General features: G+C 47.6%; 1 long non-coding RNA gene across 1 annotated transcript; it reads left to right on the top strand.

The window, feature by feature from the left end:
* Positions 1-42,535: 42,535 nt before the first annotated feature.
* On the top strand, positions 42,536-50,094 carry LOC146171492 (uncharacterized). Its single transcript, XR_014702865.1, has 3 exons — positions 42,536-42,610; positions 44,695-44,897; positions 49,847-50,094. It is a non-coding gene; the product is annotated as an uncharacterized LOC146171492 (long non-coding RNA).
* The last annotated feature ends 21,477 nt before the right edge of the window (positions 50,095-71,571 follow it).

Raw genomic sequence — 71,571 nt, 5'->3', positions numbered from 1 at the left:
TGTTGCGATTCGCTTTAGCCGCTATGTGCGAACTTGAATCGCAGTTCTCAGCCTAACCCGCGCAAGCTGGATGACCTCGTTTTTCACATCATGCCTAAAAGTGCCTGTAAGGCTTTGTGTGTATTAACTTGTTGCGATTCGTTTGAGCCGCTACGTGCAAACTTGAATCGCAGTTCTGAGCCTAACCCGCGGAAGCTGCATGACAGCGTTATGCCCATCATGCCTAGAAGTGCCTGTAAGGCGCTGTGTGTATTAACTTGTTGCGATTAGTTTGAGCCGCTACGTGCAAACTTGAATCGCAGTTCTGAGCCTAACCCGCGCAAGCTGGATGACCGCGTTATGCACATCATGCCTGGAAGTGCCTGTAAGGCTTTGTGTGTTTTAACTTGTTGCGATTTGCTTTAGCCGCTATGTGCGAACTTGAATCGCAGTTAGCCTAACCCGCGCAAGCTGGATGACCTCGTTTTTCACATCATGCCTAAAAGTGCCTGTAAGGCTTTGTGTGTATTACCTTGTTGCGATTCGCTTTAGCCGCTATGTGCGAACTTGAATCGCAGTTCTCAGCCTAAGCCGCGCAAGCTGGATGACCACGTTTTGCACATCATGCCTAGAAGTGAGTGTAAGGCTTTGTGTGTATTAACTTGTTGCGATTCGTTTGAGCCGCTACGTGCAAACTTGAATCGCAGTTCTGAGCCTAACCCGCGCAAGCTGGATGACCACGTTTTGCACATCATGCCTAAAAGTGCCTTTAAGGCGTTGTGTGTATTAACTTGTTGCGATTCGTTTGAGCCGCTACGTGCAAACTTGAATCGCAGTTCTGAGCCTAACCCGCGCAAGCTGGACGACCACGTTTTGCACATCATGCCTAGAAGTGCCTGTAAGGCTTTGTGTGTATCAACTTGTTGCGATTCGCTTTAGCCGCTATGTACGAACTTGAATCGCAGTTCTCATCCTAACCCGCGCAAGCTGGATGACCTCGTTTTTCACGTCATGCCTAAAAGTGCCTGTAAGGCTTTGTGTGTATTAACTTGTTGCGATTCGTTTGAGCCGCTACGTGCAAACTTGATTCGCAGTTCTGAGCCTAACCCGCGCAAGCTGGATGACCACGTTTTGCACATCATGCCTAAAAGTGCCTTTAAGGCGTTGTGTGTATTACCTTGTTGCGATTCGTTTGAGCCGCTACGTGCAAACTTGAATCGCAGTTCTGAGCCTAACCCGCGCAAGCTGGATGACCGCGTTATGCACATCATGCCTGGAAGTGCCTGTAAGGCTTTGTGTGTATTAACTTGTTGCGATTCGCTTTAGCCGCTATGTGCGAACTTGAATCGCAGTTCTCAGCCTAACCCGCGCAAGCTGGATGACCACGTTTTGCACATCATGCCTAGAAGTGCCTGTAAGGCTTTGTGTGTATTAACTTGTTGCCATTCGTTTGAGCCGCTACGTGCAAACTTGAATCGCAGTTCTGAGCCTAACCCGCGCAAGCTGGATGACCACGTTTTGCACATCATGCCTGGAAGTGCCTGTAAGGCTTTGTGTGTATTAACTTGTTGCGATTCGTTTGAGCCGCTACGTGCAAACTTGAATCGCAATTCTGAGCCTAACCCGCGCAAGCTGGATGACCGCGTTATGCACATCATGCCTAGAAGTGCCTGTAAGGCTTTGTGTGTATTAACTTGTTGCGATTCGCTTTAGCCGCTATGTGCGAACTTGTATCGCAGTTAGCCTAACCCGCGCAAGCTGGATGACCTCGTTTTTCACATCATGCCTAAAAGTGCCTGTAAGGCTTTGTGTGTATTAACTTGTTGCGATTCGTTTGAGCCGCTACGTGCAAACTTGAATCAAGCTGGGTGACAGCGTTATGTACATCATGCCTAGAAGTGCCTGTAAGGCTTTGTATTAACTTGTTGCGATTCGCTTTAGCCGCTATGTGCGAACTTGAATCGCAGTTCTCAGCCTAAGCCGCGCAAGCTGGATGACCACGTTTTGCACATCACGCCTAGAAGTGAGTGTAAGGCTTTGTGTGTATTAACTTGTTGCGATTCGTTTGAGCCGCTACGTGCAAACTTGAATCGCAGTTCTGAGCCTAACCCGCGCAAGCTGGATGACCACGTTTTGCACATCATGCCTAAAAGTGCCTTTAAGGTGTTGTGTGTATTAACTTGTTGCGATTCGTTTGAGCCGCTACGTGCAAACTTGAATCGCAGTTTTGAGCCTAACCCGCGCAAGCTGGATGACCGCGTTATGCACATCATGCCTAGAAGTGCCTGTAAGGCTTTGTGTGTATTAACTTGTTGCGATTCGCTTTAGCCGCTATGTGCGAACTTGAATCGCAGTTCTGAGCCTAACCCGCGCAAGCTGGATGACCTCGTTTTTCACATCATGCCTAAACGTCCCTGTAAGGCTTTGTGTGTATTAACTTGTTGCGATTCGCTTTAGCCGCTATGTGCGAACTTTAATCGCAGTTAGCCTAACCCGCGCAAGCTGGATGACCACGTTTTGCACATCATGCCTAAAAGTGCCTGTAAGGCTTTGTGTGTATTACCTTGTTGCGATTCGCTTTAGCCGCTATGTGGAAACTTGAATCGCAGTTCTCAGCCTAAGCCGCGCAAGCTGGATGACCACGTTTTGCACATCATGCCTAGAAGTGAGTGTAAGGCTTTGTGTGTATTAACTTGTTGCGATTCGTTTGAGCCGCTACGTGCAAACTTGAATCGCAGTTCTGAGCCTAACCCGCGCAAGCTGGATGACCACGTTTTGCACATCATGCCTGGAAGTGCCTGTAAGGCTTTGTGTGTTTTAACTTGTTGCGATTCGCTTTAGCCGCTATGTGCGAACTTTAATCGCAGTTAGCCTAACCCGCGCAAGCTGGATGACCACGTTTTGCACATCATGCCTAGAAGTGCCTGTAAGGCTTTGTGTGTATTAACTTGTTGCGATTCGCTTTAGCCGCTATGTGCGAACTTGAATCGCAGTTAGCCTAACCCGCGCAAGCTGGATGACCACGTTTTGCACATCATGCCTAGAAGTGCCTGTAAGGCTTTCTGTGTATTAACTTGTTGCGATTCGTTTGAGCCGCTACGTGCAAACTTGAATAGCAGTTCTGAGCCTAACCCGCGCAAGCTGGATGACCACGTTTTGCACATCATGCCTGAAAGTGCCTTTAAGGCGTTGTGTGTATTAACTTGTTGCGATTCGCTTTAGCCGCTATGTGCGAACTTGAATCGCTTTTCTCAGCCTAACCCGCGCAAGCTGGATGACCTCGTTTTTCACATCATGCCTAAAAGTGCCTGTAAGGCTTTGTGTGTATTAACTTGTTGCGATTCGCTTTAGCCGCTATGTTCGAACTTGAATCGCAGTTCTCAGCCTAACCCGCGCAAGCTGGATGACCACGCTTTGCACATCATGCCTAAAAGTGCCTTTAAGGCGTTGTGTGTATTAACTTGTTGCGATTCGTTTGAGCCGCTACGTGCAAACTTGAATCGCAGTTCTGAGCCTAACCCGCGCAAGCTGGATGACCGGGTTATGCACATCATGCCTAGAAGTGCCTGTAAGGCTTTGTGTGTATTAACTTGTTGCGATTCGCTTTAGCCGCTATGTGCGAACTTGAATCGCAGTTCTCAGCCTAACCCGCGCAAGCTGGATGACCTCGTTTTTCACATCATGCCTAAAAGTGCCTGTAAGGCTTTGTGTGTATTAACTTGTTGCGATTCGTTTGAGCCGGTACGTGCAAACTTGAATCGCAGTTCTGAGCCTAACCCGCGGAAGCTGGATGACAGCGTTATGCACATCATGCCTAGAAGTGCCTGTAAGGCGCTGTGTGTATTAACTTGTTGCGATTAGTTTGAGCCGCTACGTGCAAACTTGAATCGCAGTTCTGAGCCTAACCCGCGCAAGCTGGATGACCACGTTTTGCACATCATGCCTAGAAGTGCCTGTAAGGCTTTGTGTGTTTTAACTTGTTGCGATTCGCTTTAGCCGCTATGTGCGAACTTGAATCGCAGTTAGCCTAACCCGCGCAAGCTGGAGGACCTCGTTTTTCACATCATGCCTAAAAGTGCCTGTAAGGCTTTGTGTGTATTAACTTGTTGCGATTCGCTTTAGCCGCTATGTGCGAACTTGAATCGCAGTTCTCAGCCTAACCCTCGCAAGCTGGATGACCACGTTTTGCACATCATGCCTAAAAGTGCCTTTAAGGCGTTGTGTGTATTAACTTGTTGCGATTCGTTTGAGCCGCTACGTGCAAACTTGAATCGCAGTTCTGAGCCTAACCCGCGCAAGCTGGATGACCGCGTTATGCACATCATGCCTAGAAGTGCCTGTAAGGCTTTTTGTGTATTAACTTGTTGCGATTCGCTTTAGCCGCTATGTGCGAACTTGTATCGCAGTTAGCCTAACCCGCGCAAGCTGGATGACCTCGTTTTTCACATCATGCCTAAAAGTGCCTGTAAGGCTTTGTGTGTATTAACTTGTTGCGATTCGTTTGAGCCGCTACGTGCAAACTTGAATCGCAGTTCTGAGCCTAACCCGCGCAAGCTGGACGACCACGTTTTGCACATCATGCCTAGAAGTGCCTGTAAGGCTTTGTGTGTATCAACTTGTTGCGATTCGCTTTAGCCGCTATGTGCGAACTTGAATCACAGTTCTCAGCCTAACCCGCGCAAGCTGGATGACCTCGTTTTTCACGTCATGCCTAAAAGTGCTTGTAAGGCTTTGTGTGTATTAACTTGTTGCGATTCGTTTGAGCCGCTACGTGCAAACTTGATTCGCAGTTCTGAGCCTAACCCGCGCAAGCTGGATGACCACGTTTTGCACATCATGCCTAAAAGTGCCTTTAAGGCGTTGTGTGTATTAACTTGTTGCGATTCGTTTGAGCCGCTACGTGCAAACTTGAATCGCAGTTCTGAGCCTAACCCGCGCAAGCTGGATGACCGCGTTATGCACATCATGCCTGGAAGTGCCTGTAAGGCTTTGTGTGTATTAACTTGTTGCGATTCGCTTTAGCCGCTATGTGCGAACTTGAATCGCAGTTCTCAGCCTAACCCGCGCAAGCCTGATGACCACGTTTTGCACATCATGCCTAGAAGTGCCTGTAAGGCTTTGTGTGTATTAACTTGTTGCCATTCGTTTGAGCCGCTACGTGCAAACTTGAATCGCAGTTCTGAGCCTAACCCGCGCAAGCTGGATGACCACGTTTTGCACATCATGCCTAAAAGTGCCTTTAAGGCGTTGTGTGTATTAACTTGTTGCGATTCGCTTTAGCCGCTATGTGCGAACTTGTATCGCAGTTAGCCTAACCCGCGCAAGCTGGATGACCTCGTTTTTCACATCATGCCTAAAAGTGCCTGTAAGGCTTTGTGTGTATTAACTTGTTGCGATTCGTTTGAGCCGCTACGTGCAAACTTGAATCGCAGTTCTGAGCCTAACCCGCGCAAGCTGGGTGACAGCGTTATGTACATCATGCCTAGAAGTGCCTGTAAGGCTTTGTATTAACTTGTTGCGATTCGCTTTAGCCGCTATGTGCGAACTTGAATCGCAGTTCTCAGCCTAACCCGCGCAAGCTGGATGACCACGTTTTGCACATCATGCCTAAAAGTGCCTTTAAGGCGTTGTGTGTATTAACTTGTTGCGATTAGTTTGAGCCGCACGTGCAAACTTGAATCGCAGTTCTGAGCCTAACCCGCGCAAGCTGGATGACCACGTCTTGCACATCATGCCTAGAAGTGCCTGTAAGGCTTTGTGTGTATCAACTTGTTGCGATTCGCTTTAGCCGCTATGTGCGAACTTGAATCACAGTTCTCAGCCTAACCCGCGCAAGCTGGATGACCTCGTTTTTCACATCATGCCTAAAAGTGCCTGTAAGGCTTTGTGTGTATTAACTTGTTGCGATTAGTTTGAGCCGCACGTGCAAACTTGAATCGCAGTTCTGAGCCTAACCCGCGCAAGCTGGATGACCACGTTTTGCACATCATGCCTAGAAGTGCCTGTAAGGCTTTGTGTGTATCAACTTGTTGCGATTCGCTTTAGCCGCTATGTGCGAACTTGAATCACAGTTCTCAGCCTAACCCGCGCAAGCTGGATGACCTCGTTTTTCACATCATGCCTAAAGTGCCTGTAAGGCTTTGTGTGTATTAACTTGTTGCGATTCGTTTGAGCCGCTACGTGCAAACTTGATTCGCAGTTCTGAGCATAACCCGCGCAAGCTGGATGACCACGTTTTGCACATCATGCCTGGAAGTGCCTGTAAGGCTTTGTGTGTTTTAACTTGTTGCGATTCGCTTTAGCCGCTATGTGCGAACTTGAATCGCAGTTAGCCTAACCCGCGCAAGCTGGATGACCTCGTTTTTCACATCATGCCTAAAAGTGCCTGTAAGGCTTTGTGTGTATTAACTTGTTGCGATTCGCTTTAGCCGCTATGTGCGAACTTGAATCGCAGTTCTGAGCCTAACCCGCGCAAGCTGGATGACCTCGTTTTTCACATCATGCCTAAACGTCCCTGTAAGGCTTTGTGTGTATTAACTTGTTGCGATTCGTTTGAGCCGCTACGTGAAAACTTGAATCAAGCTGGGTGACAGCGTTATGTACATCATGCCTAGAAGTGCCTGTAAGGCTTTGTATTAACTTGTTGCGATTCGCTTTAGCCGCTATGTGCGAACTTGAATCGCAGTTCTCAGCCTAAGCCGCGCAAGCTGGATGACCACGTTTTGCACATCACGCCTAGAAGTGAGTGTAAGGCTTTGTGTGTATTAACTTGTTGCGATTCGTTTGAGCCGCTACGTGCAAACTTGAATCGCAGTTCTGAGCCTAACCCGCGCAAGCTGGATGACCACGTTTTGCACATCATGCCTAAAAGTGCCTTTAAGGTGTTGTGTGTATTAACTTGTTGCGATTCGTTTGAGCCGCTACGTGCAAACTTGAATCGCAGTTTTGAGCCTAACCCGCGCAAGCTGGATGACCGCGTTATGCACATCATGCCTAGAAGTGCCTGTAAGGCTTTGTGTGTATTAACTTGTTGCGATTCGCTTTAGCCGCTATGTGCGAACTTGAATCGCAGTTCTGAGCCTAACCCGCGCAAGCTGGATGACCTCGTTTTTCACATCATGCCTAAACGTCCCTGTAAGGCTTTGTGTGTATTAACTTGTTGCGATTCGCTTTAGCCGCTATGTGCGAACTTTAATCGCAGTTAGCCTAACCCGCGCAAGCTGGATGACCACGTTTTGCACATCATGCCTAAAAGTGCCTGTAAGGCTTTGTGTGTATTACCTTGTTGCGATTCGCTTTAGCCGCTATGTGGAAACTTGAATCGCAGTTCTCAGCCTAAGCCGCGCAAGCTGGATGACCACGTTTTGCACATCATGCCTAGAAGTGAGTGTAAGGCTTTGTGTGTATTAACTTGTTGCGATTCGTTTGAGCCGCTACGTGCAAACTTGAATCGCAGTTCTGAGCCTAACCCGCGCAAGCTGGATGACCACGTTTTGCACATCATGCCTGGAAGTGCCTGTAAGGCTTTGTGTGTTTTAACTTGTTGCGATTCGCTTTAGCCGCTATGTGCGAACTTTAATCGCAGTTAGCCTAACCCGCGCAAGCTGGATGACCACGTTTTGCACATCATGCCTAGAAGTGCCTGTAAGGCTTTGTGTGTATTAACTTGTTGCGATTCGCTTTAGCCGCTATGTGCGAACTTGAATCGCAGTTAGCCTAACCCGCGCAAGCTGGATGACCACGTTTTGCACATCATGCCTAGAAGTGCCTGTAAGGCTTTCTGTGTATTAACTTGTTGCGATTCGTTTGAGCCGCTACGTGCAAACTTGAATAGCAGTTCTGAGCCTAACCCGCGCAAGCTGGATGACCACGTTTTGCACATCATGCCTGAAAGTGCCTTTAAGGCGTTGTGTGTATTAACTTGTTGCGATTCGCTTTAGCCGCTATGTGCGAACTTGAATCGCTTTTCTCAGCCTAACCCGCGCAAGCTGGATGACCTCGTTTTTCACATCATGCCTAAAAGTGCCTGTAAGGCTTTGTGTGTATTAACTTGTTGCGATTCGCTTTAGCCGCTATGTTCGAACTTGAATCGCAGTTCTCAGCCTAACCCGCGCAAGCTGGATGACCACGCTTTGCACATCATGCCTAAAAGTGCCTTTAAGGCGTTGTGTGTATTAACTTGTTGCGATTCGTTTGAGCCGCTACGTGCAAACTTGAATCGCAGTTCTGAGCCTAACCCGCGCAAGCTGGATGACCGGGTTATGCACATCATGCCTAGAAGTGCCTGTAAGGCTTTGTGTGTATTAACTTGTTGCGATTCGCTTTAGCCGCTATGTGCGAACTTGAATCGCAGTTCTCAGCCTAACCCGCGCAAGCTGGATGACCTCGTTTTTCACATCATGCCTAAAAGTGCCTGTAAGGCTTTGTGTGTATTAACTTGTTGCGATTCGTTTGAGCCGGTACGTGCAAACTTGAATCGCAGTTCTGAGCCTAACCCGCGGAAGCTGGATGACAGCGTTATGCACATCATGCCTAGAAGTGCCTGTAAGGCGCTGTGTGTATTAACTTGTTGCGATTAGTTTGAGCCGCTACGTGCAAACTTGAATCGCAGTTCTGAGCCTAACCCGCGCAAGCTGGATGACCACGTTTTGCACATCATGCCTAGAAGTGCCTGTAAGGCTTTGTGTGTTTTAACTTGTTGCGATTCGCTTTAGCCGCTATGTGCGAACTTGAATCGCAGTTAGCCTAACCCGCGCAAGCTGGAGGACCTCGTTTTTCACATCATGCCTAAAAGTGCCTGTAAGGCTTTGTGTGTATTAACTTGTTGCGATTCGCTTTAGCCGCTATGTGCGAACTTGAATCGCAGTTCTCAGCCTAACCCTCGCAAGCTGGATGACCACGTTTTGCACATCATGCCTAAAAGTGCCTTTAAGGCGTTGTGTGTATTAACTTGTTGCGATTCGTTTGAGCCGCTACGTGCAAACTTGAATCGCAGTTCTGAGCCTAACCCGCGCAAGCTGGATGACCGCGTTATGCACATCATGCCTAGAAGTGCCTGTAAGGCTTTTTGTGTATTAACTTGTTGCGATTCGCTTTAGCCGCTATGTGCGAACTTGTATCGCAGTTAGCCTAACCCGCGCAAGCTGGATGACCTCGTTTTTCACATCATGCCTAAAAGTGCCTGTAAGGCTTTGTGTGTATTAACTTGTTGCGATTCGTTTGAGCCGCTACGTGCAAACTTGAATCGCAGTTCTGAGCCTAACCCGCGCAAGCTGGACGACCACGTTTTGCACATCATGCCTAGAAGTGCCTGTAAGGCTTTGTGTGTATCAACTTGTTGCGATTCGCTTTAGCCGCTATGTGCGAACTTGAATCACAGTTCTCAGCCTAACCCGCGCAAGCTGGATGACCTCGTTTTTCACGTCATGCCTAAAAGTGCTTGTAAGGCTTTGTGTGTATTAACTTGTTGCGATTCGTTTGAGCCGCTACGTGCAAACTTGATTCGCAGTTCTGAGCCTAACCCGCGCAAGCTGGATGACCACGTTTTGCACATCATGCCTAAAAGTGCCTTTAAGGCGTTGTGTGTATTAACTTGTTGCGATTCGTTTGAGCCGCTACGTGCAAACTTGAATCGCAGTTCTGAGCCTAACCCGCGCAAGCTGGATGACCGCGTTATGCACATCATGCCTGGAAGTGCCTGTAAGGCTTTGTGTGTATTAACTTGTTGCGATTCGCTTTAGCCGCTATGTGCGAACTTGAATCGCAGTTCTCAGCCTAACCCGCGCAAGCCTGATGACCACGTTTTGCACATCATGCCTAGAAGTGCCTGTAAGGCTTTGTGTGTATTAACTTGTTGCCATTCGTTTGAGCCGCTACGTGCAAACTTGAATCGCAGTTCTGAGCCTAACCCGCGCAAGCTGGATGACCACGTTTTGCACATCATGCCTAAAAGTGCCTTTAAGGCGTTGTGTGTATTAACTTGTTGCGATTCGCTTTAGCCGCTATGTGCGAACTTGTATCGCAGTTAGCCTAACCCGCGCAAGCTGGATGACCTCGTTTTTCACATCATGCCTAAAAGTGCCTGTAAGGCTTTGTGTGTATTAACTTGTTGCGATTCGTTTGAGCCGCTACGTGCAAACTTGAATCGCAGTTCTGAGCCTAACCCGCGCAAGCTGGGTGACAGCGTTATGTACATCATGCCTAGAAGTGCCTGTAAGGCGCTGTGTGTATTAACTTGTTGCGATTAGTTTGAGCCGCTACGTGCAAACTTGAATCGCAGTTCTGAGCCTAACCCGCGCAAGCTGGATGACCACGTTTTGCACATCATGCCTAGAAGTGCCTGTAAGGCTTTGTGTGTTTTAACTTGTTGCGATTCGCTTTAGCCGCTATGTGCGAACTTGAATCGCAGTTAGCCTAACCCGCGCAAGCTGGAGGACCTCGTTTTTCACATCATGCCTAAAAGTGCCTGTAAGGCTTTGTGTGTATTAACTTGTTGCGATTCGCTTTAGCCGCTATGTGCGAACTTGAATCGCAGTTCTCAGCCTAACCCTCGCAAGCTGGATGACCACGTTTTGCACATCATGCCTAAAAGTGCCTTTAAGGCGTTGTGTGTATTAACTTGTTGCGATTCGTTTGAGCCGCTACGTGCAAACTTGAATCGCAGTTCTGAGCCTAACCCGCGCAAGCTGGATGACCGCGTTATGCACATCATGCCTAGAAGTGCCTGTAAGGCTTTTTGTGTATTAACTTGTTGCGATTCGCTTTAGCCGCTATGTGCGAACTTGTATCGCAGTTAGCCTAACCCGCGCAAGCTGGATGACCTCGTTTTTCACATCATGCCTAAAAGTGCCTGTAAGGCTTTGTGTGTATTAACTTGTTGCGATTCGTTTGAGCCGCTACGTGCAAACTTGAATCGCAGTTCTGAGCCTAACCCGCGCAAGCTGGACGACCACGTTTTGCACATCATGCCTAGAAGTGCCTGTAAGGCTTTGTGTGTATCAACTTGTTGCGATTCGCTTTAGCCGCTATGTGCGAACTTGAATCGCAGTTCTCAGCCTAACCCTCGCAAGCTGGATGACCACGTTTTGCACATCATGCCTAAAAGTGCCTTTAAGGCGTTGTGTGTATTAACTTGTTGCGATTCGTTTGAGCCGCTACGTGCAAACTTGAATCGCAGTTCTGAGCCTAACCCGCGCAAGCTGGATGACCGCGTTATGCACATCATGCCTAGAAGTGCCTGTAAGGCTTTTTGTGTATTAACTTGTTGCGATTCGCTTTAGCCGCTATGTGCGAACTTGTATCGCAGTTAGCCTAACCCGCGCAAGCTGGATGACCTCGTTTTTCACATCATGCCTAAAAGTGCCTGTAAGGCTTTGTGTGTATTAACTTGTTGCGATTCGTTTGAGCCGCTACGTGCAAACTTGAATCGCAGTTCTGAGCCTAACCCGCGCAAGCTGGACGACCACGTTTTGCACATCATGCCTAGAAGTGCCTGTAAGGCTTTGTGTGTATCAACTTGTTGCGATTCGCTTTAGCCGCTATGTGCGAACTTGAATCACAGTTCTCAGCCTAACCCGCGCAAGCTGGATGACCTCGTTTTTCACGTCATGCCTAAAAGTGCTTGTAAGGCTTTGTGTGTATTAACTTGTTGCGATTCGTTTGAGCCGCTACGTGCAAACTTGATTCGCAGTTCTGAGCCTAACCCGCGCAAGCTGGATGACCACGTTTTGCACATCATGCCTAAAAGTGCCTTTAAGGCGTTGTGTGTATTAACTTGTTGCGATTCGTTTGAGCCGCTACGTGCAAACTTGAATCGCAGTTCTGAGCCTAACCCGCGCAAGCTGGATGACCGCGTTATGCACATCATGCCTGGAAGTGCCTGTAAGGCTTTGTGTGTATTAACTTGTTGCGATTCGCTTTAGCCGCTATGTGCGAACTTGAATCGCAGTTCTCAGCCTAACCCGCGCAAGCCTGATGACCACGTTTTGCACATCATGCCTAGAAGTGCCTGTAAGGCTTTGTGTGTATTAACTTGTTGCCATTCGTTTGAGCCGCTACGTGCAAACTTGAATCGCAGTTCTGAGCCTAACCCGCGCAAGCTGGATGACCACGTTTTGCACATCATGCCTAAAAGTGCCTTTAAGGCGTTGTGTGTATTAACTTGTTGCGATTCGCTTTAGCCGCTATGTGCGAACTTGTATCGCAGTTAGCCTAACCCGCGCAAGCTGGATGACCTCGTTTTTCACATCATGCCTAAAAGTGCCTGTAAGGCTTTGTGTGTATTAACTTGTTGCGATTCGTTTGAGCCGCTACGTGCAAACTTGAATCGCAGTTCTGAGCCTAACCCGCGCAAGCTGGGTGACAGCGTTATGTACATCATGCCTAGAAGTGCCTGTAAGGCTTTGTATTAACTTGTTGCGATTCGCTTTAGCCGCTATGTGCGAACTTGAATCGCAGTTCTCAGCCTAACCCGCGCAAGCTGGATGACCACGTTTTGCACATCATGCCTAAAAGTGCCTTTAAGGCGTTGTGTGTATTAACTTGTTGCGATTAGTTTGAGCCGCACGTGCAAACTTGAATCGCAGTTCTGAGCCTAACCCGCGCAAGCTGGATGACCACGTCTTGCACATCATGCCTAAAAGTGCCTGTAAGGCTTTGTGTGTATTAACTTGTTGCGATTCGTTTGAGCCGCTACGTGCAAACTTGAATCGCAGTTCTGAGCCTAACCCGCGCAAGCTGGACGACCACGTTTTGCACATCATGCCTAGAAGTGCCTGTAAGGCTTTGTGTGTATCAACTTGTTGCGATTCGCTTTAGCCGCTATGTGCGAACTTGAATCACAGTTCTCAGCCTAACCCGCGCAAGCTGGATGACCTCGTTTTTCACGTCATGCCTAAAAGTGCTTGTAAGGCTTTGTGTGTATTAACTTGTTGCGATTCGTTTGAGCCGCTACGTGCAAACTTGATTCGCAGTTCTGAGCCTAACCCGCGCAAGCTGGATGACCACGTTTTGCACATCATGCCTAAAAGTGCCTTTAAGGCGTTGTGTGTATTAACTTGTTGCGATTCGTTTGAGCCGCTACGTGCAAACTTGAATCGCAGTTCTGAGCCTAACCCGCGCAAGCTGGATGACCGCGTTATGCACATCATGCCTGGAAGTGCCTGTAAGGCTTTGTGTGTATTAACTTGTTGCGATTCGCTTTAGCCGCTATGTGCGAACTTGAATCGCAGTTCTCAGCCTAACCCGCGCAAGCTGGATGACCACGTTTTGCACATCATGCCTAGAAGTGCCTGTAAGGCTTTGTGTGTATTAACTTGTTGCCATTCGTTTGAGCCGCTACGTGCAAACTTGAATCGCAGTTCTGAGCCTAACCCGCGCAAGCTGGATGACCGCGTTATGCACATCATGCCTAGAAGTGCCTGTAAGGCTTTGTGTGTATTAACTTGTTGCGATTCGCTTTAGCCGCTATGTGCGAACTTGTATCGCAGTTAGCCTAACCCGCGCAAGCTGGGTGACAGCGTTATGTACATCATGCCTAGAAGTGCCTGTAAGGCTTTGTATTAACTTGTTGCGATTCGCTTTAGCCGCTATGTGCGAACTTGAATCGCAGTTCTCAGCCTAACCCGCGCAAGCTGGATGACCACGTTTTGCACATCATGCCTAAAAGTGCCTTTAAGGCGTTGTGTGTATTAACTTGTTGCGATTAGTTTGAGCCGCACGTGCAAACTTGAATCGCAGTTCTGAGCCTAACCCGCGCAAGCTGGATGACCACGTCTTGCACATCATGCCTAGAAGTGCCTGTAAGGCTTTGTGTGTATCAACTTGTTGCGATTCGCTTTAGCCGCTATGTGCGAACTTGAATCACAGTTCTCAGCCTAACCCGCGCAAGCTGGATGACCTCGTTTTTCACATCATGCCTAAAAGTGCCTGTAAGGCTTTGTGTGTATTAACTTGTTGCGATTAGTTTGAGCCGCACGTGCAAACTTGAATCGCAGTTCTGAGCCTAACCCGCGCAAGCTGCATGACCACGTTTTGCACATCATGCCTAGAAGTGCCTGTAAGGCTTTGTGTGTATCAACTTGTTGCGATTCGCTTTAGCCGCTATGTGCGAACTTGAATCACAGTTCTCAGCCTAACCCGCGCAAGCTGGATGACCTCGTTTTTCACATCATGCCTAAAGTGCCTGTAAGGCTTTGTGTGTATTAACTTGTTGCGATTCGTTTGAGCCGCTACGTGCAAACTTGATTCGCAGTTCTGAGCCTAACCCGCGCAAGCTGGATGACCACGTTTTGCACATCATGCCTGGAAGTGCCTGTAAGGCTTTGTGTGTTTTAACTTGTTGCGATTCGCTTTAGCCGCTATGTGCGAACTTGAATCGCAGTTAGCCTAACCCGCGCAAGCTGGATGACCTCGTTTTTCACATCATGCCTAAAAGTGCCTGTAAGGCTTTGTGTGTATTACCTTGTTGCGATTCGCTTTAGCCGCTATGTGGAAACTTGAATCGCAGTTCTCAGCCTAAGCCGCGCAAGCTGGATGACCACGTTTTGCACATCATGCCTAAAAGTGCCTTTAAGGCGTTGTGTGTATTAACTTGTTGCGATTCGTTTGAGCCGCTACGTGCAAACTTGAATCGCAGTTTTGAGCCTAACCCGCGCAAGCTGGATGACCGCGTTATGCACATCATGCCTAGAAGTGCCTGTAAGGCTTTGTGTGTATTAACTTGTTGCGATTCGCTTTAGCCGCTATGTGCGAACTTGAATCGCAGTTCTGAGCCTAACCCGCGCAAGCTGGATGACCTCGTTTTTCACATCATGCCTAAACGTCCCTGTAAGGCTTTGTGTGTATTAACTTGTTGCGATTCGCTTTAGCCGCTATGTGCGAACTTTAATCGCAGTTAGCCTAACCCGCGCAAGCTGGATGACCACGTTTTGCACATCATGCCTAGAAGTGCCTGTAAGGCTTTGTGTGTATTAACTTGTTGCGATTCGCTTTAGCCGCTATGTGCGAACTTGAATCGCAGTTAGCCTAACCCGCGCAAGCTGGATGACCACGTTTTGCACATCATGCCTAGAAGTGCCTGTAAGGCTTTCTGTGTATTAACTTGTTGCGATTCGTTTGAGCCGCTACGTGCAAACTTGAATAGCAGTTCTGAGCCTAACCCGCGCAAGCTGGATGACCACGTTTTGCACATCATGCCTGAAAGTGCCTTTAAGGCGTTGTGTGTATTAACTTGTTGCGATTCGCTTTAGCCGCTATGTGCGAACTTGAATCGCTTTTCTCAGCCTAACCCGCGCAAGCTGGATGACCTCGTTTTTCACATCATGCCTAAAAGTGCCTGTAAGGCTTTGTGTGTATTAACTTGTTGCGATTCGCTTTAGCCGCTATGTTCGAACTTGAATCGCAGTTCTCAGCCTAACCCGCGCAAGCTGGATGACCACGCTTTGCACATCATGCCTAAAAGTGCCTTTAAGGCGTTGTGTGTATTAACTTGTTGCGATTCATTTGAGCCGCTACGTGCAAACTTGAATCGCAGTTCTGAGCCTAACCCGCGCAAGCTGGATGACCGGGTTAAGCACATCATGCCTAGAAGTGCCTGTAAGGCTTTGTGTGTATTAACTTGTTGCGATTCGTTTGAGCCGCTACGTGCAAACTTGAATCGCAGTTCTGAGCCTAACCCGCGCAAGCTGGGTGACAGCGTTATGTACATCATGCCTAGAAGTGCCTGTAAGGCTTTGTATTAACTTGTTGCGATTCGCTTTAGCCGCTATGTGCGAACTTGAATCGCAGTTCTCAGCCTAACCCGCGCAAGCTGGATGACCACGTTTTGCACATCATGCCTAAAAGTGCCTTTAAGGCGTTGTGTGTATTAACTTGTTGCGATTAGTTTGAGCCGCACGTGCAAACTTGAATCGCAGTTCTGAGCCTAACCCGCGCAAGCTGGATGACCACGTCTTGCACATCATGCCTAGAAGTGCCTGTAAGGCTTTGTGTGTATCAACTTGTTGCGATTCGCTTTAGCCGCTATGTGCGAACTTGAATCACAGTTCTCAGCCTAACCCGCGCAAGCTGGATGACCTCGTTTTTCACATCATGCCTAAAAGTGCCTGTAAGGCTTTGTGTGTATTAACTTGTTGCGATTAGTTTGAGCCGCACGTGCAAACTTGAATCGCAGTTCTGAGCCTAACCCGCGCAAGCTGGATGACCACGTTTTGCACATCATGCCTAGAAGTGCCTGTAAGGCTTTGTGTGTATCAACTTGTTGCGATTCGCTTTAGCCGCTATGTGCGAACTTGAATCACAGTTCTCAGCCTAACCCGCGCAAGCTGGATGACCTCGTTTTTCACATCATGCCTAAAGTGCCTGTAAGGCTTTGTGTGTATTAACTTGTTGCGATTCGTTTGAGCCGCTACGTGCAAACTTGATTCGCAGTTCTGAGCCTAACCCGCGCAAGCTGGATGACCACGTTTTGCACATCATGCCTGGAAGTGCCTGTAAGGCTTTGTGTGTTTTAACTTGTTGCGATTCGCTTTAGCCGCTATGTGCGAACTTGAATCGCAGTTAGCCTAACCCGCGCAAGCTGGATGACCTCGTTTTTCACATCATGCCTAAAAGTGCCTGTAAGGCTTTGTGTGTATTACCTTGTTGCGATTCGCTTTAGCCGCTATGTGGAAACTTGAATCGCAGTTCTCAGCCTAAGCCGCGCAAGCTGGATGACCACGTTTTGCACATCATGCCTAGAAGTGAGTGTAAGGCTTTGTGTGTATTAACTTGTTGCGATTCGTTTGAGCCGCTACGTGCAAACTTGAATCGCAGTTCTGAGCCTAACCCGCGCAAGCTGGATGACCACGTTTTGCACATCATGCCTAAAAGTGCCTTTAAGGCGTTGTGCGTATTAACTTGTTGCGATTCGTTTGAGCCGCTACGTGCAAACTTGAATCGCAGTTTTGAGCCTAACCCGCGCAAGCTGGATGACCGCGTTATGCACATCATGCCTAGAAGTGCCTGTAAGGCTTTGTGTGTATTAACTTGTTGCGATTCGCTTTAGCCGCTATGTGCGAACTTGAATCGCAGTTCTGAGCCTAACCCGCGCAAGCTGGATGACCTCGTTTTTCACATCATGCCTAAACGTCCCTGTAAGGCTTTGTGTGTATTAACTTGTTGCGATTCGCTTTAGCCGCTATGTGCGAACTTTAATCGCAGTTAGCCTAACCCGCGCAAGCTGGATGACCACGTTTTGCACATCATGCCTAGAAGTGCCTGTAAGGCTTTGTGTGTTTTAACTTGTTGCGATTCGCTTTAGCCGCTATGTGCGAACTTGAATCGCAGTTAGCCTAACCCGCGCAAGCTGGATGACCACGTTTTGCACATCATGCCTAGAAGTGCCTGTAAGGCTTTCTGTGTATTAACTTGTTGCGATTCGTTTGAGCCGCTACGTGCAAACTTGAATAGCAGTTCTGAGCCTAACCCGCGCAAGCTGGATGACCACGTTTTGCACATCATGCCTGAAAGTGCCTTTAAGGCGTTGTGTGTATTAACTTGTTGCGATTCGCTTTAGCCGCTATGTGCGAACTTGAATCGCTTTTCTCAGCCTAACCCGCGCATGCTGGATGACCTCGTTTTTCACATCATGCCTAAAAGTGCCTGTAAGGCTTTGTGTGTATTAACTTGTTGCGATTCGCTTTAGCCGCTATGTTCGAACTTGAATCGCAGTTCTCAGCCTAACCCGCGCAAGCTGGATGACCACGCTTTGCACATCATGCCTAAAAGTGCCTTTAAGGCGTTGTGTGTATTAACTTGTTGCGATTCGTTTGAGCCGCTACGTGCAAACTTGAATCGCAGTTCTGAGCCTAACCCGCGCAAGCTGGATGACCGGGTTAGGCACATCATGCCTAGAAGTGCCTGTAAGGCTTTGTGTGTATTAACTTGTTGCGATTCGCTTTAGCCGCTATGTGCGAACTTGAATCGCAGTTCTCAGCCTAACCCGCGCAAGCTGGATGACCTCGTTTTTCACATCATGCCTAAAAGTGCCTGTAAGGCTTTGTGTGTATTAACTTGTTGCGATTCGTTTGAGCCGCTACGTGCAAACTTGAATCGCAGTTCTGAGCCTAACCCGCGGAAGCTGGATGACAGCGTTATGCACATCATGCCTAGAAGTGCCTGTAAGGCGCTGTGTGTATTAACTTGTTGCGATTAGTTTGAGCCGCTACGTGCAAACTTGAATCGCAGTTCTGAGCCTAACCCGCGCAAGCTGGATGACCACGTTTTGCACATCATGCCTAGAAGTGCCTGTAAGGCTTTGTGTGTATCAACTTGTTGCGATTCGCTTTAGCCGCTATGTGCGAACTTGAATCACAGTTCTCAGCCTAACCCGCGCAAGCTGGATGACCTCGTTTTTCACATCATGCCTAAAAGTGCCTGTAAGGCTTTGTGTGTATTAACTTGTTGCGATTCGTTTGAGCCGTTACGTGCAAACTTGATTCGCAGTTCTGAGCCTAACCCGCGCAAGCTGGATGACCACGTTTTGCACATCATGCCTAAAAGTGCCTTTAAGGCGTTGTGTGTATTAACTTGTTGCGATTCGTTTGAGCCGCTACGTGCAAACTTGAATCGCAGTTCTGAGCCTAACCCGCGCAAGCTGGATGACCGCGTTATGCACATCATGCCTGGAAGTGCCTGTAAGGCTTTGTGTGTTTTAACTTGTTGCGATTCGCTTTAGCCGCTATGTGCGAACTTGAATCGCAGTTAGCCTAACCCGCGCAAGCTGGATGACCTCGTTTTTCACATCATGCCTAAAAGTGCCTGTAAGGCTTTGTGTGTATTAACTTGTTGCGATTCGCTTTAGCCGCTATGTGCGAACTTGAATCGCAGTTCTCAGCCTAACCCTCGCAAGATGGATGACCACGTTTTGCACATCATGCCTAAAAGTGCCTTTAAGGCGTTGTGTGTATCAACTTGTTGCGATTCGCTTTAGCCCCTATGTGCGAACTTGAATCACAGTTCTCAGCCTAACCCGCGCAAGCTGGATGACCTCGTTTTTCACGTCATGCCTAAAAGTGCCTGTAAGGCTTTGTGTGTATTAACTTGTTGCGATTCGTTTGAGCCGCTACGTGCAAACTTGATTCGCAGTTCTGAGCCTAACCCGCGCAAGCTGGATGACCACGTTTTGCACATCATGCCTAAAAGTGCCTTTAAGGCGTTGTGTGTATTAACTTGTTGCGATCCGTTTGAGCCGCTACGTGCAAACTTGAATCGCAGTTCTGAGCCTAACCCGCGCAAGCTGGATGACCGCGTTATGCACATCATGCCTGGAAGTGCCTGTAAGGCTTTGTGTGTATTAACTTGTTGCGATTCGCTTTAGCCGCTATGTGCGAACTTGAATCGCATTTCTCAGCCTAACCCGCGCAAGCTGGATGACCACGTTTTGCACATCATGCCTAGAAGTGCCTGTAAGGCTTTGTGTGTATTAACTTGTTGCCATTCGTTTGAGCCGCTACGTGCAAACTTGAATCGCAGTTCTGAGCCTAACCCGCGCAAGCTGGATGACCGCGTTTTGCACATCATGCCTAAAAGTGCCTTTAAGGCGTTGTGTGTATTAACTTGTTGCGATTCGTTTGAGCCGCTACGTGCAAACTTGAATCGCAGTTCTGAGCCTAACCCGCGCAAGCTGGATGACCGCGTTATGCACATCATTCCTAGAAGTGCCTGTAAGGCTTTGTGTGTATTAACTTGTTGCGATTCGTTTGAGCCGCTACGTGCAAACTTGATTCGCAGTTCTGAGCCTAACCCGCGCAAGCTGGATGACCACGTTTTGCACATCATGCCTGGAAGTGCCTGTAAGGCTTTGTGTGTTTTAACTTGTTGCGATTCGCTTTAGCCGCTATGTGCGAACTTGAATCGCAGTTAGCCTAACCCGCGCAAGCTGGATGACCTCGTTTTTCACATCATGCCTAAAAGTGCCTGTAAGGCTTTGCGTGTATTACCTTGTTGCGATTCGCTTTAGCCGCTATGTGGAAACTTGAATCGCAGTTCTCAGCCTAAGCCGCGCAAGCTGGATGACCACGTTTTGCACATCATGCCTAGAAGTGAGTGTAAGGCTTTGTGTGTATTAACTTGTTGCGATTCGTTTGAGCCGCTACGTGCAAACTTGAATCGCAGTTCTGAGCCTAACCCGCGCAAGCTGGATGACCACGTTTTGCACATCATGCCTAAAAGTGCCTTTAAGGCGTTGTGTGTATTAACTTGTTGCGATTCGTTTGAGCCGGTACGTGCAAACTTGAATCGCAGTTTTGAGCCTAACCCGCGCAAGCTGGATGACCGCGTTATGCACATCATGCCTAGAAGTGCCTGTAAGGCTTTGTGTGTATTAACTTGTTGCGATTCGATTTAGCCGCTATGTGCGAACTTGAATCGCAGTTCTGAGCCTAACCCGCGCAAGCTGGATGACCTCGTTTTTCACATCATGCCTAAACGTCCCTGTAAGGCTTTGTGTGTATTAACTTGTTGCGATTCGCTTTAGCCGCTATGTGCGAACTTTAATCGCAGTTAGCCTAACCCGCGCAAGCTGGATGACCACGTTTTGCACATCATGCCTAGAAGTGCCTGTAAGGCTTTGTGTGTATTAACTTGTTGCGATTCGCTTTAGCCGCTATGTGCGAACTTGAATCGCAGTTAGCCTAACCCGCGCAAGCTGGATGACCACGTTTTGCACATCATGCCTAGAAGTGCCTGTAAGGCTTTCTGTGTATTAACTTGTTGCGATTCGTTTGAGCCGCTACGTGCAAACTTGAATAGCAGTTCTGAGCCTAACCCGCGCAAGCTGGATGACCACGTTTTGCACATCATGCCTGAAAGTGCCTTTAAGGCGTTGTGTGTATTAACTTGTTGCGATTCGCTTTAGCCGCTATGTGCGAACTTGAATCGCTTTTCTCAGCCTAACCCGCGCAAGCTGGATGACCTCGTTTTTCACATCATGCCTAAAAGTGCCTGTAAGGCTTTGTGTGTATTAACTTGTTGCGATTCGCTTTAGCCGCTATGTGCGAACTTTAATCGCAGTTAGCCTAACCCGCGCAAGCTGGATGACCACGTTTTGCACATCATGCCTAGAAGTGCCTGTAAGGCTTTGTGTGTATTAACTTGTTGCGATTCGCTTTAGCCGCTATGTGCGAACTTGAATCGCAGTTAGCCTAACCCGCGCAAGCTGGATGACCACGTTTTGCACATCATGCCTAGAAGTGCCTGTAAGGCTTTCTGTGTATTAACTTGTTGCGATTCGTTTGAGCCGCTACGTGCAAACTTGAATAGCAGTTCTGAGCCTAACCCGCGCAAGCTGGATGACCACGTTTTGCACATCATGCCTGAAAGTGCCTTTAAGGCGTTGTGTGTATTAACTTGTTGCGATTCGCTTTAGCCGCTATGTGCGAACTTGAATCGCTTTTCTCAGCCTAACCCGCGCAAGCTGGATGACCTCGTTTTTCACATCATGCCTAAAAGTGCCTGTAAGGCTTTGTGTGTATTAACTTGTTGCGATTCGTTTGAGCCGCTACGTGCAAACTTGAATCGCAGTTCTGAGCCTAACCCGCGGAAGCTGGATGACAGCGTTATGCACATCATGCCTAGAAGTGCCTGTAAGGCGCTGTGTGTATTAACTTGTTGCGATTAGTTTGAGCCGCTACGTGCAAACTTGAATCGAAGTTCTGAGCCTAACCCGCGCAAGCTGGATGACCACGTTTTGCACATCATGCCTAGAAGTGCCTGTAAGGCTTTGTGTGTATCAACTTGTTGCGATTCGCTTTAGCCGCTATGTGCGAACTTGAATCACAGTTCTCAGCCTAACCCGCGCAAGCTGGATGACCTCGTTTTTCACATCATGCCTAAAAGTGCCTGTAAGGCTTTGTGTGTATTAACTTGTTGCGATTCGTTTGAGCCGTTACGTGCAAACTTGATTCGCAGTTCTGAGCCTAACCCGCGCAAGCTGGATGACCACGTTTTGCACATCATGCCTAAAAGTGCCTTTAAGGCGTTGTGTTTATTAACTTGTTGCGATTCGTTTGAGCCGCTACGTGCAAACTTGAATCGCAGTTCTGAGCCTAACCCGCGCAAGCTGGATGACCGCGTTATGCACATCATGCCTGGAAGTGCCTGTAAGGCTTTGTGTGTTTTAACTTGTTGCGATTCGCTTTAGCCGCTATGTGCGAACTTGAATCGCAGTTAGCCTAACCCGCGCAAGCTGGATGACCTCGTTTTTCACATCATGCCTAAAAGTGCCTGTAAGGCTTTGTGTGTATTAACTTGTTGCGATTCGCATTAGCCGCTATGTGCGAACTTGAATCGCAGTTCTCAGCCTAACCCTCGCAAGCTGGATGACCACGTTTTGCACATCATGCCTAAAAGTGCCTTTAAGGCGTTGTGTGTATTAACTTGTTGCGATTCGTTTGAGCCGCTACGTGCAAACTTGAATCGCAGTTCTGAGCCTAACCCGCGCAAGCTGGATGACCGCGTTATGCACATCATGCCTAGAAGTGCCTGTAAGGCTTTGTGTGTATTAACTTGTTGCGATTCGCTTTAGCCGCTATGTGCGAACTTGTATCGCAGTTAGCCTAACCCGCGCAAGCTGGATGACCTCGTTTTTCACATCATGCCTAAAAGTGCCTGTAAGGCTTTGTGTGTATTAACTTGTTGCGATTCGTTTGAGCCGCTACGTGCAAACTTTAATCGCAGTTCTGAGCCTAACCCGCGCAAGCTGGACGACCACGTTTTGCACATCATGCCTAGAAGTGCCTGTAAGGCTTTGTGTGTATCAACTTGTTGCGATTCGCTTTAGCCGCTATGTGCGAACTTGAATCACAGTTCTCAGCCTAACCCGCGCAAGCTGGATGACCTCGTTTTTCACGTCATGCCTAAAAGTGCCTGTAAGGCTTTGTGTGTATTAACTTGTTGCGATTCGTTTGAGCCGCTACGTGCAAACTTGATTCGCAGTTCTGAGCCTAACCCGCGCAAGCTGGATGACCACGTTTTGCACATCATGCCTAAAAGTGCCTTTAAGGCGTTGTGTGTATTAACTTGTTGCGATTCGTTTGAGCCGCTACGTGCAAACTTGAATCGCAGTTCTGAGCCTAACCCGCGTAAGCTGGATGACCGCGTTATGCACATCATGCCTGGAAGTGCCTGTAAGGCTTTGTGTGTTTTAACTTGTTGCGATTCGCTTTAGCCGCTATGTGCGAACTTGAATCGCAGTTCTCAGCCTAACCCGGGCAAGCTGGATGACCTCGTTTTTCACATCATGCCTAAAAGTGCCTGTAAGGCTTTGTGTGTATTAACTTGTTCCGATTCGCTTTAGCCGCTATGTGCGAACTTGAATCGCAGTTCTCAGCCTAACCCGCGCAAGCTGGATGACCACGTTTTGCACATCATGCCTAGAAGTGCCTGTAAGGCTTTGTGTGTATTAACTTGTTGCCATTCGTTTGAGCCGCTACGTGCAAACTTGAATCGCAGTTCTGAGCCTAACCCGCGCAAGCTGGATGACCACGTTTTGCACATCATGCCTAAAAGTGCCTTTAAGGCGTTGTGTGTATTAACTTGTTGCGATTCGTTTGAGCCGCTACGTGCAAACTTGAATCGCAGTTCTGAGCCTAACCCGCGCAAGCTGGATGACCGCGTTATGCACATCATGCCTAGAAGTGCCTGTAAGGCTTTGTGTGTATTAACTTGTTGCGATTCGCTTTAGCCGCTATGTGCGAACTTGTATCGCAGTTAGCCTAACCCGCGCAAGCTGGATGACCTCGTTTTTCACATCATGCCTAAAAGTGCCAGTAAGGCTTTGTGTGTATTAACTTGTTGCGATTCGTTTGAGCCGCTACGTGCAAACTTGAATCGCAGTTCTGAGCCTAACCCGCGCAAGCTGGGTGACAGCGTTATGTACATCATGCCTAGAAGTGCCTGTAAGGCTTTGTATTAACTTGTTGCGGTTCGCTTTAGCCGCTATGTGCGAACATGAATCGCAGTTCTCAGCCTAACCCGCGCAAGCTGGATGACCACGTTTTGCACATCATGACTAAAAGTGCCTTTAAGGCGTTGTGTGTATTAACTTGTTGCGATTATTTTGAGCCGCACGTGCAAACTTGAATCGCAGTTCTGAGCCTAACCCGCGCAAGCTGGATGACCACGTCTTGCACATCATGCCTAGAAGTGCCTGTAAGGCTTTGTGTGTATCAACTTGTTGCGATTCGCTTTAGCCGCTATGTGCGAACTTGAATCACAGTTCTCAGCCTAACCCGCGCAAGCTGGATGACCTCGTTTTTCACATCATGCCTAAAAGTGCCTGTAAGGCTTTGTGTGTATTAACTTGTTGCGATTAGTTTGAGCCGCAAGTGCAAACTTGAATCGCAGTTCTGAGCCTAACCCGCGCAAGCTGGATGACCACGTCTTGCACATCATGCCTAGAAGTGCCTGTAAGGCTTTGTGTGTATCAACTTGTTGCGATTCGCTTTAGCCGCTATGTGCGAACTTGAATCACAGTTCTCAGCCTAACCCGCGCAAGCTGGATGACCTCGTTTTTCACATCATGCCTAAAGTGCCTGTAAGGCTTTGTGTGTATTAACTTGTTGCGATTCGTTTGAGCCGCTACGTGCAAACTTGATTCGCAGTTCTGAGCCTAACCCGCGCAAGCTAGATGACCACGTTTTGCACATCATGCCTGGAAGTGCCTGTAAGGCTTTGTGTGTTTTAACTTGTTGCGATTCGCTTTAGCCGCTATGTGCGAACTTGAGTCGCAGTTAGCCTAACCCGCGCAAGCTGGATGACCTCGTTTTTCACATCATGCCTAAAAGTGCCTGTAAGGCTTTGTGTGTATTACCTTGTTGCGATTCGCTTTAGCCGCTATGTGCGAACTTGAATCGCAGTTCTCAGCCTAAGCCGCGCAAGCTGGATGACCACGTTTTGCACATCATGCCTAGAAGTGAGTGTAAGGCTTTGTGTGTATTAACTTGTTGCGATTCGTTTGAGCCGCTACGTGCAAACTTGAATCGCAGTTCTGAGCCTAACCCGCGCAAGCTGGATGACCACGTTTTGCACATCATGCCTAAAAGTGCCTTTAAGGCGTTGTGTGTATGAAGTTGTTGCGATTCGTTTGAGCCGCTACGTGCAAACTTGAATCGCAGTTTTGAGCCTAACCCGCGCAAGCTGGATGACCGCGTTATGCACATCATGCCTAGAAGTGCCTGTAAGGCTTTGTGTGTATTAACTTGTTGCGATTCGCTTTAGCCGCTATGTGCGAACTTGTATCGCAGTTAGCCTAACCCGCGCAAGCTGGATGACCTCGTTTTTCACATCATGCCTAAAAGGGCCTGTAAGGCTTTGTGTGTATTAACTTGTTGCGATTCGTTTGAGCCGCTACGTGCAAACTTGAATCGCAGTTCTGAGCCTAACCCGCGCAAGCTGGACGACCACGTTTTGCACATCATGCCTAGAAGTGCCTGTAAGGCTTTGTGTGTATCAACTTGTTGCGATTCGCTTTAGCCGCTATGTGCGAACTTGAATCACAGTTCTCAGCCTAACCCGCGCAAGCTGGATGACCTCGTTTTTCACATCATGCCTAAAGTGCCTGTAAGGCTTTGTGTGTATTAACTTGTTGCGATTCGTTTGAGCCGCTACGTGCAAACTTGATTCGCAGTTCTGAGCCTAACCCGCGCAAGCTGGATGACCACGTTTTGCACATCATGCCTAAAAGTGCCTTTAAGGCGTTGTGTGTATTAACTTGTTGCGATTCGTTTGAGCCGCTACGTGCAAACTTGAATCCCAGTTCTGAGCCTAACCCGCGCAAGCTGGATGACCGCGTTATGCACATCGTGCCTGGAAGTGCCTGTAAGGCTTTGTGTGTTTTAACTTGTTGCGATTCGCTTTAGCCGCTATGTGCGAACTTGAATCGCAGTTCTCAGCCTAACCCGCGCAAGCTGGATGACCTCGTTTTTCACATCATGCCTAAAAGTGCCTGTAAGGCTTTGTGTGTATTAACTTGTTGCGATTCGCTTTAGCCGCTATGTGCGAACTTGAATCGCAGTTCTCAGCCTAACCCGCGCAAGCTGGATGACAACGTTTTGCACATCATGCCTGGAAGTGCCTGTAAGGCTTTGTGTGTTTTAACTTGTTGCGATTCGCTTTAGCCGCTATGTGCGAACTTGAATCGCAGTTAGCCTAACCCGCGCAAGCTGGATGACCTCGTTTTTCACATCATGCCTAAAAGTGCCTGTAAGGCTTTGTGTGTATTACCTTGTTGCGATTCGCTTTAGCCGCTATGTGCGAACTTGAATCGCAGTTCTCAGCCTAAGCCGCGCAAGCTGGATGACCACGTTTTGCACATCATGCCTAGAAGTGAGTGTAAGGCTTTGTGTGTATTAACTTGTTGCGATTCGTTTGAGCCGCTACTTGCAAACTTGAATCGCAGTTCTGAGCCTAACCCGCGCAAGCTGGATGACCACGTTTTGCACATCATGCCTAAAAGTGCCTTTAAGGCGTTGTGTGTATTAAGTTGTTGCGATTCGTTTGAGCCGCTACGTGCAAACTTGAATCGCAGTTTTGAGCCTAACCCGCGCAAGCTGGATGACCGCGTTATGCACATCATGCCTAGAAGTGCCTGTAAGGCTTTGTGTGTATTAACTTGTTGCGATTCGCTTTAGCCGCTATGTGCGAACTTGTATCGCAGTTAGCCTAACCCGCGCAAGCTGGATGACCTCGTTTTTCACATCATGCCTAAAAGTGCCTGTAAGGCTTTGTGTGTATTAACTTGTTGCGATTCGTTTGAGCCGCTACGTGCAAACTTGAATCGCAGTTCTGAGCCTAACCCGCGCAAGCTGGACGACCACGTTTTGCACATCATGCCTAGAAGTGCCTGTAAGGCTTTGTGTGTATCAACTTGTTGCGATTCGCTTTAGCCGCTATGTGCGAACTTGAATCACAGTTCTCAGCCTAACCCGCGCAAGCTGGATGACCTCGTTTTTCACATCATGCCTAAAGTGCCTGTAGGGCTTTGTGTGTATTAACTTGTTGCGATTCGTTTGAGCCGCTACGTGCAAACTTGATTCGCAGTTCTGAGCCTAACCCGCGCAAGCTGGATGACCACGTTTTGCACATCATGCCTAAAAGTGCCTTTAAGGCGTTGTGTGTATTAACTTGTTGCGATTCGTTTGAGCCGCTACGTGCAAACTTGAATCCCAGTTCTGAGCCTAACCCGCGCAAGCTGGATGACCGCGTTATGCACATCGTGCCTGGAAGTGCCTGTAAGGCTTTGTGTGTTTTAACTTGTTGCGATTCGCTTTAGCCGCTATGTGCGAACTTGAATCGCAGTTCTCAGCCTAACCCGCGCAAGCTGGATGACCTCGTTTTTCACATCATGCCTAAAAGTGCCTGTAAGGCTTTGTGTGTATTAACTTGTTGCGATTCGCTTTAGCCGCTATGTGCGAACTTGAATCGCAGTTCTCAGCCTAACCCGCGCAAGCTGGATGACAACGTTTTGCACATCATGCCTAGAAGTGCCTGTAAGGCTTTGTGTGTATTAACTTGTTGCCATTCGTTTGAGCCGCTACGTGCAAACTTGAATCGCAGTTCTGAGCCTAACCCGCGCAAGCTGGATGACCACGTTTTGCACATCATGCCTAAAAGTGCCTTTAAGGCGTTGTGTGTATTAACTTGTTGCGATTCGTTTGAGCCACTATGTGCGAACTTGTATCGCAGTTAGCCTAACCCGCGCAAGCTGGATGACCTCGTTTTTCACATCATGCCTAAAAGTGCCTGTAAGGCTTTGTGTGTATTAACTTGTTGCGATTCGTTTGAGCCGCTACGTGCAAACTTGAATCGCAGTTCTGAGCCTAACCCGCGCAAGCTGGACGACCACGTTTTGCACATCATGCCTAAAAGTGCCTGTAAGGCTTTGTGTGTATCAACTTGTTGCGATTCGCTTTAGCCGCTATGTGCGAACTTGAATCACAGTTCTCAGCCTAACCCGCGCAAGCTGGATGACCTCGTTTTTCACGTCATGCCTAAAAGTGCCTGTAAGGCTTTGTGTGTATTAACTTGTTGCGATTCGTTTGAGCCGCTACGTGCAAACTTGATTCGCAGTTCTGAGCCTAACCCGCGCAAGCTGGATGACCACGTTTTGCACATCATGCCTAAAAGTGCCTTTAAGGCGTTGTGTGTATTAACTTGTTGCGATTCGTTTGAGCCGCTACGTGCAAACTTGAATCGCAGTTCTGAGCCTAACCCGCGCAAGCTGGATGACCGCGTTATGCACATCATGCCTGGAAGTGCCTGTAAGGCTTTGTGTGTTTTAACTTGTTGCGATTCGCTTTAGCCGCTATGTGCGAACTTGAATCGCAGTTCTGAGCCTAACCCGCGCAAGCTGGATGACCTCGTTTTTCACATCATGCCTAAAAGTGCCTGTAAGGCTTTGTGTGTATTAACTTGTTGCGATTCGCTTTAGCCCCTATGTGCGAACTTGAATCGCAGTTCTCAGCCTAACCCGCGCAAGCTGGATGACCACGTTTTGCACATCATGCCTAGAAGTGCCTGTAAGGCTTTGTGTGTATTAACTTGTTGCCATTCGTTTGAGCCGCTACGTGCAAACTTGAATCGCAGTTCTGAGCCTAACCCGCGCAAGCTGGATGACCACGTTTTGCACATCATGCCTAAAAGTGCCTTTAAGGCGTTGTGTGTATTAACTTGTTGCGATTCGTTTGAGCCGCTACGTGCAAACTTGAATCGCAGTTCTGAGCCTAACCCGCGCAAGCTGGATGACCGCGTTATGCACATCATGCCTAGAAGTGCCTGTAAGGCTTTGTGTGTATTAACTTGTTGCGATTCGCTTTAGCCGCTATGTGCGAACTTGTATCGCAGTTAGCCTAACCCGCGCAAGCTGGATGACCTCGTTTTTCACATCATGCCTAAAAGTGCCTGTAAGGCTTTGTGTGTATTAACTTGTTGCGATTCGTTTGAGCCGCTACGTGCAAACTTGAATCGCAGTTCTGAGCCTAACCCGCGCAAGCTGGGTGACCACGTTTTGCACATCATGCCTAAAAGTGCCTTTAAGGCGTTGTGTGTATTAACTTGTTGCGATTAGTTTGAGCCGCACGTGCAAACTTGAATCGCAGTTCAGAGCCTAACCCGCGCAAGCTTGATGACCACGTCTTGCACATCATGCCTAGAAGTGCCTGTAAGGCTTTGTGTGTATCAACTTGTTGCGATTCGCTTTAGCCGCTATGTGCGAACTTGAATCACAGTTCTCAGCCTAACCCGCGCGAGCTGGATGACCTCGTTTTTCACATCATGCCTAAAAGTGCCTGTAAGGCTTTGTGTGTATTAAGTTGTTGCGATTAGTTTGAGCCGCACGTGCAAACTTGAATCGCAGTTCTGAGCCTAACCCGCGCAAGCTGGATGACCACGTTTTGCACATCATGCCTAGAAGTGCCTGTAAGGCTTTGTGTGTATCAACTTGTTGCGATTCGCTTTAGCCGCTATGTGCGAACTTGAATCACAGTTCTCAGCCTAACCCGCGCAAGCTGGATGACCTCGTTTTTCACATCATGCCTAAAGTGCCTTTAAGGCGTTGTGTGTATTAACTTGTTGCGATTCGTTTGAGCCGCTACGTGCAAACTTGAATCGCAGTTTTGAGCCTAACCCGCGCAAGCTGGATGACCGCGTTATGCACATCATGCCTAGAAGTGCCTGTAAGGCTTTGTGTGTATTAACTTGTTGCGATTCGCTTTAGCCGCTATGTGCGAACTTGTATCGCAGTTAGCCTAACCCGCGCAAGCTGGATGACCTCGTTTTTCACATCATGCCTAAAAGTGCCTGTAAGGCTTTGTGTGTATTAACTTGTTGCGATTCGTTTGAGCCGCTACGTGCAAACTTGAATCGCAGTTCTGAGCCTAACCCGCGCAAGCTGGACGACCACGTTTTGCACATCATGCCTAGAAGTGCCTGTAAGGCTTTGTGTGTATCAACTTGTTGCGATTCGCTTTAGCCGCTATGTGCGAACTTGAATCACAGTTCTCAGCCTAACCCGCGCAAGCTGGATGACCTCGTTTTTCACATCATGCCTAAAGTGCCTGTAAGGCTTTGTGTGTATTAACTTGTTGCGATTCGTTTGAGCCGCTACGTGCAAACTTGATTCGCAGTTCTGAGCCTAACCCGCGCAAGCTGGATGACCACGTTTTGCACATCATGCCTAAAAGTGCCTTTAAGGCGTTGTGTGTATTAACTTGTTGCGATTCGTTTGAGCCGCTACGTGCAAACTTGAATCGCAGTTCTGAGCCTAACCCGCGCAAGCTGGACGACCACGTTTTGCACATCATGCCTAAAAGTGCCTGTAAGGCTTTGTGTGTATCAACTTGTTGCGATTCGCTTTAGCCGCTATGTGCGAACTTGAATCACAGTTCTCAGCCTAACCCGCGCAAGCTGGATGACCTCGTTTTTCACGTCATGCCTAAAAGTGCCTGTAAGGCTTTGTGTGTATTAACTTGTTGCGATTCGTTTGAGCCGCTACGTGCAAACTTGATTCGCAGTTCTGAGCCTAACCCGCGCAAGCTGGATGACCACGTTTTGCACATCATGCCTAAAAGTGCCTTTAAGGCGTTGTGTGTATTAACTTGTTGCGATTCGTTTGAGCCGCTACGTGCAAACTTGAATCGCAGTTCTGAGCCTAACCCGCGCAAGCTGGATGACCGCGTTATGCACATCATGCCTGGAAGTGCCTGTAAGGCTTTGTGTGTTTTAACTTGTTGCGATTCGCTTTAGCCGCTATGTGCGAACTTGAATCGCAGTTCTGAGCCTAACCCGCGCAAGCTGGATGACCTCGTTTTTCACATCATGCCTAAAAGTGCCTGTAAGGCTTTGTGTGTATTAACTTGTTGCGATTCGCTTTAGCCGCTATGTGCGAACTTGAATCGCAGTTCTCAGCCTAACCCGCGCAAGCTGGATGACCACGTTTTGCACATCATGCCTAGAAGTGCCTGTAAGGCTTTGTGTGTATTAACTTGTTGCCATTCGTTTGAGCCGCTACGTGCAAACTTGAATCGCAGTTCTGAGCCTAACCCGCGCAAGCTGGATGACCACGTTTTGCACATCATGCCTAAAAGTGCCTTTAAGGCGTTGTGTGTATTAACTTGATGCGATTCGTTTGAGCCGCTACGTGCAAACTTGAATCGCAGTTCTGAGCCTAACCCGCGCAAGCTGGATGACCGCGTTATGCACATCATGCCTAGAAGTGCCTGTAAGGCTTTGTGTGTATTAACTTGTTGCGATTCGCTTTAGCCGCTATGTGCGAACTTGTATCGCAGTTAGCCTAACCCGCGCAAGCTGGATGACCTCGTTTTTCACATCATGCCTAAAAGTGCCTGTAAGGCTTTGTGTGTATTAACTTGTTGCGATTCGTTTGAGCCGCTACGTGCAAACTTGAATCGCAGTTCTGAGCCTAACCCGCGCAAGCTGGGTGACAGCGTTATGTACATCATGCCTAGAAGTGCCTGTAAGGCTTTGTATTAACTTGTTGCGATTCGCTTTAGCCGCTATGTGCGAACTTGAATCGCAGTTCTCAGCCTAACCCGCGCAAGCTGGATGACCACGTTTTGCACATCATGCCTAAAAGTGCCTATAAGGCGTTGTGTGTATTAACTTGTTGCGATTAGTTTGAGCCGCACGTGCAAACGTGAATCGCAGTTCAGAGCCTAACCCGCGCAAGCTTGATGACCACGTCTTGCACATCATGCCTAGAAGTGCCTGTAAGGCTTTGTGTGTATCAACTTGTTGCGATTCGCTTTAGCCGCTATGTGCGAACTTGAATCACAGTTCTCAGCCTAACCCGCGCAAGCTGGATGACCTCGTTTTTCACATCATGCCTAAAGTGCCTGTAAGGCTTTGTGTGTATTAACTTGTTGCGATTCGTTTGAGCCGCTACGTGCAAACTTGATTCGCAGTTCTGAGCCTAACCCGCGCAAGCTGGATGACCACGTTTTGCACATCATGCCTAAAAGTGCCTTTAAGGCGTTGTGTGTATTAACTTGTTGCGATTCGTTTGAGCCGCTACGTGCAAACTTGAATCGCAGTTCTGAGCCTAACCCGCGCAAGCTGGACGACCACGTTTTGCACATCATGCCTAAAAGTGCCTGTAAGGCTTTGTGTGTATCAACTTGTTGCGATTCGCTTTAGCCGCTATGTGCGAACTTGAATCACAGTTCTCAGCCTAACCCGCGCAAGCTGGATGACCTCGTTTTTCACGTCATGCCTAAAAGTGCCTGTAAGGCTTTGTGTGTATTAACTTGTTGCGATTCGTTTGAGCCGCTACGTGCAAACTTGATTCGCAGTTCTGAGCCTAACCCGCGCAAGCTGGATGACCACGTTTTGCACATCATGCCTAAAAGTGCCTTTAAGGCGTTGTGTGTATTAACTTGTTGCGATTCGTTTGAGCCGCTACGTGCAAACTTGAATCGCAGTTCTGAGCCTAACCCGCGCAAGCTGGATGACCGCGTTATGCACATCATGCCTGGAAGTGCCTGTAAGGCTTTGTGTGTTTTAACTTGTTGCGATTCGCTTTAGCCGCTATGTGCGAACTTGAATCGCAGTTCTGAGCCTAACCCGCGCAAGCTGGATGACCTCGTTTTTCACATCATGCCTAAAAGTGCCTGTAAGGCTTTGTGTGTATTAACTCTTTGCGATTCGCTTTAGCCGCTATGTGCGAACTTGAATCGCAGTTCTCAGCCTAACCCGCGCAAGCTGGATGACCACGTTTTGCACATCATGCCTAGAAGTGCCTGTAAGGCTTTGTGTGTATTAACTTGTTGCCATTCGTTTGAGCCGCTACGTGCAAACTTGAATCGCAGTTCTGAGCCTAACCCGCGCAAGCTGGATGACCACGTTTTGCACATCATGCCTAAAAGTGCCTTTAAGGCGTTGTGTGTATTAACTTGTTGCGATTCGTTTGAGCCGCTACGTGCAAACTTGAATCGCAGTTCTGAGCCTAACCCGCGCAAGCTGGATGACCGCGTTATGCACATCATGCCTAGAAGTGCCTGTAAGGCTTTGTGTGTATTAACTTGTTGCGATTCGCTTTAGCCGCTATGTGCGAACTTGTATCGCAGTTAGCCTAACCCGCGCAAGCTGGATGACCTCGTTTTTCACATCATGCCTAAAAGTGCCTGTAAGGCTTTGTGTGTATTAACTTGTTGCGATTCGTTTGAGCCGCTACGTGCAAACTTGAATCGCAGTTCTGAGCCTAACCCGCGCAAGCTGGGTGACAGCGTTATGTACATCATGCCTAGAAGTGCCTGTAAGGCTTTGTATTAACTTGTTGCGATTCGCTTTAGCCGCTATGTGCGAACTTGAATCGCAGTTCTCAGCCTAACCCGCGCAAGCTGGATGACCACGTTTTGCACATCATGCCTAAAAGTGCCTTTAAGGCGTTGTGTGTATTAACTTGTTGCGATTAGTTTGAGCCGCACGTGCAAACTTGAATCGCAGTTCAGAGCCTAACCCGCGCAAGCTTGATGACCACGTCTTGCACATCATGCCTAGAAGTGCCTGTAAGGCTTTGTGTGTATCAACTTGTTGCGATTCGCTTTAGCCGCTATGTGCGAACTTGAATCACAGTTCTCAGCCTAACCCGCGCGAGCTGGATGACCTCGTTTTTCACATCATGCCTAAAAGTGCCTGTAAGGCTTTGTGTGTATTAACTTGTTGCGATCAGTTTGAGCCGCACGTGCAAACTTGAATCGCAGTTCTGAGCCTAACCCGCGCAAGCTGGATGACCACGTTTTGCACATCATGCCTAGAAGTGCCTGTAAGGCTTTGTGTGTATCAACTTGTTGCGATTCGCTTTAGCCGCTATGTGCGAACTTGAATCACAGTTCTCAGCCTAACCCGCGCAAGCTGGATGACCTCGTTTTTCACATCATGCCTAAAGTGCCTTTAAGGCGTTGTGTGTATTAACTTGTTGCGATTCGTTTGAGCCGCTACGTGCAAACTTGAATCGCAGTTTTGAGCCTAACCCGCGCAAGCTGGATGACCGCGTTATGCACATCATGCCTAGAAGTGCCTGTAAGGCTTTGTGTGTATTAACTTGTTGCGATTCGCTTTAGCCGCTATGTGCGAACTTGTATCGCAGTTAGCCTAACCCGCGCAAGCTGGATGACCTCGTTTTTCACATCATGCCTAAAAGTGCCTGTAAGGCTTTGTGTGTATTAACTTGTTGCGATTCGTTTGAGCCGCTACGTGCAAACTTGAATCGCAGTTCTGAGCCTAACCCGCGCAAGCTGGACGACCACGTTTTGCACATCATGCCTAGAAGTGCCTGTAAGGCTTTGTGTGTATCAACTTGTTGCGATTCGCTTTAGCCGCTATGTGCGAACTTGAATCACAGTTCTCAGCCTAACCCGCGCAAGCTGGATGACCTCGTTTTTCACATCATGCCTAAAGTGCCTGTAAGGCTTTGTGTGTATTAACTTGTTGCGATTCGTTTGAGCCGCTACGTGCAAACTTGATTCGCAGTTCTGAGCCTAACCCGCGCAAGCTGGATGACCACGTTTTGCACATCATGCCTAAAAGTGCCTTTAAGGCGTTGTGTGTATTAACTTGTTGCGATTCGTTTGAGCCGCTACGTGCAAACTTGAATCCCAGTTCTGAGCCTAACCCGCGCAAGCTGGATGACCGCGTTATGCACATCGTGCCTGGAAGTGCCTGTAAGGCTTTGTGTGTTTTAACTTGTTGCGATTCGCTTTAGCCGCTATGTGCGAACTTGAATCGCAGTTCTCAGCCTAACCCGCGCAAGCTGGATGACCTCGTTTTTCACATCATGCCTAAAAGTGCCTGTAAGGCTTTGTGTGTATTAACTTGTTGCGATTCGCTTTAGCCGCTATGTGCGAACTTGAATCGCAGTTCTCAGCCTAACCCGCGCAAGCTGGATGACAACGTTTTGCACATCATGCCTAGAAGTGCCTGTAAGGCTTTGTGTGTATTAACTTGTTGCCATTCGTTTGAGCCGCTACGTGCAAACTTGAATCGCAGTTCTGAGCCTAACCCGCGCAAGCTGGATGACCACGTTTTGCACATCATGCCTAAAAGTGCCTTTAAGGCGTTGTGTGTATTAACTTGTTGCGATTCGTTTGAGCCGCTACGTGCAAACTTGAATCGCAGTTCTGAGCCTAACCCGCGCAAGCTGGATGACCGCGTTATGCACATCATGCCTAGAAGTGCCTGTAAGGCTTTGTGTGTATTAACTTGTTGCGATTCGCTTTAGCCGCTATGTGCGAACTTGTATCGCAGTTAGCCTAACCCGCGCAAGCTGGATGACCTCGTTTTTCACATCATGCCTAAAAGTGCCTGTAAGGCTTTGTGTGTATTAACTTGTTGCGAGTCGTTTGAGCCGCTACGTGCAAACTTGAATCGCAGTTCTGAGCCTAACCCGCGCAAGCTGGGTGACAGCGTTATGTACATCATGCCTAGAAGTGCCTGTAAGGCTTTGTATTGTTGCGATTCGCTTTAGCCGCTATGTGCGAACTTGAATCGCAGTTCTCAGCCTAACCCGCGCAAGCTGGATGACCTCGTTTTTCACAGCATGCCTAAAAGTGCCTGTAAGGTATTAACTTGTTGCGATTCGTTTGAGCCGCTACGTGCAAACTTGAATCGCAGTTCTGAGCCTAACCCGCGGAAGCTGGATGACAGCGTTATGCACATCATGCCTAGAAGTGCCTGTAAGGCGCTGTGTGTATTAACTTGTTGCGATTAGTTTGAGCCGCTACGTGCAACTTGAATCGCAGTTCTGAGCCTAACCCGCGCAAGCTGGATGACCACGTTTTGCACATCATGCCTAGAAGTGCCTGTAAGGCTTTGTGTGTATCAACTTGTTGCGATTCGCTTTAGCCGCTATGTGCGAACTTGAATCAGTTCTCAGCCTAACCCGCGCAAGCTGGATGACCTCGTTTTTCACATCATGCCTAAAAGTGCCTGTAAGGCTTTGTGTGTATTAACTTGTTGCGATTAGTTTGAGCCGCACGTGCAAACTTGAATCGCAGTTCTGAGCCTAACCCGCGCAAGCTGGATGACCACGTTTTGCACATCATGCCTAGAAGTGCCTGTAAGGCTTTGTGTGTATTAACTTGTTGCGATTCGCTTTAGCCGCTATGTGCGAACTTGAATCGCAGTTCTCAGCCTAACCCGCGCAAGCTGGATGACCTCGTTTTTCACATCATGCCTAAAAGTGCCTGTAAGGCTTTGTGTGTATTAACTTGTTGCGATTCGCTTTAGCCGCTATGTGCGAACTTGAATCACAGTTCTCAGCCTAACCCGCGCAAGCTGGATGACCTCGTTTTTCACATCATGCCTAAAAGTGCCTGTAAGGCTTTGTGTGTATTAACTTGTTGCGATTAGTTTGAGCCGCACGTGCAAACTTGAATCGCAGTTCTGAGCCTAACCCGCGCAAGCTGGATGACCACGTTTTGCACATCATGCCTAGAAGTGCCTGTAAGGCTTTGTGTGTATTAACTTGTTGCGATTCGCTTTAGCCGCTATGTGCGAACTTGAATCGCAGTTCTCAGCCTAACCCGCGCAAGCTGGATGACCTCGTTTTTCACATCATGCCTAAAAGTGCCTGTAAGGCTTTGTGTGTATTAACTTGTTGCGATTCGCTTTAGCCGCTATGTGCGAACTTGAATCGCAGTTCTCAGCCTAACCCGCGCAAGCTGGATGACAACGTTTTGCACATCATGCCTAGAAGTGCCTGTAAGGCTTTGTGTGTATTAACTTGTTGCCATTCGTTTGAGCCGCTACGTGCAAACTTGAATTGCAGTTCTGAGCCTAACCCGCGCAAGCTGGATGACCACGTTTTGCACATCATGCCTAAAAGTGCCTTTAAGGCGTTGTGTGTATTAACTTGTTGCGATTCGTTTGAGCCGCTACGTGCAAACTTGAATCGCAGTTCTGAGCCTAACCCGCGCAAGCTGGATGACCGCGTTATGCACATCATGCCTAGAAGTGCCTGTAAGGCTTTGTGTGTATTAACTTGTTGCGATTCGCTTTAGCCGCTATGTGCGAACTTGTATCGCAGTTAGCCTAACCCGCGCAAGCTGGATGACCTCGTTTTTCACATCATGCCTAAAAGTGCCTGTAAGGCTTTGTGTGTATTAACTTGTTGCGAGTCGTTTGAGCCGCTACGTGCAAACTTGAATCGCAGTTCTGAGCCTAACCCGCGCAAGCTGGGTGACAGCGTTATGTACATCATGCCTAGAAGTGCCTGTAAGGCTTTGTATTGTTGCGATTCGCTTTAGCCGCTATGTGCGAACTTGAATCGCAGTTCTCAGCCTAACCCGCGCAAGCTGGATGACCTCGTTTTTCACAGCATGCCTAAAAGTGCCTGTAAGGTATTAACTTGTTGCGATTCGTTTGAGCCGCTACGTGCAAACTTGAATCGCAGTTCTGAGCCTAACCCGCGGAAGCTGGATGACAGCGTTATGCACATCATGCCTAGAAGTGCCTGTAAGGCGCTGTGTGTATTAACTTGTTGCGATTAGTTTGAGCCGCTACGTGCAACTTGAATCGCAGTTCTGAGCCTAACCCGCGCAAGCTGGATGACCACGTTTTGCACATCATGCCTAGAAGTGCCTGTAAGGCTTTGTGTGTATCAACTTGTTGCGATTCGCTTTAGCCGCTATGTGCGAACTTGAATCACAGTTCTCAGCCTAACCCGCGCAAGCTGGATGACCTCGTTTTTCACATCATGCCTAAAAGTGCCTGTAAGGCTTTGTGTGTATTAACTTGTTGCGATTAGTTTGAGCCGCACGTGCAAACTTGAATCGCAGTTCTGAGCCTAACCCGCGCAAGCTGGATGACCACGTTTTGCACATCATGCCTAGAAGTGCCTGTAAGGCTTTGTTTGTATTAACTTGTTGCGATTCGCTTTAGCCGCTATGTGCGAACTTGAATCGCAGTTAGCCTAACCCGCGCAAGCTGGATGACCACGTTTTGCACATCATGCCTAGAAGTGCCTGTAAGGCTTTGTGTGTATCAACTTGTTGCGATTCGTTTGAGCCGCTACGTGCAAACTTGAATCGCAGTTCTGAGCCTAACCCGCGCAAGCTGGATGACCGCGTTATGCACATCATGCCTAGAAGTGCCTGTAAGGCTTTGTGTGTATTAACTTGTTGCGATTCGCTTTAGCCGCTATGTGCGAACTTGAATCGCATTTCTCAGCCTAACCCGCGCAAGCTGGATGACCTCGTTTTTCTCATCATGCCTAAACGTGCCTGTAAGGCTTTGTGTGTATTAACTTGTTGCGATTCGCTTTAGCCGCTATGTGCGAACTTGAATCGCAGTTAGCCTAACCCGCGCAAGCTGGATGACCACGTTTTGCACATCATGCCTAGAAGTGCCTGTAAGGCTTTGTTTGTATTAACTTGTTGCGATTCGCTTTAGCCGCTATGTGCGAACTTGAATCGCAGTTAGCCTAACCCGCGCAAGCTGGATGACCACGTTTTGCACATCATGCCTGAAAGTGCCTTTAAGGCGTTGTGTGTATTAACTTGTTGCGATTCGTTTGAGCCGCTACGTGCAAACTTGAATCGCAGTTCTGAGCCTAACCCGCGGAAGCTGGATGACAGCGTTATGCACATCCCAGGCAGCACAAGAGCCCGGGCCAATAATGTCAGTGAGTTGGCAGAGATCAGCCCTATGTAGGCCCAGCGCTGCCATCTTATGGCTGGTATTGGTTGTGCCATTCTATAACACGTCCAACACTGGCCCTGAGGATTCCATTGGTACCCAATATTGTTCGTACCTATTTATATTGATAACAACATTGGCCCGTCATATCCGATGCCCTGACAATATTGGTGGCACCATTATACGAGGATGGCAATGATGGGCCTGGATATCCCGCGTATCACCGGTGTTGGCGCTGCCATGAGATAAGGATGGCTATACCGGACAGCATTAGCCATCAGTCCACTGATGTTGGCCAATATTCGAAATATGTTGGACAATAATGTGAGCTCTGTTACAATGGCCCGCCAATGTCAGATATACACTGGCATACCTTACATATCAACAGTATTGGCATTGCCCTTTCATAAGGATGGCTATATCGAACAGCGTTAGCCATTACTCCACAGACGTTGGCTAACATATGGCATATGCTGGACAATACTGTCAGTTCTGTTACCATGTCCCGCCAAATGCATTAGCACACACTTCAGTCAACATTTCCTTGTCTATTTCACCTACTGGTCACTACTAGATGCAAATTAGCATGTGGTGGAAATATTCCATGGGAAACCGCATTAGTGTGCTTTTGAGGTTGGCAGGCTCGTTTAATACCTGGAGTCGTTAACTGTGCTGTTATAATCGATGTTTTCAAGTTACCTTTGCAATTTTAAATACTTCGGAAATCTTGTGTCTAAAATAGTCTTGTGAAGTTCCGCGGTGCTGGTTTCAGTCGCGTTTGCTTTAATCCCACCTAGCTGTTGTTGATGTTGCTCGGGATTACACCATGTTCTTTTACACTAGATCTTCATTGACTTAAGCTGGCACTGTAATTGATCCACATGTATACTGTGACGAATTTTGATGAGTCCGACAATCGGTCAATGGCGTCAAATATCAATAAGTTCACCCCCGTTTGCTGGTCCGCCAGGGCGGCGGCGGCGATAAATAGCTCCACGCCTACCGGTAGATTAGAAAGAATCAAAACGACATGTCATATATCGTGCGTAGGCAATGGTTGCTATTTTTTGTATTCTCTTCGGCAATGGTCTAGGTTCTTCATAGCTGCTCCCGTGGCGATTCTTGCAGCTCTGGGTGAAGAGAATTCCAAAAGTTGTAGCAAATTTCTTTGCCCCCGAGTGTATTAGGTTTAACAACAGTGGCTTCAAACAGACGATTACCGCAGGACACGCATGCAGTGCAATGCAAAAAATGAGCGATAAGCATCGGCATATTAAGGCTCGTACGTGACTCAGATCGACTATGGCGAGCGCGCTTCCATCGAAATAAACCTTAAAAATAGACTAGTCCGTTTAAGCTAAGGAATACGAAGCGTCGCAGCACATACTTTCGCTTAAACGATTTAACAGTGGTGATCTAAATTAAAGCTGGGTTATTGAGCGGTAAATTAAACGTCGGTCCGCACATGCATGGACTTTCCCACATATGGCAAATCATATCGACGCTTCCTGCTTCGTTGTCGCTCTAAGAAGGGAAGTATTAGAAAAAAAGGGAGAGAAAACACTGCAGGTACAATCTCAGTATGAATAATATTAAGGTTATGCTGAAACAAATAACTGGGTTACAGTTTCACTTTTCTTCATCGCACTCGTTCGCACATTTGTTTTTTCTCAAGCGTCCGCCCTTGTTGACGACACACCGCGCACTTCTGTTCCAGTCCACTGATGGCACTCACTCGCGCCGAAATATGAACGCTCTGTTCGCTGCTTGCTAGGTGCAATGAAAACATCACAAACAAAGGAAGAAAAACATGGAGGCACGGCGCCAGCAACAGCGGCGCCGACTTGCCCGAGTGGATGCGCTCTGCAGGTGGGGTTGTCGGGTTACACGCTGCGCGATGCAATCCAAGACGCTGGCCCTGACGCTCCACGTGTGGTTCAAGGTGCACACGGCCGCCGCCCGGGCGGGAATTTACGACGCAATGCGTCAGCCGCTATACTTTAAGGCTCTATTTCTTTCAAATACCTATTTGACATACGTAGAGCTAGCGTAACTTACGTCTTAGGCTTTGCGAGAGTAGACCATTCCATACGTGTATAATCAAAAATACGACTGCAATGACCATGGCGCATTAATCACTGATGGAATATCGCACACATACGGTACTGGTAAATGCTCTATGATTATCTTGAAACACTCATTCGGCAAACGAGTACGCCAGTTATTTGCTGAACAAGCCGCGAATATTCAAATCACTGCAGTGGCAAAAATGATCGCAGAGCCAGCTAGAGTCGCCCGCGGCACGGCGACGGGCCGGCTTCCACATTTCACAAGAACTTGAAACGCGAAATATATCCGCGTGGGGCTTTGTCACACTGAATTGTATAGGAAATCAAAATAGCTTCGTGTAGCAGCCAGTATACAAGAACGGCAGCTCAGCAGAACAACATTTGATTGGACGCCATGCAAGTGTATTGATAGCATAATTTTTGAATTTGTGGATTATTTTTTTTGCACAAGTGGGAAAAAAAGAAGTCTGTAGCGTTTCTCCGCTTTTATTCACACCCTAAATTTCGCGATTCCGTCGTCGTTCACTGCATTACGATGCTTGCGCTACAAATGGCAAGAAGGAATAACTGTAGAGTTCAAAAACTAAATAAAGCAGTCGTTGTTTTACAATTAAGCTTAATTCGGTATCAAAGCTTATTATTCTCTAACTACCTTCGTGGTGGGACAGTTACAGGCGTGCGCGGGGAAGGGAGATTTTTTTTATTACAAATATTGTGTATGGAGAGAAGATTACCCACATGTAAACTGACTTGTTCGCATTAGAACGAAAAAAAAAATGTGAAAGAAAAGACTGGAAACACAAATAAAATACGAAAAGGTACAATGGGTATATTAACAACTGGATTACAATGACACATCTTTGTTTCGCACAAGCTCGTTCGCACAGTTTTCCACCGCCTGCTCTCCGTGCTGACGCACCGCTCAATCCCCGTCCACGCGCACTTCGCACTCCTGTCGTTCCCCGGATCGCACTCTCTCACCGCATGCGATGCGAGCAAGGTCCGAGGTTGCATGCGCGCGTCGAAATCCACGCAGGTGCGCCAAAGCGGTGGATGGGTCGACGCACCACTCAGGGTCCAAGGGGCGGACGGCCGCCGCCCAGGGGAAGGAATTCCGCAGTAATAAAAACACGAACGCTAACAGACTGGAGACTTCTTTCAAATATTTCCGGGCTCTCATAACAGGTTGCATAGAGAAATGTGCTTTTACCGCATTTTCTTGGCCAATAAAATATACGCAAGAAACTAAACTGTGAGAAAGAAACAAGCGCCTAATGAATCGGGCCAACAAACGACTAATCTATGAGATAGAATGATGCTGACGGTGCGGATATATGAGAAAAAATGTAAGCATCGTATGCAACTAGCTTATAAAGAGGTGGCAGGTCGTGGTACTGAGATGCTTAGCTCAATAATTTTCAACAAACTTTCTTCAAATCCTCATTTCAGGGTGATTGAAATATTCCACTCGATTGAGCACTATTCTATGAAAGAATTTTCGTTGGTATGCTAAAAGTGAGCAAACTATTCGTAGTAGAACACAGCATTCACAAAATACAACTTGAACAGGTTAGGGTGTTAGAAACAAAACAGCTAGGCGCCTCTCCAGGGCGACGACGAGCTTCGCTGCTGGCACAGAGCCCTACATAGATGAGCAGCCGCAGAGCGCATTTATGCTGCTGCTGCTGAAAAGGCGATTACTAAAAAGCTCGAAGGATGACGCGACAATCGCTTAGCCGGCATGACGGCGGCAGTTGTATTTTGTTTCAAAGAGGGCGCTCCGTTCTCCTCGTCCAACGGCCACTCGTTCGCTCGGCTCGACGTTCGGTGGCACCGCGCACGGAAAATGCTTCTTTCTTCAAGAAATATTCCATGTAAGTTTTCAAATTTTTTCATTCAGATTTCATAAAGCGTTTGTGTATATTGGAGCAAAATATTAGCTTCTTAGATTGAGAAGTTTTTAAATTACAAGCGTTGTCTTACATTGCATTGTTGCTGCAGGCTGCGTAAGCCATGTGCTAGGGAGAGTTTTCTTCTTTTAGTATATTTCTTACGTTGTTAACTTTTGAAAAGTGGTTCTCAAGTGTGCGCGACTTGATGCCGATCATTTTGCAGCTTATTTCAAGTTAAACCGTCACTGTTTTGCAGAGTACTGATTTCCTAAAGTAAACAACTGCGTCTCATCGTAGCCCTAAAAGCCAACTTCGGATATTCACGGCGTTACAGTGGCTGGAACGGCGTATAGTCGTTGCGTGGCTCGGCCGCTCGGGTTCCCTCGGGTGACCTCGAGCGGAGTCAGCGGAGTCCGGGCAAAAGCATATTTTGTCGTGTCTGGTGCGATAAAACGCTAACCGCATGAGTCGCGCGGCAGCACGATGCGCAGTGCGCTGAGGACCGCTAAAGCATTGCCGCTCGGCGCTGTCGCCCAGATTCTGGGTTTTTAGAAAATCGCTCATGATGCTGGAACCAGCTCGCGAGGCAGCCAATCGCAAAAGGCTTCGGGGTACTCACCTTAGTTGTTTCTTTTTTTTTTTGCATGCAAAGTTTGTTTTCCTAGTCCGGTATGAGCGAAAATCCTGCAGACGCTCATTTCGTCTGATCCGTGCATATATGAGCGCATCGAGACGGTTTAGTAAAAGCTTGGTAGGGTAGTATTGCAAAACAAAAAATGCTAGTGTGGCTAGAGATTGGTAATTTTCGAAAGTTGCAGAAAAACGCCACTGCTTTAAATCATGTCTGCATCGCAGTATAGTAGCACGCCGCTGCGCTGGGACAATTTTTTTTTTTTTGGGGGGGGGGGCTTGACGCTTTTCAAGAAATTTCATCAGTGTTGCTGTTTAGCGCAAGAAACTGGATATAGCGTAACTGTACTCATTTACCAAACGAGGAGGCGGCGCTAACAAAGCAAGACTGAAAACGCGTCTCTGTCGCTGAGGTCCTTCGCTCTATGCGATGTGCACCAGCAGCAGCGACAGGCGTTGGCGTCGTCGTCGCGCGGTGCATCGCCAGGAATTGTCGCCTATTTTTATCTTTCTGTATCGTTGCTTCAGTTGCAATAGATCAGTTGCAAAACCTACACGTCAGCTTCCTGGTGCGGCAGACATTCCTGCACAATGGCGGCATAGACTTTGGGATAATAGTTGGGCACAGTGCTAGCACATCGCCTGACGGGTAGGGTAATTCCCGCAACTCTTGCCCATTCGTCACAGTATTATTCGCGTGCGCATTGTCGCCCCACTATTACCCTCTCCGGTTAGTGTCCCTTTTCTAAATTTTCTTCACCCCTAGGGTGACAGTGCGCCCCCCTTTATTCCAGCGTTAAGAATGCCCAAAAACCTTTCTCTGACAATGGCCTGTGCGTGGGGAACTGCATCCAAAGCAGCGTGGACTGTGGTAAATGCATGTACTGCACCTAACTATTATCCCTGAATCAGGTTCTGTCGCCGCTGTGCACGAATTCCTGCCTCACAGGGAAGCCGACTTGTAGGTTTTGCAACTGGTCTGTTATAGCATCTCCAGCAGGGCCGGAGCCTTAAGTGTGAGCGCTGGGTGGGCTCAGGCAATTTCAGTTCCAGGCCGGGTTCGGGTTTGTAGCATGAGGCCCGGGTCGGGCTCAAAATTTATGCCCGTGCACACCTCTAGTCGCGTCGGTTGTGTAGCACACGTTTGGCGCCCGTGCCTACTTTTAATTTTGTTCTTCGCACCATGACACTTTGCTCCAGCATCAAGACTGCATGAAACATCAGTATGCATTTTCCGGTCGTTATGCTAACTGATCGCCCCACCGCCCTGGCACAGCTATGTTATACCATGTGTAACATAGTGTTGCAATTAGTCCATTTTTTGAAACAGCTTTGAATTGAAATTATAGATTAACTAAACAGAGAAGAGCCGTGGTATGCTGTTATCATGATTTAGAGGCATCGATTTAATTGAGACTTTCTTTCCTTGCATTTAGGGCTCTTTGCTCTATAACGCCCGCAGTCCAGCTGCTCCACTTGTATCATCGCACTGCTTTTGCACAAGCAATCATCTGCCATCAAAGGGGTGCTGCCTGAATGTGAGGCAGACAACATCGTCAACACTTTGGTGCTGCAAGCCTGTCAACAACTGTGGGAGCCTTGCCATGAAACATGCTGTGTGTAAGGAAACATTGCCTCGGTAGGTATGACACATTGCCTTTGTTTTGCATTATATAAAAGCTTTAAATGCTCTGCTGGCGTTTTGCTATATGATTGCATGCTATATGACTTTTTCTGGCTTTTTAGCTCAAGGCTTACTTGTTCAGAAGTCTTGCCCACCAGTATGCAGAAAATAATATCCTCCATGTCCCTGGCAGTGCTTTAGTAGCTGGTGCTATATTTCATTGCTTTATTTCAACAGTATGTGACTATTTCAAGTTGAGGCATGATTGAGTGAACCTGTGGTGTAATAGCACAATAACAGACATAGCTTGTGAACTGAAGAAGCAGTTGTCATTTGCGTAACACGGGAGTGCAGGTGCTTTAAGTGATGGAATATTTAGCATACTTGATTATGCTTGCATTACAAGAATTCGCAGGAAGCCTGTATTGAGGTTGCAGAGAAGAAAGCCATTCAACATTGCTCAGGTTATTTGCCTTCCACTCTCACTTCATTACTGCTGCCTGCACTGTATGTATTTGTTCATACAGACATGCAGTTACTGACTGCTTGTACATTTCTGGTTGCCTACACTGGCTTTAGCCATGTAGATGTAATATTACTTTGATCTAAACCAGGCTATTTACTTTGCTCAAAGTGACAATTTTAAATAATTTTCTCCCCAAGCCATTGAGATTCGCCATTAGCTCCCAACTCGCTTTATTCGCAGCTGCAATGAATTTATTCTGTAACCCTAGAGCAAGACATTTGCAGAAAGATCATCATACAATACTCGTTCAAATTTTGTAAATTTTAGAGAACATTGTTTGTTTTTGCATATGCTCCTGTGTTCGGAAAACAGAGCAGACTTGCTTACAGTGCAGGAGGGGTGGGCTGAAAGACAAAAGGAAATTATTAGTGCAGCTGCTCATTCAGGCGTGCATTCCTTGTGCATTTATTGCTCTTATATATGTGCACCTTTGCCTGCATGCTTGCCAGGGCTTTCCCCATAATGGGTGGCAGTGATCTTGCCGCCTACCTCTCAGGGGGACTGTCCTTTTCCAACTACCTGCTCACAACCAACTCACCTCCTGGGCTTCAAATTTGTCATACTCAAGGACGATTTTCTTTGTTTGATGCTACCAGTGACGCCATTTAAGATACGCAGTGTGCATCATTGGTTCATTAGTTTCATTTCGGGATGTTGTCACCCCTTATATTCCTTACTCATATTTCTTTTTCTACATCCCCTTGCAACTGCCAAACGAAATAAGACGTATAAAACTGCCAGACTCCCGCAGTCTCTGAATGCTATGTCAACAACAAAAAGCTTTTGCATGTCTTAATAAAAGTAGAAATGATCCCCCGATGTTCTTTCTTATTGTCATATCTAGTCAGACGGTTTAGTGAACTGCCACATCACCAAGCAAATTGCAACTGTAAGTGCACTGAGGAGTCGTGCGTTAGAGCAAGCATATGGATCTTGTGTTGCTTAGCTGCTTAACTCCAAATATCCTCCTTTGTCAGACAAGATATTTTTTTAGAAAACTGGATGAGCCAGAAGAAAGCAGATTGGATTCTTAGCTGCATTGTTACTTGTTACACGTGTGTTCCACCCCTGTATACATGAACTCGGCAGAATTGCGTCGAGTACGTCTGTCGAGTGAAAAATCAGTTGTGGGGTTCATGTATACACAGTCGGGTCGAGTAAAATAGGCGGCGGAGCGGGTCGCGTTAACTCGATTTCAGGGGGTAGGTTAATTCGCTTGACCCGCTTATCTAAAGGCATGTAGACGCAGTCCAGTCAGGGAGTCTAGTTATGCATGTAGACGCTGTCCAGTCAGGGAGTATAGTTATGGGGAATTCTGGGATAGGAAAAGTCTCTGGAGCGGCGACGAGCGTCACTCGAAATGAATGCTTTTTAGCGCTCATCAACGATAAAAAATAATCGAAGCTCTCGATAGTAAAAGTCAATGGGATCAAATACGAGTAAGAACTTGCACAATAACTTCGAATCTCGATGCTACGCTCTGTTACGATACTTACTCACTAGAAAGCGAGTTCATGTAGACATCAGCCGTGTCGAGGATGATGACCTTGCTTACTCAACGCTGATTCAACCCGTTCTGTCGAGTCCATGTATACAAGGCTATTATACTTGTAATTTTAGGTGAACTCTCAGTTCGTGTATTGCACATTAAATTTGAGCGATATGTGTGCTTTTTTGCGTCTGTGCTGTTTTGTTCTGCAAACAATACTATTTCTCCAGACACAATCTTATTTTTAATTTGAGTACAAAATATTGTCCATTTTTGAAAAAAAAAAATAATTTGTGAGGCTGTTAAGGAATTTTGATTTTGAAATATATTCACAAAATATCAACATTTTATCGATACTGAAATATAAAATGTGTGCGAAAAAACGTTTCAGCTCAGGATTAAACTGGTTTTTCAAGGAACTTGTGATAGGGTGGAAGTGAAAAATCACCGTCATGCTAGATGTATCGTTTTTTTACGATCCCAAAGTCCCATCATGCATTGTATTTTAAGGTGTACTTAAGCAATGAAATAATATTTGGCCTCAGATATTCAGGCAGATTACTATTCTCTATACCAACAACTACAATCAGATGCCCGAGCACCACACCTGGTACCTGGACATAAAATCACCAAGGTATGCCTAACTGAATATAATCTTGCACGTGGAAGGTTGCCGATGGTATGGCCATATGATTAGCTGCGATGAGGGAAAATGCATACCTGGTAGGCTGCTAGCTGATAAGGAAGTACGATATCATTGTACTCAGATCTAGCATAACATTTTCCTGCCTATGCAAAGTAAATTTCTAGTACTTGCTCAATTGCTCATTGCAGGCTTACTGCAATAATTTTAGCTGAACAAGCATGCACTGTATGATTACTAGAACTTCTTGTTGGGCTTGTTCGTGTTTATTTATTATAAACTGAAGGCGCCAAAACAATGCACGCACACAAGAAAAGAACGGGACAGAGTTCCACTCACAACTGATTTATTGTGCAGAACAGGTACATATATATCTCACTGCCGGCACATGCGCAAGGAACACATTCAGCTACATCACATTCAGCATCTTGTAGTTTAAGATAAGCTATGTTCAAGAATGATTTCTCAGAGAAAGAGGCTATGGTATGAGGCATGGGCTTGTTGAACATATCTTATCTTAAACTGCATGACGCTGAATGGGTTCCTTGCGCATATGGCGGCAGTGAGATATATATGTACTTTATTCTGCACAATAAATCAGTTTTGAATGGCGCTCTGTCCTGTTCTTCTTTTCTTGTTTGTGTGCATGTTGTTCTGGTGTCTAATTTATAATGAGCACTGTATGAAAACTATTCCTTGGTACATTACAAGTAAGGCAATTGTTTACAGTAGAATGCAGCTAGCAATAACGCTGTGAAAACTAAAAAGCTGGAACTTGAAATGGTACTGTTATCTTGATAATATTATATGTGTGCGCAGCCTAGAGAATATCTGCGATGTACACACCTCTCTCAGCTGATTGAAGATAGCTTGATCGATTCTGTCAGGGCAATTATTTCTTCATTCTGGCCGCAGTAATGTATGCGTGCCTGTAACTGGTGTACTCCAGAAAAATATTCTTTAATGTGTTCTTTAATATCCACTTTTGCATGCTTAGTAATCCATATTGTCTATTGCAGGAATGTTTAAGAAGTTTTTAAAAATTGAACGTTCTGGAGCCTGAAGCGTCATATTTTCAGGAAATGTAATTCTATATGCACACTAAGCATCCACCTGAAGTTATCGGTTTGCCGGAAGCAGATTTTTTCTTCCAAATATCTTTCTTTTGTATCTGGAATGGATATTATTTTGCATATATAATTATTATCCCTACGTTATAAGATGCTGCATGCCCTTGCAGGCCCAGAAACCTGTCGCAAAGTGCTCTAAAAGAAGAATGTGTGGCAATAGGCCTTCAATATATACAGTAGAACCCCTTTATAGTAAAGCCACTGAGGCCAGCGAAAATATTTACTATATTATGGTCTTTACTGTATCAGTGGTCTGTGATGACATGGTCCTGAAAGTGCTGTCTAGTAGTTAAATAGGCACTTACTGAACACGTCTTGTTGCTTAATGAAAAAAAAAAAACCTAAATACCTTCCATCTCGCTTTTATCATCTCTTTGTGTGATTTTTTAATTATAAAATGTCTCTACATCTTGTGGAAGTACCTCTGAAGCATGAAGACGTGATTACGAATGCAACCAAGTTCGATTTCATGTAAAAACTAAAGCCTTCCATGAACATGGTGTCTCTTTTTGCTCTTTATGTCTTTTAAAAGGCAATAAATGATAAATTCGCATGGCACTTAAGTGCTGTAAGACCTTACTCGCTGCACCTCCACTTTCTGCCACCACTGCCTCATGATTTGTACTGCAGATTGCAGTGAATGTTGACCCATTTCTTTCCCTTCCCTATTTCGTGCTGCACTTTTACTCCTTTACTTTCTGAATGGAACACGCCGCCTCCTTGCTATGTTCGTAGACAGCTTTACTTTTTCTTCTTCGCGCTGCGCGCTTTCCCTCACGGCTCCAAGGCTTCTGTAAAGTAGGCTTCTTCTGACTGCTGCTACGGCTAGTAGTAAAGCCACCTAAACGAACACTCGGGGTTATTGTTTTGTTTTCAAATACAAAAAGTCTTGGCCTCGCGACTCTAGGTAGTGCGCGGGAGTCGTCGCCATGGCCAGAAGCACTTTAACCGTTTTGTACCAAAAACATCTTCACTATAAAGGGGAAAAATGTACAGTTGCCTATGGAAGATGAACTGGGACTTCAGTTTCACTTTGCTATATCAGACTTTACTATAGCGGGGTTCTGTATTTTGTACTCAATCGTATAGAGCACCCACACTTCAAATATGTGTTTGAATAAGTGTTCAGAAGGTGAGTTTAAATCTTATGGTGATATATGCTTGTCTTCTGTGCAGATGTCATTTGTAACACCCACGGGCCAATCTCCTCAACAAACTGTTCCTGAATGGTTGTTTCCTGCGGGGTGCCCAGCTTACTACCTGGGCCATGTGCTTCCCCCGCCCCCTCAACCTCATCACTTGATCCATTGACCCTTCACTGCCAACTATCATGCTCAACACAGTCCACTGCCATTTTCCATCCATGGTGGACACTGCCCTGGAGTGCACCCATGCTCAGCCTCCTATTCCTGCAACACCTCTTGCACTACAAGGCTATTGTGCATCAACCCTGCTCAACATGTCCAGCCCCTTCCATCATGAGCAATGCACACTGCACCCCATCACCTCTACCTGCACTACCTGGTCACGTGCTGCTTAGTGCCCTGTTTCCAATTACACCTGCTAGCATCTCCCATATTAGCCCTGTACCGAATGCCTCCTGCACTGTATTTTGGCCCTCTGATGTCCTTGTGGCATGTACATGTATATGAGCTCTCAATAAAATGTTTTCGGAAAATATTTTGCTTGCCTCATTTAATCGCATGGTTTTTATGGCTCCTTAGGGAGATGACATGCAAGGTGGTATTGGGAAATGACTGCATAAGAAAGCCACAATTGTCAGAGTGACAGTTAAGCAAATGGCAGCAGTAAGGGCAAGGGTGAAATAACTGCATGGCTAAAGGTGGCTTAATAGTGGCAGTGCCAGTGCCACGTGTGCCGATGAATACTTGTCGCATGCCAATAAATACCAATATGTGATACTAGCGGCACGGCCGGTTTATTACCAATGCAAAATGTGCCAATAGATACTAGTGGCATGCCAATACGTGACACAAGGGGCACGGCCAGCTGATAGCCTATGTTGGCAGTGCCAAGACCGGTGCAATGTTGGCATATAAGCCGGACCAATATATAAAAATGTAGTAATTTCTCAAAAAACCAGTGTTACGCCAATGTTGGTACCAATTTTTGTCGACGTTGGGCCGGCGTTGGTGCGATGTTGGTGTGCTGCCTGGGATCATGCCTAGAAGTGCCTGTAAGGCGCTGTGTGTATTAACTTGTTGCGATTAGTTTGAGCCGCTACGTGTAAACTTGAATCGCAGTTCTGAGCCTAACCCGCGCAAGCTGGATGACCACGTCTTGCACATCATGCCTAGAAGTGCCTGTAAGGCTTTGTGTGTATCAACTTGTTGCGATTCGCTTTAGCCGCTATGTGCGAACTTGAATCACAGTTCTCAGCCTAACCCGCGCAAGCTGGAATACCTCGTTTTTCACATCATGCCTAAAAGTGCCTGTAAGGCTTTGTGTGTATTAACTTGTTGCGATTAGTTTGAGCCGCACGTGCAAACTTGAATCGCAGTTCTGAGCCTAACCCGCGCAAGCTGGATGACCACGTTTTGCACATCATGCCTAGAAGTGCCTGTAAGGCTTTGTGTGTATCAACTTGTTGCGATTCGCTTTAGCCGCTATGTGCGAACTTGAATCACAGTTCTCAGCCTAACCCGCGCAAGCTGGATGACCTCGTTTTTCACATCATGCCTAAAGTGCCTGTAAGGCTTTGTGTGTATTAACTTGTTGCGATTCGTTTGAGCCGCTACGTGCAAACTTGATTCGCAGTTCTGAGCCTAACCCGCGCAAGCTGGATGACCACGTTTTGCACATCATGCCTGGAAGTGCATGTAAGGCTTTGTGTGTTTTAACTTGTTGCGATTCGCTTTAGCCGCTATGTGCGAACTTGAATCGCAGTTAGCCTAACCCGCGCAAGCTGGATGACCTCGTTTTTCACATCATGCCTAAAAGTGCCTGTAAGGCTTTGTGTGTTTTACCTTGTTGCGATTCGCTTTAGCCGCTATGTGCGAACTTGAATCGCAGTTCTCAGCCTAAGCCGCGCAAGCTGGATGACCACGTTTTCCACATCATGCCTAGAAGTGAGTGTAAGGCTTTGTGTGTATTAACTTGTTGCGATTCGTTTGAGCCGCTACGTGCAAACTTGAATCGCAGTTCTGAGCCTAACCCGCGCAAGCTGGATGACCACGTTTTGCACATCATGCCTAAAAGTGCCTTTAAGGCGTTGTGTGTATTAACTTGTTGCGATTCGTTTGAGCCGCTACGTGCAAACTTGAATCGCAGTTTTGAGCCTAACCCGCGCAAGCTGGATGACCGCTTTATGCACATCATGCCTAGAAGTGCCTGTAAGGCTTTGTGTGTATTAACTTGTTGCGATTCGCTTTAGCCGCTATGTGCGAACTTGTATCGCAGTTAGCCTAACCCGCGCAAGCTGGATGACCTCGTTTTTCACATCATGCCTAAAAGTGCCTGTAAGGCTTTGTGTGTATTAACTTGTTGCGATTCGTTTGAGCCGCTACGTGCAAACTTGAATCGCAGTTCTGAGCCTAACCCGCGCAAGCTGGACGACCACGTTTTGCACATCATGCCTAGAAGTGCCTGTAAGGCTTTGTGTGTATCAACTTGTTGCGATTCGCTTTAGCCGCTATGTGCGAACTTGAATCACAGTTCTCAGCCTAACCCGCGCAAGCTGGATGACCTCGTTTTTCACATCATGCCTAAAGTGCCTGTAAGGCTTTGTGTATATTAACTTGTTGCGATTCGTTTGAGCCGCTACGTGCAAACTTGATTCGCAGTTCTGAGCCTAACCCGCGCAAGCTGGATGACCACGTTTTGCACATCATGCCTAAAAGTGCCTTTAAGGCGTTGTGTGTATTAACTTGTTGCGATTCGTTTGAGCCGCTACGTGCAAACTTGAATCCCAGTTCTGAGCCTAACCCGCGCAAGCTGGATGACCGCGTTATGCACATCGTGCCTGGAAGTGCCTGTAAGGCTTTGTGTGTTTTAACTTGTTGCGATTCGCTTCAGCCGCTATGTGCGAACTTGAATCACAGTTCTCAGCCTAACCCGCGCAAGCTGGATGACCTCGTTTTTCACATCATGCCTAAAAGTGCCTGTAAGGCTTTGTGTGTATTAACTTGTTGCGATTCGCTTTAGCCGCTATGTGCGAACTTGAATCGCAGTTCTCAGCCTAACCCGCACAAGCTGGATGACAACGTTTTGCACATCATGCCTAGAAGTGCCTGTAAGGCTTTGTGTGTATTAACTTGTTGCCATTCGTTTGAGCCGCTACGTGCAAACTTGAATCGCAGTTCTGAGCCTAACCCGCGCAAGCTGGATGACCACGTTTTGCACATCATGCCTAAAAGTGCCTTTAAGGCGTTGTGTGTATTAACTTGTTGCGATTCGTTTGAGCCGCTACGTGCAAACTTGAATCGCAGTTCTGAGCCTAACCCGCGCAAGCTGGATGACCGCGTTATGCACATCATGCCTAGAAGTGCCTGTAAGGCTTTGTGTGTATTAACTTGTTGCGATTCGCTTTAGCCGCTATGTGCGAACTTGTATCGCAGTTAGCCTAACCCGCGCAAGCTGGATGACCTCGTTTTTCACATCATGCCTAAAAGTGCCTGTAAGGCTTTGTGTGTATTAACTTGTTGCGAGTCGTTTGAGCCGCTACGTGCAAACTTGAATCGCAGTTCTGAGCCTAACCCGCGGAAGCTGGGTGACAGCGTTATGCACATCATGCCTAGAAGTGCCTGTAAGGCGCTGTGTGTATTAACTTGTTGCGATTAGTTTGAGCCGCTACGTGCAAACTTGAATCGCAGTTCTGAGCCTAACCCGCGCAAGCTGGATGACCACGTTTTGCACATCATGCCTAGAAGTGCCTGTAAGGCGTTGTGTGTATTAACTTGTTGCGATTCGCTTTAGCCGCTATGTGCGAACTTGAATCGCAGTTCTCAGCCTAACCCGCGCAAGCTGGATGACCTCGTTTTTCACATCATGCCTAAAAGTGCCTGTAAGGGTTTGTGTGTATTAACTTGTTGCGATTCGTTTGAGCCGCTACGTGCAAACTTGAATCGCAGTTCTGAGCCTAACCCGCGGAAGCTGGATGACAGCGTTATGCACATCATGCCTAGAAGTGCCTGTAAGGCGCTGTGTGTATTAACTTGTTGCGATTAGTTTGAGCCGCTACGTGCAAACTTGAATCGCAGTTCTGAGCCTAACCCGCGCAAGCTGGATGACCACGTTTTGCACATCATGCCTAGAAGTGCCTGTAAGGCTTTGTGTGTATCAACTTGTTGCGATTCGCTTTAGCCGCTATGTGCGAACTTGAATCACAGTTCTCAGCCTAACCCGCGCAAGCTGGATGACCTCGTTTTTCACATCATGCCTAAAAGTGCCTGTAAGGCTTTGTGTGTATTAACTTGTTGCGATTAGTTTGAGCCGCACGTGCAAACTTGAATCGCAGTTCTGAGCCTAACCCGCGCAAGCTGGATGACCACGTTTTGCACATCATGCCTAGAAGTGCCTGTAAGGCTTTGTGTGTATTAACTTGTTGCGATTCGCTTTAGCCGCTATGTGCGAACTTGAATCACAGTTCTCAGCCTAACCCGCGCAAGCTGGATGACCTCGTTTTTCACATCATGCCTAAAAGTGCCTGTAAGGCTTTGTGTGTATTACCTTGTTGCGATTCGCTTTAGCCGCTATGTGCGAACTTGAATCGCAGTTCTCAGCCTAAGCCGCGCAAGCTGGATGACCACGTTTTGCACATCATGCCTAGGAGTGTAAGGCTTTGTGTGTATTAACTTGTTGCGATTCGTTTGAGCCGCTACGTGCAAACTTGAATCGCAGTTCTGAGCCTAACCCGCGCAAGCTGGATGACCACGTTTTGCACATCATGCCTAAAAGTGCCTTTAAGGCGTTGTGTGTATGAAGTTGTTGCGATTCGTTTGAGCCGCTACGTGCAAACTTGAATCGCAGTTTTGAGCCTAACCCGCGCAAGCTGGATGACCGCGTTATGCACATCATGCCTAGAAGTGCCTGTAAGGCTTTGTGTGTATTAACTTGTTGCGATTCGCTTTAGCCGCTATGTGCGAACTTGTATCGCAGTTCTGAGCCTAACCCGCGCAAGCTGGATGACCACGTTTTGCACATCATGCCTAAAAGTGCCTTTAAGGCGTTGTGTGTATTAACTTGTTGCGATTCGTTTGAGCCGCTACGTGCAAACTTGAATCCCAGTTCTGAGCCTAACCCGCGCAAGCTGGATGACCGCGTTATGCACATCGTGCCTGGAAGTGCCTGTAAGGCTTTGTGTGTTTTAACTTGTTGCGATTCGCTTTAGCCGCTATGTGCGAACTTGAATCGCAGTTCTCAGCCTAACCCGCGCAAGCTGGATGACCTCGTTTTTCACATCATGCCTAAAAGTGCCTGTAAGGCTTTGTGTGTATTAACTTGTTGCGATTCGCTTTAGCCGCTATGTGCGAACTTGAATCGCAGTTCTCAGCCTAACCCGCGCAAGCTGGATGACAACATTTTGCACATCATGCCTGGAAGTGCCTGTAAGGCTTTGTGTGTTTTAACTTGTTGCGATTCGCTTTAGCCGCTATGTGCGAACTTGAATCGCAGTTAGCCTAACCCGCGCAAGCTGGATGACCTCGTTTTTCACATCATGCCTAAAAGTGCCTGTAAGGCTTTGTGTGTATTACCTTGTTGCGATTCGCTTTAGCCGCTATGTGCGAACTTGAATCGCAGTTCTCAGCCTAAGCCGCGCAAGCTGGATGACCACGTTTTGCACATCATGCCTAGAAGTGAGTGTAAGGCTTTGTGTGTATTAACTTGTTGCGATTCGTTTGAGCCGCTACTTGCAAACTTGAATCGCAGTTCTGAGCCTAACCCGCGCAAGCTGGATGACCACGTTTTGCACATCATGCCTAAAAGTGCCTTTAAGGCGTTGTGTGTATTAAGTTGTTGCGATTCGTTTGAGCCGCTACGTGCAAACTTGAATCGCAGTTTTGAGCCTAACCCGCGCAAGCTGGATGACCGCGTTATGCACATCATGCCTAGAAGTGCCTGTAAGGCTTTGTGTGTATTAACTTGTTGCGATTCGCTTTAGCCGCTATGTGCGAACTTGATTCGCAGTTCTGAGCCTAACCCGCGCAAGCTGGATGACCATGTTTTGCACATCAGGCCTAAAAGTGCCTTTAAGGCGTTGTGTGTATTAACTTGTTGCGATTCGTTTGAGCCACTATGTGCGAACTTGTATCGCAGTTAGCCTAACCCGCGCAAGCTGGATGACCACGTTTTGCACATCATGCCTAAAAGTGCCTTTAAGGCGTTGTGTGTATTAACTTGTTGCGATTCGTTTGAGCCGCTACGTGCAAACTTGAATCGCAGTTCTGAGCCTAACCCGCGCAAGCTGGATGACCGCGTTATGCACATCATGCCTGGAAGTGCCTGTAAGGCTTTGTGTGTTTTAACTTGTTGCGATTCGCTTTAGCCGCTATGTGCGAACTTGAATCGCAGTTCTGAGCCTAACCCGCGCAAGCTGGGTGACAGCGTTATGTACATCATGCCTAGAAGTGCCTGTAAGGCTTTGTATTAACTTGTTGCGATTCGCTTTAGCCGCTATGTGCGAACTTGAATCGCAGTTCTCAGCCTAACCCGCGCGAGCTGGATGACCTCGTTTTTCACATCATGCCTAAAAGTGCCTGTAAGGCTTTGTGTGTATTAACTTGTTGCGATTAGTTTGAGCCGCACGTGCAAACTTGAATCGCAGTTCTGAGCCTAACCCGCGCAAGCTGGATGACCACGTTTTGCACATCATGCCTAGAAGTGCCTGTAAGGCTTTGTGTGTATCAACTTGTTGCGATTCGCTTTAGCCGCTATGTGCGAACTTGAATCACAGTTCTCAGCCTAACCCGCGCAAGCTGGATGACCTCGTTTTTCACATCATGCCTAAAGTGCCTTTAAGGCGTTGTGTGTATTAACTTGTTGCGATTCGTTTGAGCCGCTACGTGCAAACTTGAATCGCAGTTTTGAGCCTAACCCGCGCAAGCTGGATGACCGCGTTATGCACATCATGCCTAGAAGTGCCTGTAAGGCTTTGTGTGTATTAACTTGTTGCGATTCGCTTTAGCCGCTATGTGCGAACTTGTATCGCAGTTAGCCTAACCCGCGCAAGCTGGATGACCTCGTTTTTCACATCATGCCTAAAAGTGCCTGTAAGGCTTTGTGTGTATTAACTTGTTGCGATTCGTTTGAGCCGCTACGTGCAAACTTGAATCGCAGTTCTGAGCCTAACCCGCGCAAGCTGGACGACCACGTTTTGCACATCATGCCTAGAAGTGCCTGTAAGGCTTTGTGTGTATCAACTTGTTGCGATTCGCTTTAGCCGCTATGTGCGAACTTGAATCACAGTTCTCAGCCTAACCCGCGCAAGCTGGATGACCTCGTTTTTCACATCATGCCTAAAGTGCCTGTAAGGCTTTGTGTGTATTAACTTGTTGCGATTCGTTTGAGCCGCTACGTGCAAACTTGATTCGCAGTTCTGAGCCTAACCCGCGCAAGCTGGATGACCACGTTTTGCACATCATGCCTAAAAGTGCCTTTAAGGCGTTGTGTGTATTAACTTGTTGCGATTTGCGATTCGTTTGAGCCGCTACGTGCAAACTTGAATCCCAGTTCTGAGCCTAACCCGCGCAAGCTGGATGACCGCGTTATGCACATCGTGCCTGGAAGTGCCTGTAAGGCTTTGTGTGTTTTAACTTGTTGCGATTCGCTTTAGCCGCTATGTGCGAACTTGAATCGCAGTTCTCAGCCTAACCCGCGCAAGCTGGATGACCTCGTTTTTCACATCATGCCTAAAAGTGCCTGTAAGGCTTTGTGTGTATTAACTTGTTGCGATTCGCTTTAGCCGCTATGTGCGAACTTGAATCGCAGTTCTCAGCCTAACCCGCGCAAGCTGGATGACAACGTTTTGCACATCATGCCTAGAAGTGCCTGTAAGGCTTTGTGTGTATTAACTTGTTGCCATTCGTTTGAGCCGCTACGTGCAAACTTGAATCGCAGTTCTGAGCCTAACCCGCGCAAGCTGGATGACCACGTTTTGCACATCATGCCTAAAAGTGCCTTTAAGGCGTTGTGTGTATTAACTTGTTGCGATTCGTTTGAGCCGCTACGTGCAAACTTGAATCGCAGTTCTGAGCCTAACCCGCGCAAGCTGGATGACCGCGTTATGCACATCATGCCTAGAAGTGCCTGTAAGGCTTTGTGTGTATTAACTTGTTGCGATTCGCTTTAGCCGCTATGTGCGAACTTGTATCGCAGTTAGCCTAACCCGCGCAAGCTGGATGACCTCGTTTTTCACATCATGCCTAAAAGTGCCTGTAAGGCTTTGTGTGTATTAACTTGTTGCGAGTCGTTTGAGCCGCTACGTGCAAACTTGAATCGCAGTTCTGAGCCTAACCCGCGCAAGCTGGGTGACAGCGTTATGTACATCATGCCTAGAAGTGCCTGTAAGGCTTTGTATTAACTTGTTGCGATTCGCTTTAGCCGCTATGTGCGAACTTGAATCGCAGTTCTCAGCCTAACCCGCGCAAGCTGGATGACCTCGTTTTTCACAGCATGCCTAAAAGTGCCTGTAAGGTATTAACTTGTTGCGATTCGTTTGAGCCGCTACGTGCAAACTTGAATCGCAGTTCTGAGCCTAACCCGCGGAAGCTGGATGACAGCGTTATGCACATCATGCCTAGAAGTGCCTGTAAGGCGCTGTGTGTATTAACTTGTTGCGATTAGTTTGAGCCGCTACGTGCAACTTGAATCGCAGTTCTGAGCCTAACCCGCGCAAGCTGGATGACCACGTTTTGCACATCATGCCTAGAAGTGCCTGTAAGGCTTTGTGTGTATCAACTTGTTGCGATTCGCTTTAGCCGCTATGTGCGAACTTGAATCACAGTTCTCAGCCTAACCCGCGCAAGCTGGATGACCTCGTTTTTCACATCATGCCTAAAAGTGCCTGTAAGGCTTTGTGTGTATTAACTTGTTGCGATTAGTTTGAGCCGCACGTGCAAACTTGAATCGCAGTTCTGAGCCTAACCCGCGCAAGCTGGATGACCACGTTTTGCACATCATGCCTAAAAGTGCCTTTAAGGCGTTGTGTGTATTAACTTGTTGCGATTCGTTTGAGCCGCTACGTGCAAACTTGAATCGCAGTTCTGAGCCTAACCCGCGCAAGCTGGATGACCGCGTTATGCACATCATGCCTAGAAGTGCCTGTAAGGCTTTGTGTGTATTAACTTGTTGCGATTCGCTTTAGCCGCTATGTGCGAACTTGAATCGCATTTCTCAGCCTAACCCGCGCAAGCTGGCTGACCTCGTTTTTCTCATCATGCCTAAACGTGCCTGTAAGGCTTTGTGTGTATTAACTTGTTGCGATTCGCTTTAGCCGCTATGTGCGAACTTGAATCGCAGTTAGCCTAACCCGCGCAAGCTGGATGACCACGTTTTGCACATCATGCCTAGAAGTGCCTGTAAGGCTTTGTTTGTATTAACTTGTTGCGATTCGCTTTAGCCGCTATGTGCGAACTTGAATCGCAGTTAGCCTAACCCGCGCAAGCTGGATGACCACGTTTTGCACATCATGCCTGAAAGTGCCTTTAAGGCGTTGTGTGTATTAACTTGTTGCGATTCGTTTGAGCCGCTACGTGCAAACTTGAATCGCAGTTCTGAGCCTAACCCGCGGAAGCTGGATGACAGCGTTATGCACATCATGCCTAGAAGTGCCTGTAAGGCGCTGTGTGTATTAACTTGTTGCGATTAGTTTGAGCCGCTACGTGTAAACTTGAATCGCAGTTCTGAGCCTAACCCGCGCAAGCTGGATGACCACGTCTTGCACATCATGCCTAGAAGTGCCTGTAAGGCTTTGTGTGTATCAACTTGTTGCGATTCGCTTTAGCCGCTATGTGCGAACTTGAATCACAGTTCTCAGCCTAACCCGCGCAAGCTGGAATACCTCGTTTTTCACATCATGCCTAAAAGTGCCTGTAAGGCTTTGTGTGTATTAACTTGTTGCGATTAGAGCCGCACGTGCAAACTTGAATCGCAGTTTTGAGCCTAACCCGCGCAAGCTGGATGACCACGTTTTGCACATCATGCCTAGAAGTGCCTTTAAGGCGTTGTGTGTATTAACTTGTACGTGCAAACTTGAATCGCAGTTCTGAGCCTAACCCGCGCAAGCTGGATGACCGCGTTATGCACATCATGCCTAGAAGTGCCTGTAAGGCTTTGTGTGTATTAACTTGTTTCGATTCGCTTTAGCCGCTATGTGCGAACTTGAATCGCAGTTCTCAGCCTAACCCGCGCCAGCTGGATGACCTCGTTTTTCACATCATGCCTAAAAGTGCCTGTAAGGCTTTGTGTGTATTAACTTGTTGCGATTCGTTTGAGCCGCTACGTGCAAACTTGAATCGCAGTTCTGAGCCTAACCCGCCCAAGCTGGACGACCACGTTTTGCACATCATGCCTAGAAGTGCCTGTAAGGCTTTGTGTGTATTAACTTGTTGCGATTCGCTTTAGCCGCTATGTGCGAACTTGTATCGCAGTTAGCCTAACCCGCGCAAGCTGGATGACAGCGTTATGCACATCATGCCTAGAAGTGCCTGTAAGGCTTTGTGTGTATTAACTTGTTGCGATTCGTTTGAGCCGCTACGTGCAAACTTGAATCGCAGTTCTGAGCCTAACCCGCGCAAGCTGGACGACCACGTTTTGCACATCATGCCTAGAAGTGCCTGTAAGGCTTTGTGTGTATCAACTTGTTGCGATTCGCTTTAGCCGCTATGTGCGAACTTGAATCACAGTTCTCAGCCTAACCCGCGCAAGCTGGATGACCTCGTTTTTCACATCATGCCTAAAGTGCCTGTAAGGCTTTGTGTGTATTAACTTGTTGCGATTCGTTTGAGCCGCTACGTGCAAACTTGATTCGCTTTAGCCGCTATGTGCGAACTTGAATCGCAGTTAGCCTAACCCGCGCAAGCTGGATGACCTCGTTTTTCACATCATGCCTAAAAGTGCCTGTAAAGCTTTGTGTGTATTACCTTGTTGCGATTCGCTTTAGCCGCTATGTGCGAACTTGAATCACAGTTCTCAGCCTAACCCGCGCAAGCTGGATGACCTCGTTTTTCACATCATGCCTAAAAGTGCCTGTAAGGCTTTGTGTGTATTAACTTGTTGCGATTCGTTTGAGCCGCTACGTGCAAACTTGATTCGCAGTTCTGAGCCTAACCCGCGCAAGCTGGATGACCACGTTTTGCACATCATGCCTAAAAGTGCCTTTAAGGCGTTGTGTGTATTAACTTGTTGCGATTCGTTTGAGCCGCTACGTGCAAACTTGAATCGCAGTTCTGAGCCTAACCCGCGCAAGCTGGATGACCGCGTTATGCACATCATGCCTGGAAGTGCCTGTAAGGCTTTGTGTGTTTTAACTTGTTGCGATTCGCTTTAGCCGCTATGTGCGAACTTGAATCGCAGTTCTCAGCCTAACCCGCGCAAGCTGGATGACCTCGTTTTTCACATCATGCCTAAAAGTGCCTGTAAGGCTTTGTGTGTATTAACTTGTTGCGATTCGCTTTAGCCGCTATGTGCGAACTTGAATCGCAGTTAGCCTAACCCGCGCAAGCTGTATGACCACGTTTTGCACATCATGCCTAGAAGTGCCTGTAAGGCTTTGTGTGTATTAACTTGTTGCGATTCGTTTGAGCCGCTACGTGCAAACTTGAATCGCAGTTCTGAGCCTAACCCGCGCAAGCTGGATGACCACGTTTTGCACATCATGCCTGAAAGTGCCTTTAAGGCATTGTGTGTATTAACTTGTTGCGATTCGCTTTAGCCGCTATGTGCGAACTTGAATCGCTTTTCTCAGCCTAACCCGCGCAAGCTGGATGACCTCGTTTTTCACATAATGCCTAAAAGTGCCTGTAAGGCTTTGTGTGTATTAACTTGTTGCGATTCGCTTTAGCCGCTATGTTCGAACTTGAATCGCAGTTCTCAGCCTAACCCGCGCAAGCTGGATGACCACGCTTTGCACATCATGCCTAAAAGTGCCTTTAAGGCGTTGTGTGTATTAACTTGTACGTGCAAACTTGAATCGCAGTTCTGAGCCTAACCCGCGCAAGCTGGATGACCGCGTTATGCACATCATGCCTAGAAGTGCCTGTAAGGCTTTGTGTGTATTAACTTGTTTCGATTCGCTTTAGCCGCTATGTGCGAACTTGAATCGCAGTTCTCAGCCTAACCCGCGCCAGCTGGATGACCTCGTTTTTCACATCATGCCTAAAAGTGCCTGTAAGGCTTTGTGTGTATTAACTTGTTGCGATTCGTTTGAGCCGCTACGTGCAAACTTGAATCGCAGTTCTGAGCCTAACCCGCCCAAGCTGGACGACCACGTTTTGCACATCATGCCTAAAAGTGCCTTTAAGGCGTTGTGTGTATTAACTTGTTGCGATTCGTTTGAGCCGCTAAGTGCAAACTTGAATCGCAGTTCTGAGCCTAACCCGCGGAAGCTGGATGACAGCGTTATGCACATCATGCCTAGAAGTGCCTGTAAGGCGCTGTGTGTATTAACTTGTTGCGATTAGTTTGAGCCGCTACGTGCAAACTTGAATCGCAGTTCTGAGCCTAACCCGCGCAAGCTGGATGACCACGTTTTGCACATCATGCCTGAAAGTGCCTTTAAGGCGTTGTGTGTATTAACTTGTTGCGATTCGCTTTAGCCGCTATGTGCGAACTTGAATCGCTTTTCTCAGCCTAACCCGCGCAAGCTGGATGACCTCGTTTTTCACATAATGCCTAAAAGTGCCTGTAAGGCTTTGTGTGTATTAACTTGTTGCGATTCGCTTTAGCCGCTATGTTCGAACTTGAATCGCAGTTCTCAGCCTAACCCGCGCAAGCTGGATGACCACGCTTTGCACATCATGCCTAAAAGTGCCTTTAAGGCGTTGTGTGTATTAACTTGTACGTGCAAACTTGAATCGCAGTTCTGAGCCTAACCCGCGCAAGCTGGATGACCGCGTTATGCACATCATGCCTAGAAGTGCCTGTAAGGCTTTGTGTGTATTAACTTGTTTCGATTCGCTTTAGCCGCTATGTGCGAACTTGAATCGCAGTTCTCAGCCTAACCCGCGCCAGCTGGATGACCTCGTTTTTCACATCATGCCTAAAAGTGCCTGTAAGGCTTTGTGTGTATTAACTTGTTGCGATTCGTTTGAGCCGCTACGTGCAAACTTGAATCGCAGTTCTGAGCCTAACCCGCCCAAGCTGGACGACCACGTTTTGCACATCATGCCTAAAAGTGCCTTTAAGGCGTTGTGTGTATTAACTTGTTGCGATTCGTTTGAGCCGCTAAGTGCAAACTTGAATCGCAGTTCTGAGCCTAACCCGCGGAAGCTGGATGACAGCGTTATGCACATCATGCCTAGAAGTGCCTGTAAGGCGCTGTGTGTATTAACTTGTTGCGATTAGTTTGAGCCGCTACGTGCAAACTTGAATCGCAGTTCTGAGCCTAACTCGCGCAAGCTGGATGACCACGTTTTGCACATCATGCCTAGAAGTGCCTGTAAGGCTTTGTGTGTATTAACTTGTTGCGATTCGCTTTAGCCGCTATGTGCGAACTTGAATCACAGTTCTCAGCCTAACCCGCGCAAGCTGGATGACCTCGTTTTTCACATCATGCCTAAAAGTGCCTGTAAGGCTTTGTGTGTATTAACTTGTTGCGATTCGTTTGAGCCGCTACGTGCAAACTTGATTCGCAGTTCTGAGCCTAACCCGCGCAAGCTGGATGACCACGTTTTGCACATCATGCCTAAAAGTGCCTTTAAGGCGTTGTGTGTATTAACTTGTTGCGATTCGTTTGAGCCGCTACGTGCAAACTTGAATCGCATTTCTGAGCCTAACCCGCGCAAGCTGGATGACCGCGTTATGCACATCCTGCCTGGAAGTGCCTGCAAGGCTTTGTGTGTTTTAACTTGTTGCGATTCGCTTTAGCCGCTATGTGCGAACTTGAATCGCAGTTCTGAGCCTAACCCGCGCAAGCTGGATGACCACGTTTTGCACATCATGCCTAGAAGTGCCTGTAAGGCTTTGTGTGTATTGTTGCGATTCGTTTGAGCCGCTACGTGCAAACTTGAATCGCAGTTCTGAGCCTAACCCGCGCAAGCTGGATGACCACGTTTTGCACATCATGCCTAAAAGTGCCTTTAAGGCGTTGTGTGTATTAACTTGTTGCGATTCGTTTGAGCCGCTACGTGCAAACTTGAATCGCAGTTCTGAGCCTAACCCGCGCAAGCTGGATGACCGCGTTATGCACATCATGCCTAGAAGTGCCTGTAAGGCTTTGTGTGTATTAACTTGTTGCGATTCGCTTTAGCCGCTATGTGCGAACTTGTATCGCAGTTAGCCTAACCCGCGCAAGCTGGATGACCTCGTTTTTCACATCATGCCTAAAAGTGCCTGTAAGGCTTTGTGTGTATTAACTTGTTGCGATTCGTTTGAGCCGCTACGTGCAAACTTGAATCGCAGTTCTGAGCCTAACCCGCGCAAGCTGGACGACCGCGTTTTGCACATCATGCCTAAAAGTGCCTTTAAGGCGTTGTGTGTATTAACTTGTTGCGATTCGTTTGAGCCGCTACGTGCAAACTTGAATCGCAGTTCTGAGCCTAACCCGCGCAAGCTGGGTGACAGCGTTATGTACATCATGCCTAGAAGTGCCTGTAAGGCTTTGTATTAACTTGTTGCGATTCGCTTTAGCCGCTATGTGCGAACTTGAATCGCAGTTCTCAGCCTAACCCGCGCAAGATGGATGACCACGTTTTGCACATCATGCCTAGAAGTGCCTGTAAGGCTTTGTGTGTATTAACTTGTTGCGATTCGCTTTAGCCGCTATGTGCGAACTTGAATCACAGTTCTCAGCCTAACCCGCGCAAGCTGGATGACCTCGTTTTTCACATCATGCCTAAAAGTGCCTTTAAGGCGTTGTGTGTATTAACTTGTTGCGATTCGTTTGAGCCGCTACGTGCAAACTTGAATCGCAGTTCTGAGCCTAACCCGCGCAAGCTGGATGACAGCGTTATGCACATCATGCCTAGAAGTGCCTGTATGGCTTTGTGTGTATTAACTTCTTGCGATTCGCTTTAGCCGCTATGTGCGAACTTGAATCGCAGTTCTCAGCCTAACCCGCGCAAGCTGGATGACCTCGTTTTTCACATCATGCCTAAACGTGCCTGTAAGGCTTTGTGTGTATTAACTTGTTGCGATTCGCTTTAGCCGCTATGTGCGAACTTGAATCGCAGTTCTCAGCCTAACCCGCGCAAGCTGGATGACCTCGTTTTTCACATCATGCCTAAAAGTGCCTGTAAGGCTTTGTGTGTATTAACTTGTTGCGATTCGTTTGAGCCGCTACGTGCAAACTTGATTCGCAGTTCTGAGCCTAACCCGCGCAAGCTGGATGACCACGTTTTGCACATCATGCCTAAAAGTGCCTTTAAGGCGTTGTGTGTATCAACTTGTTGCGATTCGTTTGAGCCGCTACGTGCAAACTTGAATCGCATTTCTGAGCCTAACCCGCGCAAGCTGGATGACCGCGTTATGCACATCATGCCTGGAAGTGCCTGTAAGGCTTTGTGTGTTTTAACTTGTTGCGATTCGCTTTAGCCGCTATGTGCGAACTTGAATCGCAGTTCTGAGCCTAACCCGCGCAAGCTGGATGACCACGTTTTGCACATCATGCCTAGAAGTGCCTGTAAGGCTTTGTGTGTATTGTTGCGATTCGTTTGAGCCGCTACGTGCAAACTTGAATCGCAGTTCTGTGCCTAACCCGCGCAAGCTGGACGACCACGTTTTGCACATCATGCCTAAAAGTGCCTTTAAGGCGTTGTGTGTATTAACTTGTTGCGATTCGCTTTAGCCGCTATGTGCGAACTTGTATCGCAGTTAGCCTAACCCGCGCAAGCTGGATGACCTCGTTTTTCACATCATGCCTAAAAGTGCCTGTAAGGCTTTGTGTGTATTGTTGCGATTCGCTTTAGCCGCTATGTGCGAACTTGTATCGCAGTTAGCCTAACCCGCGCAAGCTGGATGACCTCGTTTTTCACATCATGCCTAAAAGTGCCTGTAAGGCTTTGTGTGTATTAACTTGTTGCGATTCGTTTGAGCCGCTACGTGCAAACTTGAATCGCAGTTCTGAGCCTAACCCGCGCAAGCTGGACGACCACGTTTTGCACATCATGCCTAAAAGTGCCTTTAAGGCGTTGTGTGTATTAACTTGTTGCGATTCGTTTGAGCCGCTACGTGCAAACTTGAATCGCAGTTCTGAGCCTAACCCGCGCAAGCTGGGTGACAGCGTTATGTACATCATGCCCAGAAGTGCCTGTAAGGCTTTGTATTAACTTGTTGCGATTCGCTTTAGCCGCTATGTGCGAACTTGAATCGCAGTTCACAGCCTAACCCGCGCAAGATGGATGACCACGTTTTGCACATCATGCCTAGAAGTGCCTGTAAGGCTTTGTGTGTATTAACTTGTTGCGATTCGCTTTAGCCGCTATGTGCGAACTTGAATCACAGTTCTCAGCCTAACCCGCGCAAGCTGGATGACCTCGTTTTTCACATCATGCCTAAAAGTGCCTGTAAGGCTTTGTGTGTATTAACTTGTTGCGATTCGTTTGAGCCGCTACGTGCAAAGTTGATTCGCAGTTCTGAGCCTAACCCGCGCAAGCTGGATGACCACGTTTTGCACATCATGCCTAAAAGTGCCTTTAAGGCGTTGTGTGTATTAACTTGTTGCGATTCGTTTGAGCCGCTGCGTGCAAACTTGAATCGCAGTTCTGAGCCTAACCCGCGCAAGCTGGATGACCGCGTTATGCACATCATGCCTAGAAGTGCCTGTAAGGCTTTGTGTGTATTAACTTGTTGCGATTCGCTTTAGCCGCTATGTGCGAACTTGAATCGCAGTTCTCAGCCTAACCCGCGCAAGCTGGATGACCTCGTTTTTCACATCATGCCTAAACGTGCCTGTAAGGCTTTGTGTGTATTAACTTGTTGCGATTCGCTTTAGCCGCTATGTGCGAACTTGAATCGCAGTTAGCCTAAACCGCGCAAGCTGGATGACCACGTTTTGCACATCATGCCTAGAAGTGCCTGTAAGGCTTTGTGTGTATTAACTTGTTGCGATTCGCTTTAGCCGCTATGTGCGAACTTGAATCGCAGTTCTGAGCCTAACCCGCGCAAGCTGGATGACAGCGTTATGCACATCATGCCTAGAAGTCCCTGTAAGGCTTTGTGTGTATTAACTTGTTGCGATTCGCTTTAGCCGCTATGTGCGAACTTGAATCGCAGTTCTCAGCCTAACCCGCGCAAGCTGGATGACCTCGTTTTTCACATCATGCCTAAACGTGCCTGTAAGGCTTTGTGTGTATTAACTTGTTGCGATTCGCTTTAGCCGCTATGTGCGAACTTGAATCGCAGTTAGCCTAAACCGCGCAAGCTGGATGACCACGTTTTGCACATCATGCCTAGAAGTGCCTGTAAGGCTTTGTGTGTATTAACTTGTTGCGATTCGCTTTAGCCGCTATGTGCGAACTTGAATCACAGTTCTCAGCCTAACCCGCGCAAGCTGGATGACCTCGTTTTTCACATCATGCCTAAAAGTGCCTGTAAGGCTTTGTGTGTATTAACTTGTTGCGATTCGTTTGAGCCGCTACGTGCAAACTTGATTCGCAGTTCTGAGCCTAACCCGCGCAAGCTGGATGACCACGTTTTACACATCATGCCTAAAAGTGCCTTTAAGGCGTTGTGTGTATCAACTTGTTGCGATTCGTTTGAGCCGCTACGTGCAAACTTGAATCGCATTTCTGAGCCTAACCCGCGCAAGCTGGATGACCGCGTTATGCACATCATGCCTGGAAGTGCCTGTAAGGCTTTGTGTGTTTTAACTTGTTGCGATTCGCTTTAGCCGCTATGTGCGAACTTGAATCGCAGTTCTGAGCCTAACCCGCGCAAGCTGGATGACCACGTTTTGCACATCATGCCTAGAAGTGCCTGTAAGGCTTTGTGTGTATTGTTGCGATTCGTTTGAGCCGCTACGTGCAAACTTGAATCGCAGTTCTGAGCCTAACCCGCGCAAGCTGGACGACCACGTTTTGCACATCATGCCTAAAAGTGCCTTTAAGGCGTTGTGTGTATTAACTTGTTGCGATTCGTTTGAGCCGCTACGTGCAAACTTGAATCGCAGTTCTGAGCCTAACCCGCGCAAGCTGGGTGACAGCGTTATGTACATCATGCCTAGAAGTGCCTGTAAGGCTTTGTATTAACTTGTTGCGATTCGCTTTAGCCGCTATGTGCGAACTTGAATCGCAGTTCTCAGCCTAACCCGCGCAAGATGGATGACCACGTTTTGCACATCATGCCTAGAAGTGCCTGTAAGGCTTTGTGTGTATTAACTTGTTGCGATTCGCTTTAGCCGCTATGTGCGAACTTGAATCACAGTTCTCAGCCTAACCCGCGCAAGCTGGATGACCTCGTTTTTCACATCATGCCTAAAAGTGCCTGTAAGGCTTTGTGTGTATTAACTTGTTGCGATTCGTTTGAGCCGCTACGTGCAAAGTTGATTCGCAGTTCTGAGCCTAACCCGCGCAAGCTGGATGACCACGTTTTGCACATCATGCCTAAAAGTGCCTTTAAGGCGTTGTGTGTATTAACTTGTTGCGATTCGTTTGAGCCGCTACGTGCAAACTTGAATCGCAGTTCTGAGCCTAACCCGCGCAAGCTGGATGACCGCGTTATGCACATCATGCCTAGAAGTGCCTGTAAGGCTTTGTGTGTATTAACTTGTTGCGATTCGCTTTAGCCGCTATGTGCGAACTTGAATCGCAGTTCTCAGCCTAACCCGCGCAAGCTGGATGACCTCGTTTTTCAAATCATGCCTAAACGTGCCTGTAAGGCTTTGTGTGTATTAACTTGTTGCGATTCGCTTTAGCCGCTATGTGCGAACTTGAATCGCAGTTAGCCTAAACCGCGCAAGCTGGATGACCACGTTTTGCACATCATGCCTAGAAGTGCCTGTAAGGCTTTGTGTGTATTAACTTGTTGCGATTCGCTTTAGCCGCTATGTGCGAACTTGAATCGCAGTTAGCCTAACCCGCGCAAGCTGTATGACCACGTTTTGCACATCATGCCTAGAAGTGCCTGTAAGGCTTTGTGTGTATTAACTTGTTGCGATTCGTTTGAGCCGCTACGTGCAAACTTGAATCGCAGTTCTGAGCCTAACCCGCGCAAGCTGGATGACCACGTTTTGCACATCATGCCTGAAAGTGCCTTTAAGGCGTTGTGTGTATTAACTTGTTGCGATTCGCTTTAGCCGCTATGTGCGAACTTGAATCGCTTTTCTCAGCCTAACCCGCGCAAGCTGGATGACCTCGTTTTTAACATCATGCCTAAAAGTGCCTGTAAGGCTTTGTGTGTATTAACTTGTTGCGATTCGCTTTAGCCGCTATGTTCGAACTTGAATCGCAGTTCTCAGCCTAACCCGCGCAAGCTGGATGACCACGCTTTGCACATCATGCCTAAAAGTGCCTTTAAGGCGTTGTGTGTATTAACTTGTTGCGATTCGTTTGAGCCGCTACGTGCAAACTTGAATCGCAGTTCTGAGCCTAACCCGCGCAAGCTGGATGACCGCGTTATGCACATCATGCCTAGAAGTGCCTGTAAGGCTTTGTGTGTATTAACTTGTTGCGATTCGCTTTAGCCGCTATGTGCGAACTTGTATCGCAGTTAGCCTAACCCGCGCAAGCTGGATGACCTCGTTTTTCATCCTGTAAGTGCCTGTAAGGCTTTGTGTGTATTAACTTGTTGCGATTCGTTTGAGCCGCTACGTGCAAACTTGAATCGCAGTTCTGAGCCTAACCCGCGCAAGCTGGGTGACAGCGTTATGTACATCATGCCTAGAAGTGCCTGTAAGGCTTTGTATTAACTTGTTGCGATTCGCTTTAGCCGCTATGTGCGAACTTGAATCGCAGTTCTCAGCCTAACCCGCGCAAGATGGATGACCACGTTTTGCACATCATGCCTAGAAGGCCTAAAAGTGCCTTTAAGGCGTTGTGTGTATTAACTTGTTGCGATTCGTTTGAGCCGCTACGTGCAAACTTGAATCGCAGTTCTGAGCCTAACCCGCGCAAGCTGGATGACCGCGTTATGCACATCATGCCTAGAAGTGCCTGTAAGGCTTTGTGTGTATTAACTTGTTGCGATTCGCTTTAGCCGCTATGTGCGAACTTGAATCGCAGTTCTCAGCCTAACCCGCGCAAGCTGGATGACCTCGTTTTTCACATCATGCCTAAACGTGCCTGTAAGGCTTTGTGTGTATTAACTTGTTGCGATTCGCTTTAGCCGCTATGTGCGAACTTGAATCGCAGTTAGCCTAAACCGCGCAAGCTGGATGACCACGTTTTGCACATCATGCCTAGAAGTGCCTGTAAGGCTTTGTGTGTATTAACTTGTTGCGATTCGCTTTAGCCGCTATGTGCGAACTTGAATCGCAGTTAGCCTAACCCGCGCAAGCTGTATGACCACGTTTTGCACATCATGCCTAGAAGTGCCTGTAAGGCTTTGTGTGTATTAACTTGTTGCGATTCGTTTGAGCCGCTACGTGCAAACTTGAATCGCAGTTCTGAGCCTAACCCGCGCAAGCTGGATGACCACGTTTTGCACATCATGCCTGAAAGTGCCTTTAAGGCGTTGTGTGTATTAACTTGTTGCGATTCGCTTTAGCCGCTATGTGCGAACTTGAATCGCTTTTCTCAGCCTAACCCGCGCAAGCTGGATGACCTCGTTTTTAACATCATGCCTAAAAGTGCCTGTAAGGCTTTGTGTGTATTAACTTGTTGCGATTCGCTTTAGCCGCTATGTTCGAACTTGAATCGCAGTTCTCAGCCTAACCCGCGCAAGCTGGATGACCACGCTTTGCACATCATGCCTAAAAGTGCCTTTAAGGCGTTGTGTGTATTAACTTGTTGCGATTCGTTTGAGCCGCTACGTGCAAACTTCAATCGCAGTTCTGAGCCTAACCCGCGCAAGCTGGATGACCGCGTTATGCACATCATGCCTAGAAGTGCCTGTAAGGCTTTGTGTGTATTAACTTGTTGCGATTCGCTTTAGCCGCTATGTGCGAACTTGAATCGCAGTTCTCAGCCTAACCCGCGCAAGCTGGATGACCTCGTTTTTCACATCATGCCTAAAAGTGCCTGTAAGGCTTTGTGTGTATTAACTTGTTGCGATTCGTTTGAGCCGCTACGTGCAAACTTGAATCGCAGTTCTGAGCCTAACCCGCGCAAGCTGGACGACCACGTTTTGCACATCATGCCTAAAAGTGCCTTTAAGGCGTTGTGTGTATTAACTTGTTGCGATTCGTTTGAGCCGCTAAGTGCAAACTTGAATCGCAGTTCTGAGCCTAACCCGCGGAAGCTGGATGACAGCGTTATGCACATCATGCCTAGAAGTGCCTGTAAGGCGCTGTGTGTATTAACTTGTTGCGATTAGTTTGAGCCGCTACGTGCAAACTTGAATCGCAGTTCTGAGCCTAACCCGCGCAAGCTGGATGACCACGTTTTGCACATCATGCCTAGAAGTGCCTGTAAGGCTTTGTGTGTATTAACTTGTTGCGATTCGCTTTAGCCGCTATGTGCGAACTTGAATCACAGTTCTCAGCCTAACCCGCGCAAGCTGGATGACCTCGTTTTTCACATCATGCCTAAAAGTGCCTGTAAGGCTTTGTGTGTATTAACTTGTTGCGATTCGTTTGAGCCGCTACGTGCAAACTTGATTCGCAGTTCTGAGCCTAACGCGCGCAAGCTGGA

The sequence above is a fragment of the Amblyomma maculatum genome, unplaced genomic scaffold (assembly GCF_055883805.1).
Source record: "Amblyomma maculatum isolate TAMU_Amacu unplaced genomic scaffold, ASM5588380v1 scaffold_21, whole genome shotgun sequence".
Lineage (NCBI taxonomy): Eukaryota > Metazoa > Arthropoda > Arachnida > Ixodida > Ixodidae > Amblyomma > Amblyomma maculatum.
The sequence above is the reverse complement of the archived record's forward strand: the minus strand, read 5'-3'. Positions and strand labels throughout refer to the sequence as shown.